At 37.4% G+C, this 72089-nt stretch overlaps 2 protein-coding genes across 4 annotated transcripts in view; one reads left to right on the plus strand and one right to left on the minus strand.

Annotated features, from left to right (window-relative positions):
• Window positions 1-6059: 6059 nt before the first annotated feature.
• SLC5A12 (solute carrier family 5 member 12) lies at window positions 6060-51194 on the plus strand (the record flags this gene model as incomplete). Its single annotated transcript, XM_079929833.1, has 15 exons — window positions 6060-6398; window positions 13172-13237; window positions 14438-14489; window positions 16905-16972; window positions 21166-21320; window positions 21441-21581; window positions 26268-26397; window positions 27796-27884; window positions 32531-32643; window positions 37243-37310; window positions 42061-42147; window positions 44841-45007; window positions 45853-45956; window positions 48933-49060; window positions 51042-51194. The coding sequence occupies 15 exons, from the start codon at window positions 6060-6062 to the stop codon at window positions 51192-51194; spliced, it is 1860 nt and encodes a 619-aa protein (XP_079785959.1).
• A 10224-nt stretch (window positions 51195-61418) lies between these two features.
• Window positions 61419-72089, minus strand: part of ANO3 (anoctamin 3) — a 426259-nt gene continuing 415588 nt past the window's right edge. For all 3 annotated transcript variants that reach the window (XM_079928244.1, XM_079928243.1, XM_079928245.1), the window contains 4 exons: window positions 71874-72021; window positions 67947-68027; window positions 67670-67775; window positions 61419-62671 (listed from right to left, as the gene is read on the minus strand). In XM_079928244.1, coding sequence (XP_079784370.1) covers window positions 62489-62671; window positions 67670-67775; window positions 67947-68027; window positions 71874-72021 — 518 coding nt within the window. In that variant the 3' untranslated portion in view covers window positions 61419-62488. The remainder of the gene's footprint in view (window positions 62672-67669; window positions 67776-67946; window positions 68028-71873; window positions 72022-72089) is intronic.

Genomic DNA, 72089 nt, shown 5'->3' on the forward strand with positions numbered 1-72089 from the left:
AGAGATTTAGAATGTGGTTGTTTGCAATTTAAATAGGTTGTTTGGTCAAGGAAGGTGACATTTGAGCAGTCTTGAAAAGGTAATTTAGGTACTTAAATTTATCTAATTATCTAATTATTAACATGATATACCATTTTCAAATGTGGTAGCTCAGAACCAGTAATGTGTCCAAAAATCACGATTGTTTAGTGAGAGGGTGGAGAAAGAAATTTGGTCCTTGTTGCAGATAAAGGATGTTTTCCACTATATCTCACCAGGGCTTGGGAAACAAACATTTTTCTAGTGAGAATATGTGAATGAAATTCAAATGTCAACACTTGGGTGCCCTAAATGTTCCAGCCTTTTCAGATCACTCCTCTCTTTAATATTTGGAGGAAAAAAAGAAAGAAGGAAAGGAAGGAAGGAAGGAGGGAAGGAAGGAAGGAAGGAAGGAAGGAAGGAAAGAAGGAAGAGGTAGGGAGGGAGGAAGGGAGGGAGGAAGGGAGGGAGGGGAAGGGAGAAGGGTGGGAGGAAAAGAAAGACAAGAAAGAAATCTCCATATCCTGACTCTGATAGAATACCAAGTGGTCTTCCCTACTTAACCTCAAAGATCATAAAGCTCTCAGGACCTCTTTCTCCAATTTTTGTTTCTTCCGGGTTCTCAATGCCCTTCGTGTCTCTCTTCCTTCAGTAATATTCTGTCATCCTGCCCCATTTTGAGATCAAAGATGAACACAGATTTTTTTTCCCTTTAATTAAATGATAAAACATCAATACAATACCAGTGATATAGGAGGTTTTCCCTAAAGGTTAGGAGAAAAGACAGGAACTACACTCCAGCACAACATGGCTAAAACTTAACATTTATTTGGGGGTCTAATGGACAGTATGGTGACTATAGTTAATAATATTGTATTATATATTGGGCAGTTGTTACGAGAGTAGATCTTAAATGTTCTTACCCTTCCCTGCACCAAAAAGGGGTAATTATGTGGAGTGATGGAGATGTTATGGAATCCTACTGTTGTAACAATTTTGCAGTATATAAGTGCATCAAATCATCATGTTGTACACCTTAAACTTACACATGTTATATGTTATTATATCTCAACAAAGCTAGAATAAATTTAACGTTTAATATTAATTATTTCCATTGTTAAAATCCCTTTGGCTCTCCCTTATACTGAGACAGTCTCACTAGTTTTGAGAAATGTCCCTGCCTCCATTCACATTTGTGTACCATTTCCTTGTCTTTATTCCTATGCCATGTCTCTAACATCATTCCCAAGGATAAAAGAAGAAAAAAAATTAATTAATTTGTAGGCAGAGTTTTTGCTTCTTCACTTTCTCCTCAAACCTAACCTTTCTATATTCATAAAAATACCAGCTAATCAAGAGACTTCTACAACAGAGCTCCAGGCCATGTCTTCTGCTCAAAGGAGGAATAGAAACTCTGGATTCGTAGTTTTTCTTTTTCATGATAAAATTCTTGGATGTGGTCCGTTCTTCATCAGTCTCTGTAAGAATTATATAGAATTATCTTCCTCAGGATAGGAATTATTCAATTTCCCTTGGAAGAGAAAAATGGGTGCAGTCACTTTGCGTTTGAAAAAAAAGCGCAATAATTTCTGTTCAACTGTAGCTTGGCACACTAGTTTGTCTCCTAGGGGTTGGTTTGATAGGCATGATCATTGAGAGAAGAACTTTATGGGGAGGACTGCTTTCATAACCTGATTTAAGCAGCTTACTTACCATGTGGGAAGTTCTTTGAGTCACCCTTAATAATGTCCACTGGATTAAAAAATTCATTCATCATGTAAAATTATTAGAATGAGTTAATCTATCTGAGGCACAGTTCTGATCATGCCACTTCCCTGTCCAAATTCAAAACAAAACAAAATAACAGCCATGAAAAGGTAATATAGTGATAATGCAATCTCAAAATGGACAAGTCCTATCCATTTTCCTCCTTTCTGTCCTAGGCCAATGTAAACATGGTGTACATAGCCTGCTATTAGGAATATTGCAACTGTGGTTCTTTTCCCTGGTTGCCCTATCCTTCCAATTCTTTACCCTTCCCCCCACCCTTACCTTGGTAGCATTCAATGTCCAACTGTTTTCCTCTTTTCCATTATAAATACTCTATGCCAGGTGCAGAACAATTTTATACTACAGAGCCTACTAATGATCACAACTACAAACCTAACCTATTAGGCAAGAGGGTAATTGAGTAGCTGGGCCTTGTTAAGGTAGTGTGTGTGTGTGTGTGTGTGTGTGTGTGTGTGTGTGTGTGTGTGAGTGTGTGTGTGGCAGGTGATGGTGTCTACATTCTAACAAGGGTCCCAGCTTTACACTAAAGGAATAAAGTAGAAGTGGTTGCCTTGGAGGCCCCTGCAGGAGGGTGCAGGAGATACTGAGATTTCTCCAAAGAAGCACATTTTCCTTTGTTCTCCTATGTAAGTATTTCTGACATAGGGATGTACTTTCTAACTTACGTAGCCATTGAATGTGTTGGCTTTTTGTTTTCCCTGAAAAGTTATGAATAAATGGGTGTTATGCTTTGTAATCAGCATGAACCTTGTATAGAGTGAGTTTCAATGGGATAGACAGAGAGTATGAAGACACTGGATACTACCAAAGGGAGAAAGTGTAAAGAAATAGAAAATAACTGAGAATTAAATTAATATAGTAATGCTGTGCCTTATAATCAGCAAAATGTTGGAAGCAAGGAATACTTTACTGTGAGAGGCGTGAGGTTCACATCCCGAACCATTAGCCACTCTGCTTCCCCACTGTTTTGAAGTCCAAGGCCAGTGGAAGCCATGTAGATAATACTGTTTCTTGATGAAGGTTAATTGAATCAGCAGTACTCATCAACACTTCACCTACAAGCTTCCAGTATTTAACCTCTGGACTTCATTGATGTAATAATAGTGTTTTGAATTAATATTCACCAGACTTGTACAAGTTGTCCACATACCTCGTGGATTGAACATTAACACTTAATTGATGTTAATATTAAAGCATAAAATAGTTAAGCTTCTGAAAGCTGGAGCTCTGATTTTCTGCTGAGACTGTTAACGAATAAAAATCTGTTATATAATTAGAATACCCCACGGTACAAATTAGTAAAAGCCAAGGTTAAGACAAAATATTAAAGACTATTTTTCCCATTAACCCTGATTATATCAACTGTGTAAACTTAGAGGAGGAATTTAAACAACAGGACAGAGACAACTCCTGGCAGAGTTTTTGCACATTTCTTTGCAACTAAAAGCATATTTCAGCCATCAAAGCTTTGTGTGGTCAAATTCAAATCCATGGATCAAAGTAGGGAGTGCAGACAGTACCCAGACTAAACAAATAATCAAAGATTCATTCAGTTACTCAGATGTCAAAAACAAGATTAAAGTTTCCTCTGTTTGATAGGAAATATTTCTGGCCTTGGACATTATGGATAATTTTTGTCTTTTGTTTTTTGGATGAGTTCCTTACTTTCTACAATAGCTAACTATGTATAGGTACATAATAACTATGTACTGGGCACTCTGGACCAGGCCTTGTGCCTCTGCCTTCAATGAGTTGGTCATCTACAACTGCTGACTTGCTCATACAGACATACACATAGAGATTCTTTAAAATAGGTGAGGATATTCTCAGAGTAAAAAGTGAGTACCAAGGGAGCCTGTTTCCTACAGGAGTTGGGGGAGAGAGCAGCAGGAGATGTGAGTCAGGGAAGGCTCCACAGAGCAAGGTATACATGAACTAGATCTTGTGGAACATACTGGTTTTGTAGGGATGGTGTTGGGGAAGACCTTTGAGAAGGCAGGAGAAGCATGAATGATGTAGAGAAATTGTCCTCCAGAGGTTTGCTGGGGGTACTTTAGAACAATAAACAGAGTCTAATAGGAGCAGAATCAAGAATCCATTACTGTTTTGTAAATAAGTTCATTTGTATCATTTTTTTAAATTCCACATGTAAGTGATATCACATATATTTGTCTTTCTCTGTCTGACTTACTTCACTTAGTATGATAATCTCCAGGTCCATCCATATAGCTGCAAATGGCATGATTTCATTCTTTTTAATGGCTAAGTAATATTCCATCGCATATATGTACTACATCTTCTTTATCCATTCACCTGTCAATGGACATTTATGTTGCCTCCATGTCTTGGCTATTGTAAACAGCGCTGCAATGAACATTGGGGTGTGTGTATCCTTTCAAACCATGTTTTTCTGCAGATATATGCCCAGGAGTGGGATTGCTAGATCATATGGTAGTTCTATTTTTAGTTTCTTAAGGAACTTCCATACTGCTCTCCATAGTGGCTGTACCAACTTACATTCCCACAAACAGTGTCAGAGGGTTCCCTTGTCTCCACACCCTCTCTAGCATTTATCGTTTGTAGATTTTTTTGATGATGGCCATTCTGACCAGTGTGAGGTGATAACTCATTGTAGTTTTGATTTGCATTTCTATAATAATTAGTGATGTTGAGCATCTATGTGCCTCTGGGCCATTTGTATGTCTTCTTTGGAGAAATGTCTATTTAGGTCTTCTGTCCATTTTTTTGATTGGGTTGTTTGTTTTTTTGATATTGAGCTCATGAGCTGTTTGTAAATTTTGGAGACTAATCCCTTGTCAGTTGCATCATTTGCAAATATTTTCTCCCATTCTGAGGGTTGTCTTTTGGTCTTGTTTATGGTTTCCTTTGCTGTACAAAACAGAAACAGACTCATAGACTTAGAGAATGAACTTATGGTTACCAGTGTGGAAGGCTGGGGGGAGGGATAGATAGGGAGTGTGGGATTGACATGTATACACTGCTATATTTTACATAGATAACCAACAAGGACCTACTGTATAGCACAGGGAATTCTGCTCAGTATTCTGTAATAACCTTAATGGGAAAGGAATTGAAAAAGAATATCTACATGTATATGTATATGTATAACTGAATCACTTTGCTGTACACCTGAAACTAACACAACAACATTGTTAATCGACTATACTCCAATGTAACATTAAAACAATAAAAAAGAGGAAAAATAAAAATAATTTTAAGGCACATAAGAAAAAGAATCTATAACTGGATTCTTACCTTCTTTCTCTCATTTGTCCTGGTCTTAACTAAAACTTAACCTCTTTGTACAAGAGTTGTGAATGGGTCTAAATGAAGGAGAGACAGAAAAGATAAAACTGAGGACTACAAAAGATTTATTAATTATTGGTAAATTTATTTTCTGAAGCCTAGAGTCAAAAGAGAGTCAACTCTATTATGTTCCAGGGTGCTTCACTATAAGCACACATAATAGCTAATTATTGATCAGAAAAAAAGAGGGTCAGAAAGTCAGAGACACTTAAAGACTCATCATAACCCTCTGAGGTGTTATTATTCCATGTTCCAGATGAAGCTCCGAGGGGTTAAATATTTCATCAGCAATATCACAGCTCACTTAGGTTTGCACCAACTTGAGCAAAGGTCTCCTGATCCCTCGTTCTTTACTCCTTTTCCCCCACACCCACTGTCTCATGGAGTTGCAGGGACACACCTTCACCCTCCCTTACTCGGATGGAAGATACAGGTGATAGTTGTGTTGGCATTTAACAGATTCTGTTTCACTCATTAAAAATGCTGAGGTGGTGAACTTGTATCACTTCTATGGTTCCCAGTAATGTTTAACCTTAAGTTTAAAAAAATCTAGGAGATTAAAGAGCATGTTATCTGGCAAGTTCATTCCACCCCCAGTGGTTATTAATTTTGGAACACATCTGAATTCCTTCTCTGTGGCATATGCTTTAGCAGAGGAAAAGACAGCTCCAGGCCAGGGTCAGATTTCAAGTTCTCATCTGTTGGTACCACTACCAGATCCCTCTTTGTCGTCAACTTTTGAGATCTTCCCTGAGTACAACTTGGTTTCCGAAGTGCTACACAGTGCCCCTGGTCATCATTCTCTTCACACAACCACAATCTCCTCTCCTGGAAAAGCGTCTACTCTACTGAGCTTTGCTTTTGGAAAGAACTTCTCCCTGAGACCAAGTTGAGAGCGACTCTCTGGTGCCATACTTCCCAGCATGGAGGTGAAGAACTTTGAAGTTTGGGATTATGTCGTCTTTGCAGCCCTCTTTGTCATTTCCTCTGGAATTGGGGTGTTCTTTGCCATTAGGGAGAGAAAAAAGGCAACTTCAAGGGAGTTTCTGGTTGGGGGACGGCAAATGACCTTTGGCCCCGTGGCACTGTCTCTGACAGCCAGCTTCATGTCCGCTGTCACTGTCCTGGGGACCCCGGCTGAGGTCTACCGCTTTGGGGCATCCTTCATCATCTTCTTCATTGCGTACGCATTTGTGATCCTCTTCACATCAGAGCTCTTTCTCCCTGTGTTCTACAGATCTGGCATCACCAGCACATATGAGGTAAGACAACTACTTCCTTCATCTTCACTTTGGGAGGTAGTTGCTGTTTCCTCTCCACTTGAACATGTTTTGTTATTCTTGCTTTTTTCTCTAGTGATACACATTGTCTTGATGATAACACATGATAGTTGAAAAACACTCACTTATTTTCAGGGCAATTATACATCATGGGAAAAAATATTGCAGTGTTATTGGGGAAAGCTTAAGCTTTGGATACAGATACACTTGTATCCAAAGACATCTACAGACACCTACACTTTCCATCTGTAGAACAGAAATAACAAAGTCAAGCATGCCAGGCTACTTCAATGATTAAATGAGAACATGTAGGTAAACATCTAATATACTGTCTAACTTGTAGGAGATTCTCAATGAAGGAAAGCTGATGTTATTACTTGTATTATTATTAACATCAGTATTCTGCAAAGCACAAAGAACATTGTGTAGTGTCACTTTTCAGCTAAGAAAACGGAGATACAGATAAATGACTTAGTCAAGGTTGTACAGTGGATTGTACAGTTTTAGTAAAACAGTTCAGTTACTACATTAAACCAATTGCAAATATATAACTGAGGAGATTTGAGACAGTACAGATAGAGGACATATAAGCATTTCATTGAATTTAATTTACCATTTACCTTTGCCCTTTACATATTTTTTAAATTGTAGTACCCTAATAAGAAGAAATTCAGATTGTGTAAAGTACATATTTTGGGACTGCCTCTTTCTTTATAAGAATAAGCAGTGTGGCATTAAAAGGGGTTTAAAGTATGAACTTTAAACTCAGGCTACTTGGCTTTGAATACTAGCTCTGCTCTTAACTAGCTGTATGACTTTGGGAAAATGACTTACCCTCTCTGTACCTGATTTTCACATATGTAAAATAAGAATAATAAAACTACCTATCTTAAAGAATGTCTGTGAGGAGTAAATGAGTCATTATATGCAAATACTTTTAACAGAGCCTGGCAAGTTGTAAATGCCATGGAAGAGTTTTATATTATTTATCATTATTGTTCTTGTTGTTGTTACAGTCCCCAAATTTCTACCAATCTCTGTATAGAAACTTGAATTTATGTTTATTTGTTCATCATCCATCTTCTGCTACTTAGCCATAGATATTCTTACCAGGATCTTTTGAAGTAGTTAAAACTGAAAGGGTAGAGTCTATTTCCCGACCTCTTGAATCTGGGATGGTGACTTGCTTGTGACTTGCTTTGACCAATATCATGTGGCAGAAGTGATGTGTGAATTGGGAGCTTAAGTCTCATGAGGCTTATAGCTTCTGCCTTTGCCTTCTTGGAATGTTGTCCTGATATAGCTATGTCAGGAAGTGGGTCTAGTTGTTCTAGCTTCTGGAGGATGAGTGAACAAGTAGAGAAGAACAGAAGCACACTGGCCGGCAGCCAACACCAATCACCAGACATGTGAGTGATGCCATCTTGGATTTTCTCCCCCAGCTGAATTTCCCATTGATTGCAGCCCCATGGCAGCCCTTGATTCAGGAGAATCAAGTAGAGGAATCACCCAGCCAATCCTAATAATTGTGAGAAATATTAAGTCCTTGGTTTTTAAGCCATTGAGTTTTGGGATTGGCAATAGCCAACTTATTTAAATGCTTTGATATGCAGGGGGATTTCAAGACTAATCTATGTCATCTGTGCTACTTTGTCACTATCCTCTCCCGTGTCAAAGCATAAGGAACTGTTCTCACCCTCAAGTTATAAATTAGACTCAACTCATTTGCAATATCATACATTTTCATTATCTCCACTTGGACAGTTTATAATTGGTCTCATCATGTTGTCTCCACTTCACTTAGAGTTATTTTCTTCTTTGTCTTATCAAACACTAATAGATCTAGCATGCTATTATTTACCCTTAACACTACCTGTGAGCTGATGTCTACCTGCTTTCTCATTTTTCTTGGACTTCTTAAGCTAAATAGTTTCTGAACTACTTACTTCTCTCTAATCCAGACTTTTTCATTATAATGCCCAGGCTACTACTTCTTCCATAGTGTTTTCTAAGCATAGATTATACACTTTTTTTTTCTGTAAATTGCTTTCCTTTTAGTTCTCCTTTAAATTACATTTGTGGCATTTTAGTAATTATATTTAAAATTTGAGAAATTAGGTGTGTAGGTATAAGATATCATTATTGAGTATTATTTCAGTACAGTAAATAAAGTGACAAAATATTTGTTGTAAATGGATATTTAGGGTGTGATATGGTCTAAACCAATGTTGTGAGGCCTTTTCAAGTCATTATAAGGATTGATGTTTACTCTCCGTGGGATGGGTCATTGCACTGTTTGGGCAGGAGAGTGCTGTAATGTGATTTGTATTTTAAGAATATTACTCTAGCTGTATGTTGAGGCTAATTATAAGGTTTTTACTGCTGAAGCAGGGGGTCTAGTTAGGAAGCTATTGCTGTAATCTAGGCAAGAATGATGGTATTAGCGTGGAGACAGAGGGGATAATGCAAGTGAAATTTTGAAAGGGTGGGGAGGAGGTGCCAGGATTCTTTTATGAATTGCATGTGGGGAATGAGACAGAAAGAGGAGTCAAGGATGGCTCCATGATACTTGAACCAACATGAAAAGTGGACTTATTTCCTGAGATGGAAAATAGTGTGGCTATATCAGGTTTGGGGTTTTGAAAATAGTCAAACATGATGGTAAATGTTACCTGTGCTATTTTTAAAAGCAAGCACAAAGCATGCAACTTTTCTGCTGAACTTCCATTTTTACTTTTGACTGTAGTTAAAACTATACACCGATCCAGGATGACCATTGGATACGTGAGTGAGTGAATACAATCTTTCAGATGGAGAATTATGCAGTTTGAATAGTCTCTTATTTCATGGATGAGAAACCAGAGGCTTAGATAACAGAGTGAGATAGTGGCAAAGCTCAAACTAGAATTCAAGGTGTCTTACTTCTGATCTAGTTCTTTTTTTTTCATATATATTTTTCTTAATACTGTCTCTCTAGTTTGACTGAATTGACTGAATTTAGAGGAACTAAACTGAAATGTTAAAACCATTGACTTTTGCTGATTCCTATAGCAGTTTTCTCACTACCTTTCCATTTTTCAGGAACAATTTCCCCTTTGCTTTCCTAGACTTCATATGCCAAACAGTCCCAAAGCCAATATCACATAGTTTGGGTTTTGTTACATTTCTCCACTTCTGATACCACATTTTATATCAGTTATCTATTGCTGTGTAACATACCATACCAAAACAAATTTCTTAAACCAACAATTTTACCTGCTCACAATTTTGTGGATCAGTAATCTGACCTGAGCTCAAGAGAGTCTAGTAAGACAGTAAGGTTCTTCTGGTCTTACTTGGGGCCATCTCTGTAACTGCCATCAGCTAGTGGGTTGGTTAGTGGCTCGTTGGTCTAGGGGAACTCAGATGGGACAGCTTGTAGCATACTACACTTGGTTTCATCCTCTAGTAGGCTATCTGGGTTCTTCATGTGATGGGAAAAGAATCCCTGTCAACCAGAAGACACAGCTCATTACAAGCAATTTTGCAGTCTCCACTTGAATCATATTTGGTAGAAATATCACCGTCTTAAGTTGTGTTCCCCCAGAAGCAAATTCTGAGACAAGGAGTTTAATGCAAGTCATTTTGGGGGGAAATGATTTTATTAAGCATTGGTAGGCAAGTGGCAAGTAAGACATGAAAAAAAAGGAAGCCAATAAAGTTATGCTTTTGAACAGGTTGTTATTGTGAGCAACTGAGGTTCTAGCTCACTGGGGATTTCTGGGGGACAATACAGATCACATATCAGGGTTGGTCTCCTTGAAATAAAAATAACTGGGATTTTTTGGTCCAACTTCCTTTTGTCATTGGCTGAAAGACAATGATAACACCCCCAAGCACTTCTAGTCTGCCCTGTGCAAGGGGTGAGATAAAGCCCTCAAGCAGAAAATCACGGTGCAGTTAGATGCTATCAACATGTACTGGGACAGAGAGTGCCAATAAGCTCCAGGGTCACACCCACAATGACTACTACACTCACTAAGATCCCACTATGTTCCTGTCCCTGCACTTGATGTTATCGTACACTATACCATTAGATCCTACAAATGCCAATTTTAGAAACAGGTGGCCATCATTTAGTGCAATAAACTAATCCTTCCAAGGACATGTGATTTGAACCCATGTTGTCTTCAGCTTAAAAGTTTTGCACTGTTTTTTATCCTATGATACCTGAGACTTTCAGTTTCTCTCTCAGTGACTTCCTTACTTCTTTAAAAATATTTTCCTCATAGCTGGTGCCCTCAGTCACACATCCACTTGATTATTACCTGACTCACAGTGTACTGAATGTGTTGTCTGAATAAAGATGGTCTGAAAATAAGGTGGTTCTTCCCTTGGGGGAAGGGTTGAGCAGTAAATTGGGAGATGTGGATTAGTGTGAAACTGAGTCACAATTCTGTCAAGAGGAGTTTTTTCTAGGGTTTCAAAGAAGGTTCCACCTTAAGCCATCAATCAACACTTACTTATGTATTATTTCTAGGAAAAGGACACATCAGTAAACTTCTGGGTTAATCAAAATGATTTTTCTTAAATTAGATAAGAAAGAACTGCTACCAATTAGAAATTACTACCAAGAACTACCACCAGGATATTAAGTCCTCAAGTCATTTACTACTTTTAACATTCATTTTGTTCATTCAGTACATGTTTATCATACACTGGAAGACAAATACTAGTGCCTTCTAGAATATTTGTTCAGGAATACCTTTCTTGACCTCCAACAGTAAATCAGATCCATCTGTTTAGTGTGTTCACACCTCCCTGTAGCTTTTTAGTACATACCATCACTGTAACTTTACTTTAGTATAAATTTGTTAATGGTCTCCTCTAATCTGTAAAATCCTTTGTGACATGAACTATATAATATTTGCTATCATTGTATAGCAGAATGCCATATAGAGGGAAAGTAATAAATATTTGTTAAATGAATGAATACGTGAAAGACGAAGATAAAATGAATAAAATAAGACCCTGTTTACATGTACCAGGGAAAGTAAGTGTGGTAGGCTGAAAAATGCATCCCCCTCCCTCTAAAAATCATAATAAATGTTCTAATCCCAGGAACCTGTGACTGTTACCTTATATGGTTTAGAAAAAGAGATCTCTGTAAAGTTGAATAAATTAAGGATCTTGAGATGGAGAGATTATCCTGGTTAAACCAGGTAGGCCTTAAGTACAAGCACATTTATATGAGGGAGGCAGAAGGAGATTTGACAGACAGAAGAAAAGGCAGTGTGACCAAAGAGGCAGAGATTAGAGTGATAAAGCTAAAAGCTAAAGGACTGCCTGCAGCCACCCAAAACCCCAAAGAAACAAATTCTTCCCTAAGACCTCCAGAGGGAGCAGAGCCCTGCCAACACTTTGATTTTGGCCCAGTGAAATTGATTTTGAACTCCTGGCTTCCAGCAGAACTGTAAGAGAACACAGTTCTGTTGCGTTAAGCCACCCAATTTGTGATATTTTGTTACAGTAGCCATACGAAACAAATACAGTAAGCTACGCGAATCCAACACTAAAATACAAGGCAGCAGGTGATCAAGTGTTATTACATATGAAAGAAGTTTAATATTAGTTGCCCTAAATGCTCAGAGGAGAAAGTATGAGTAGGAACAGGAATGACAATTGGGCTATCCTTTTTTTATGTTTGTTTTTTTACATCTTTATTGGAGTATAATTGCTTTACAATGATGTGTTAGTTTCTGCTTTATAACAAAGTGAATCAGTTATACATATACATATGTTCCCATATCTCTTCCCTCTTGCATCTGCCTCCCTCCCACCCTCCCTATCCCACCCCTCTAGGTGGTCACAAAGCACCGAGCTGATCTCCCTGTGCTATGTGGCTGCTTCCCACTAGCTATCTATTTTACGTTTGGTAGTGTATAAATGTCCATGCCACTCTCTCACTTTGTCACAGCTTATCCTTCCCTCCCCATATCCTCAAGTCCATTCTCTAAGAATTGGTGAATTTGGAGAGAGGGAGGCTCTCTCACACTGAAAATCTGCCTACACAAAGGACAAATCTGCAGAGTACAAAGCATGCTGGTTGAATTATACATAATGATTTTACGTGGAGAATAAATCATGTGAGGGTTAGTGATGTGAGCTAACAAGAAGGGTGTGGACCAGACAGTAGAGAGTTTAGAATGTCAAGCCTGGGATGTGCATTTTGTTTTGTCAATGATAGAGAGTCACTGGAAAGTTTGAGGAAAAGCATGACATGACCAGAGCTCTGCTTTAGGAGAATCAGTGCAGCAGGTGTGTGGTTGGTGGAATGAGTGGGCAAGGCTTGGAATTAGAGAGGTCAGTTAGGGGGCTACTGCATTGATCTGGGAAAGAGGAAAGGAAGGCCTGAGCTGAATCTGGGGACTGTGGGGATATAAAAGGAAATAATGGCTTTGGCATATCTACTAGGAAGAGCCCTGGATAATGAGCCAGAAAATCTGGTTTTTATTGAAGCAATAACAATTTAAAAATAAAAAACATTTATCTTCTCTGACCATCAAGGGAAGCTTGAGCAAAAATTGAGTTTTACTATATCTTTGACTTTAAATAATCCAAATTTGTTTCCTTTTCTCCCAAGTACAGATAGCGTAAAATCATGTTATAAACTAAGCACTAAACTCAGAGAAATACCAAGAAAACAGAAAACCTCTTAGCAGCGCTTACATAAAAGTTGCTGATTCTTTGCACGTCCTTCTCTCTGTTCTTTCCAGTACTTACAGCTACGATTCAACAAGCCAGTTCGCTATGCAGCCACAGCTATCTACATTTTGCAGACGGTAAGGGGTAAGAGTTGCTGCAGAGGTGGATTGGGGAGTGACAAGTATGGGTTTGTTTATTTCAGGGGGCAATTAACACAATTAAAAGAAAGATTCAACACTAAGAAGAAACTACTTTCTTCTAGATAGCACTTTCAAGACAAATGATTATACCAAGGTATTTCCACATTTCATAGACCCCATATATCTGTACAAATAATGACAAACAAATATATATATGATAAACCACCAAGGGAAAAAAAGCTTTTTCTTAAATTTATTTTGAACTCTTATTTAACCTGTTCAAGTTGCTTTTGATATGAAATGATCTGGTAACTAATTCTGTTTTGTTTTGTTTTTTTACTAGTAAACTGTGTTGAACCAGAAATACCCGTTTTGCTGAAAATCTGTTTAAGACTATACTCTCAAACCAATATTCCCACATTCCCCTTTTGGACTCCTCTCCTGGGTTCTAGGGTGCCCTTTTTCTGCCCCACACTTGCCTGTGGGACACCCTCAATGCATTTCCCGTGACTCACCAAGAACTTTCTGCTAGAAGCTAACTCCCTTCTCTTTTCTTAATCAAAACTCCCACTCACTGACTGAAGGATTTAAGAACAAGAAACTGCTCCTTGACCTGTCCATAGATATTTGTCTTTTAAAACCCCACATGGATCTCTAAATGGTGAAATTTCATTTAAAATTAAATGGGACTCCGTCCACTTCCATCAGTGTAGTGGCTGCAGGTCTGGGAGCTTGAAGATATACCCACTATGAAGATCACCCATGTTGGTAGTTTTCCCTGCATGGTGCTCTAATCACGGATTATTTCCATCTCCACTCTAAAATTTATGTTTCAAATTGCTAAAATGTGTTTGTGTCATGGTGATATGTGTATAATGGGGTAGTGGAAGGGTGAATCAAAAACTTAACTTGAACCCTATTTTCATATCCTTCAGAAATATACCAGATCTAGCCATAAAGTCTCAAAATATGCAGCCATCTTAAAAGTCCAACACTCTTCCTCCATCACATGCTTATTATCCCTTCTGCAAATTAGTTACAGTAGCCAAGGATTTCAAAACAAGAGTGCCTGGGATTGAAGTGTTTGACGAAGAAGTTTAAGGAAATGTAGCTCTAAGGTCAGAAGGAATTTTTTAGGCAGACTTACTTTCAGTGTCACTTTTCTCACTGTTCACCTGCTTCTTGTCTCTCCACCAGATTCTCTACACAGGAGTGGTGGTGTATGCTCCTGCTCTGGCCCTCAATCAAGGTGAGCTAGCGACACTCTCTTGCACTGTCCACCATTTTTATACATGCCTTGTCACCTTGAGAAATGTACACACAACATCTTGTTGAGGAGACATTCCTGTGGTTAGGGTGCTTGAATTACTGTAGTTGTCACAACATAAAGCTCTATAAACTGAACGCTGAAAACAATGCAAATAACTAGTTACCTGATTGTATCCACATGGTTCCAAACACCCAATGTGATTATTGCTTGTTTTCTAATCACTGAAGTTATGGCAATTTTTTTTGAAGTATGGTTGATTTACAGTATGTTTTGTTAGATTGTACATCAAAGTTATTCAGTTGTATATACTTTTTGTGCAAAGTATTTTCCATTATAAGTTATTACAAGATATTGAATATAGTTCCTCGTGCTATACAGTAAATCTTTGTTGTTTAGCTTTTTTTTTCTATTGGAGTATAGCTGCTTTACAATAGTGTGTTAGTTTCTGCTGTACACTGAAGTGAATCAGCTATAAGTATACATATATCCCCTCCCTGTTGGACCTCCCTCCCACCCTCCCCCCCAATCCCACCCATCTAGGTCATCACAGAGCACTGAGCTGATCTCCCTGTGCTACACAGCAGGTTCCCACCAGCTGCCTATTCTACACGTGGTAGTGTACATATGTCAATCCTAATCTCCCAATTCATTCCACCCTCCCCTTCCCCACCCCCCATGTTCACATGTCTGTTCTCTACATCTGCGTCTCTATTCCTGCCTTGCAAATAGGTTCATCTGTACCATTTTTCTAGATTCCACATATATGTGTTAATATACAATATTTGTTTTTCTCTTTCTGACTTACTTCACTCTGTATGACAGTCTCTAGGTCCATCCACATCTCTACAAATGACCCAATTTCATTCTTTTTTATGGCTGAGTAGTACTCCAGTGTGTATATGTACCACATCTTCTTTATCCATTTGTCTATCGTTGGATATTCAGGTTGTTTTCATGTCCTGATTATTGTAAATAGTGCAATGAACACTGGGATACTTGTGTCTTTTTTTTTTAATTTTATTTATTTATTTTTTATACAGCAGGTTCTTATTAGTAATCTATTTTATACATATTAGTATATACATGTCAATCCCAATCTCCCAATTCATCCCACCACTGCCACCCCCACCCCCATTGGTATCCATATGTTTGTTCTCTACATCTGTGTCTCTATTTCTGCCTTGCAAACCGTTCATCTGTACTTTTCTTCTAGATTCCAAATATATGCGTTAACCGACAATATTTGTTTTTCTCTTTCTGACTTACTTCACTCTGTATGACAGTCTCTAGGTCCATCCACGTCTCTAAAATGACCCAATTTCATTCCTTTTTATGGCTGAGTAATATTCCATTGTGTATGTGTACCACATCTTCTTTAACCATTCATCTGTCTATAGGCATTTAGGTTGCTTCCATGACCTGGCTATTGTAAATAGTGCTGCAATGAACATTGGGGTGCATGTGTCTGTTTGAATTATGGTTTTCTCAGGATATATGCCCAGTAGTGGGATTGCTGGGTCATATGGTAATTCTATTTTTAGTTTTTTAAGGAACCTCCATACTGTTCTCCATAGTGGTTGTATTAATTTACATTCCCACCAACAGTGCAAGAGGGTTCCCCTTTCTCCACACCCTCTCCAGCATTTATTTTTGTAGATTTTTTCATGATGGCCATTCTGACCGGTGTGAGGTATGTATAGTAGTGTGTTTCAGTAATCTCATACTACTAACTTATCCCTACTCCTTCCCTTTCTCCTTTGGTAACAGTAAGTTTGACAATTTTGTATGGTACATACACAACCACTAAATAAGGTCATCTATAATATATGTCCTTTCTCAGCAATCTCATGAAGTTGATACTCTGAATACATGAGTAAAATGTGCTTGTAGTAATTATTTTAAGATTTATACCTGAGCCCTTTGAAAGAATAGAATCCCAGGGAAAAAAAGGAAAGAAGAAACAAAAGTGAAAGAAATTTCATAATAATACCTGTAATATTAGAAGTCCTCAGTATTCAATTTAATTGTGCTGTGTGATTATAATGAGAAATATTTATTCATGGTCAACGTTTAGGTGGTTTCAAAGTACTCAGACTAACTTTGTTAAGAAAAACAAACAAACAAACAATTGGTGCAGAGATTGGAAGCTCTAGAATATTAAGAGGAATAATTTGGCTTTTAGCATTACATGAAAATTATGGGCTGGGTTGAGGTATAATAATGTAATAAAATAATCTTTATCAGAGGTGAGAAAATTTAATGAGACAACTCTAATTTGATTTCCATTTGCGCACAAAGAACACAGACAAAAATATTGTGACTTTTTCCTCATAAAGTTTGTTCTTTTACTTTCCTTAGAGAAACTTCTTTCAATATTTTTTTCTCCTTTCATAGTGACTGGGTTTGATCTCTGGGGCTCTGTGTTTGCAACAGGAATTGTTTGCACATTCTACTGTACCCTGGTATGTATCTGGCTGTGAAAAAGTATTTAGCACTATCTCCTAATATGGGATAAGGGCTAATTTCCAACAACGGGACATCTAAGTATAGCAGAAATTGCTATTCCACAATTAAATAGAAATATGCTGGCTTATCTATCACAGTTTCCAGAGGAAGGTGTCATTGTTTTGTTTAAAATTCTTGTCAGTACCAGCCATTAATAGAATTTGGGCTCTGGGCTCATTTGAGAAAGCCATGGCTAAGAGAAGATTTAATGACAGAAATATCTCCGTGTTCGGAGGGTAGGTGACCATATACAACTACTGAGAAAAAAAAATGTGCTCATTAACAGTGATTATAAAACATAGGTAGCATTTATATTTCACTGTCTATTGGTTGAGGAATACAAAATGCATGAATGAACGATCAAGGATGGCTGGTGTTTTGTAAAATTGAGATTCCACAACTTGTTTTTTTCTCTTATAGATGGATAAGTTTGGATTACATTTAACATTTGGTCTTACACATGGTCAGTTTTAACCAAGGAACCTGGGTGGTATTGGCAATTATATTTATATAATTGTTACAATCGGTTTAGTTCAACAAACGTTCATTGAGCACCTATTATTTGCCATGCCCTGCAATAGAAATCTTTATTCTTCTGAGTCATTGGTACCATATATGGAGGCTTTAAGTAACCAGTTAAGAATATGGCAATGGTCCCCAGATAGCTGGATTCTCCTTCCTCCTTTACAGAGAAAAATAAAGTAATTGATATATTATCATATAGCACCATCCATGTATTTTGGCCTTGTGTGCATATCACTTACTCTTTTAACATATATCATGATAACATACAATTTAAAAATGCTCTTATCTCTATTTTCATACTTGCAAATCCCACCATTTCTTTGCACTACAGTTTTATCTTATTTTTTTTCCATTCCATTCTCACTACCATAATTCTATTCCAGACATACTCCTCCTACCTAAATTTAAAATAGTCTCCTATTCCTTACATGTCTGGCCATATGTGAAAGATTAGTGACTCTGAAGCAACTTCCCATAGGAGGATAAATAGATGCATTGCTTAGCAACAGTAATGGAAGCCAGAAACAATGGAATAATGTCTTCAAAGCACTGAAGGAAAACAATTGTCAGTTATAATTGTGTATTTAGCAAAACTATCTTTCAGAAACTGACTGTCAAGAACTGAGAGAAATTACCTCTAACATATCTTCCCCTGAGAAAAACCTAGAGGAAATACTGTGGGAAGAAGGAAAATTATCCAGTTTTTGATGGAAGAAGTAATGATAAGAAAATAAAATAGTAAACCTTTAGTAAGTCTAGTCAAACAATTTCCGTTGCTTAATGAAAACAACAATAATTTTATAGTATGGTATAATTTATATAGTATCTAATAATATAGTTTATAATATTATAAATATAATAATAATGATTACTATTATATGTAATTTTGAGATTAAGAAAAAGAATAACTTTCATTTGGACATCAATAGCATGTAAATCAGGAAGAGAGTAATTAGACTTAAAGATTTTTGTGGGGTTTTTTTTTGCGGTATGCGGGCCTCTCACTTTTGTGGCCTCTCCCGTTGCGGAGCACAGGCTCCAGACGCGCAGGCTCAGCGGCCATGGCTCACGGGCCCAGCCGCTCCGTGGCATGTGGGATCTTCCCCGACCGGGGCTCGAACCCGTGTCCCTGCATCGGCAGGCGGACTCTCAACCACTGCGCCACCAGGGAAGCCCCTTAAAGATTTTTTTAATCCTTGAATTGCTGGGATTAAGACATTTTAAAAATTTAGACTCTAAATGAAAAATTCATGGCAAAATTTCAAGCAGACTCATTTAAATAAAACAATCAGAGTAGAAAAAGGGAATTAAAACAAAGCAAAAATAAAACTGCAATTGATTTAAGAAAGAGAAGAAAAAAATACAGAAAAAGTAGAACAAATAGAAACCAAAAAGATGTCAGAAACAAGTCTGGATACTTTAATAATCACAATATACAAAAATAAACTAAATGTACTACCTCTTAATTGATTTCAGTGTTTCCCTCCACCCTGCATGCCTCTGTTAACTTAATCTTCTTAAAACATCCATCTCTTCACGCCACTTGACTGACCTAATTCTCTCCTTGCTTCCCATTGTTCACAGGATAAAGTGTAAACTTCTTAACCTAGTGTTGGAAATCTTTCAGTCTGTGAGTCAATCCACCCATCTAACCTCTTCTCACCACACCTTTGTTCCACCTCCTACCTCTTGCCGGAACACAAGCTTCAATGTCTCACCAAACTGGTGGCTCATTTATCTAACACTTTTGCTCATAGAGCAGTTTCTTTACTCTGTTAATCCTGTGGATGTGTAGCCTAGCTAAGATAACCAGTGGAAGAGATTTAAAAAAAAAGAAAGAAGTGATTCCTGCCATCCAAGAGTTTGCAATCTAGGGAGGTAAACAGTAGAACCAAAACAACAGACTGATTAAAATACCTAAGTGACACTCAAGGCACAGTCAGGATTGTAGATGAGTGGTGTGTGGGCGTGTGTGTCTCTTGCTGTATGAAGGAGTCATAGAATCAGAGAAGTTTTCATGGTAGCTTATAGCTACCTTAATCTGCCTTTTGAAGCACATTTGTTAAAGTGGTGATGAAGTGGTTTGTTCTCTTGCCCCAGGTCTAGCTCAAGTTCAGGTTTATGCATATAAACCATGCCAAGTAGCCTCTGAAAACTGAGGTCTTTGATATTTGGTCTTCATATCACTAAAATATGATATTGTGATTTGGGTTTAGAAGTCTTACTGTCTTTAAAGAAAATCAAAATACCACTCTTAGAAGGTGGAAGTAAGAGATTGCATATTTCTCAAATTGGAAATAGAACAGAATATAGAAACACAATGCATGTGGAAGGGACTTTTATGTCTATTTTTAAATTGCATTTTAACTTTAACTACACGAGAAATGAAGAGACAAATCCAGTGTCTTCTTTCTTCTCAAGATAAAGATGAAGCCTGTCATCTTTTCACAGAAGTTCTTGACACTCTGGGGGAGTAACTGGGGGTAATTCTATTTTTCAACGTTAAAAATACCACATCCTTTCATTCACATAGTGCTTATTCATTTTCAAAGTACTTTTAAAATATATCACTTCATTTAATCTTTCCTAATTGCTCATGGCACCTTTGCCATGTTCCTAAGGGATTCTCCAGCAGCCTCTTTCTTTCCTCCTTTCTTCTTGCCCACATAGTCCCAACTAGAATTGTACATTGGAATCACCTGGGGAGCTGTAAAAACACTTAGAACTGGGTCCCAGCCCAGACCTCAATTTATTCAGAATTCCTGGGGATGGGGCTCAGTCATTGGGTTTTTTTGTTTGTTTCCAAATTCCCCAAGTGACTCTAAAAAGCATCCAGGTTTGATAACCACTGCTCTAACCTATTGCTGAATCACCGTCTCCTGAGGTCTACTGTTAGATTCACCCTCCTGACACTCTGGTTTGCTCACCTCATTATTTGACCATCCTCTAGCTCTTAAAACAACTTTCTCCATGAGTGTCTGGAATCTATCATTCCTTCCTAGTTCTTTTCTTTTTTTTCAGTAGCCTACCATCTCAGTTTCCCCAAATTTATTCACTGCACTAAATTTACAAAAAATAAAATCTCAAATTGTACAAGCAAGACCCAGATGATCATCCTCAATAAACCTGGCACATAAAATGTGCTCAGTGATGAAAGAAAGAAAGAAAGAAAGAAAGGGAGGAAGGAAGGAAGGAAGGAAGGAAGGAAGGAAGAAAGAAAGAAAGAAAGAAAGAAAGAAAGGAAGGAAGAAAGAAAGAAAGAAAGAAAGAAAGAAAGAAAGAAAGAAAGAAAGAAAGAAAGAAAGAAAGAAAGAAAGAAAGAAGGAAAGAAAGAAAGAAAAGAAAGAAAAGAAAGAAAGAAAGAAAGAAAGAAGAAGGAAATAGAGAAAGAAAGAGGGAGAGAGAGAGAAAGAGAGAGGGATGGAGGAAGGGAGGGAGGAAATAAGGAAGGGAGGGAAGGAGAGAGAAAGAGAGAGAGATTGAGAAAGAGGGAGGGAGGGAGGGAGAGAAGGGGGAAGAAAGGGAGAAAAGGAAGAAAGAAAGATGCATTAGCAGAGAGGCTGTGCAGAAATGGAAGAGTTGAGGCTTCATTTTTAAGAACTCACATCCATTCTCTTCATTTCAGGGAGGACTAAAAGCAGTGGTGTGGACCGACGCATTTCAGATGGTTGTCATGACTGTGGGCTTCTTAACAGTTCTCATTCAAGGATCAGCCGATGCTGGTGGATTACACAATGTATTAGAGCAATCAGCCAATGGATCTCGACTAAATATATTTGAGTATGTCCAATGCTACTTTTTCTTGTTTTATAAAGATTTAGCCATATGACCTCATCACCTAAAATAATATTTGGGCATCAAAGGAATGTATTTGTTCACTCACTTCTCTCTGCCTCATAGCTTTGATGTAGATCCTCTCAGGAGGCACACTTTTTGGACAATCTCAGTGGGAGGAACTTTTACATGGCTTGGAATCTATGGAGTTAATCAGTCGACCATCCAGCGATGCATCTCTTGCAAAACAGAAAAACATGCCAAGCTGTGAGTTATTAATGAACATTTCAATGTTTCTTCTCTGCGCTTTATATGCTTCAAATGTGTTTGTGTGTGTGCGTAAAAGAGAGAAAGAAACAAAGATTCATTTAACCCTTTCAACAATTTTTTGAGGCAGGCATTACTATTCCCTTCTCCACAAGGAAGTGGCAGTGCTGGGATTTGAACTTAGATCTTTCTGTCTGCCTTTGTTCACCGTCATTTGCTGCTTTCATTTACTGAGAAATTACTGGGTTAAATTAGGTGCTGTGGGAAGAAATGCAGAAAGAAGGAGCACATATTTCTTACTTACAGTTTCTGTGATGAGATGGCCCTCATCACTATTTCCATCCAGCATGTGGTCTCTTCAATTACGATTTTTATTTTGATGGATGTACTGTAAAAGTTTCCAAGGGGACGTTAAAAGAAGAAAACCCAAGGTAATGAAACAAGTCGTAACAGGGCTTCAGCTGCTCCAACTCCTGCCCGGATAACCAGTCACCAGTTTTACCAGGTCTGCTTACTCTGAAGGACTCCACAGAGTTGCAACTTAAGGCTTTTTAAAACCATGCAATTCATCCCACCTTCTAGAATGGAGACCAAAGGAAGTTATGCACTTTTATTTTTTATTTTTTGTAAAACTGGCAGAAATAAGCTAGAATTTCATTGAAAATGGGCATTTCATCCTCATTGCTGCTACCCAAGGTTCCAGCCTCTGCAGACTTGTCAGAATGCCGTTAACTTTTCTTGGAGTGAGAAACAGCCACTATGAATATTTCCACAACTGATCATAAAATACTTTCAATGCATAGTTTCTTATTTAGACAGAATAATGGCTATGGATATGGTCCAACATTTTGTAACTTGAATTTCAAAAGGGAATATGTTACTTACATAGTTAACATACCCTCAGAAGGAAGAAGTGAAAACATTATCTACTGTTCTATCAATTCACTGGTAACATATTCATATCCTATTACAATAAATAATATTAAACTCTCTACACATGTGATCATCACTTTCTCAAATAGTTGAATTACTAAAAATGTATTTAGGATCAAATATAATTTTATCTTAAAATTCACTTAAAATTAGAATTCATTTAAAATTCTGCATTAAAATAAATTAGAGTTTACGATATCTGATAAGGGAAGAATATTAAGTGAAATAAATAATAATTCTCTGTTACATCAAGGGATTTTTTAAATCTTATGTGCTTGTATTATACTGTTTATTCTTGTGAACATACCTAATTTCTCCCTATTATTATAATAGTACCTAAAAGTTAGGAAATGTATTTTTTTCATCATTTTTTCAAGAGGCCAAGAATAGTACTTTGTGCTTATTAAATATTGATTACTTATTGAACAAAGTAATGCTTCAAGAAGGTCATGCTTGAATGTGTAAGCACATAAATGGACACATATATACATAAGAATTTATGTGTGTGTGTGCATGTGTAGGAGTGTATATATGTATATTCCAGCATGTGTACTTGTGCTTGTGTATCTTTAGATCTTGTTTAGTGGATTGGTTTAAACTAAGCCACCCATTCATAATAGTTTCTTGGAATTTGTTACATTAGTATTTGATGGGTATGAAAACTGTCAGAAAAGGAGAGATACTCACGAAAGAAAATATATATATAATTTCCTAAGCATTTAGGACTGCCATTCCTGGTTCCACCCATCCCCACTCCCATGGAAGGACCAGAGCTATGATGGGAATTTTGTTAGAATAAGGAAAGATGAAAAAATAAAAACTGTCTTTAGAAAAGACTTCCCTGTAAGAATCTTAGTTGATTTAGTTGATACAATTCAGGAGCGAGAAATCAGTCCAAATGGTCAGTATGGTTGAAGTGCACACAGCTGGAGGGGAGATTGCTATAGTGGGGATCTAGTGGGACCTCTCATTTGTCACGCAACTGGAGCCTCAAGGACACTTCCAGGGCAACTGGGGTCCACTCAGAGCCAGCTGCCAACAGACTCTTATCTAGGAGACTCTACAGAAGGTTGATTACGTGCATCACTTCTGCTCAATTATCTGAGAGCCTGATGTAATTAGGACATTCCATCAGGGTTTAGAAAAATCTCTGCATCATAGGTAGGTGAAAATACATCCATAAAGTTCATACTGAATGTGGCCATAGGTTAAAACCAGAAGTGACCCATTATAGATGCATTTAATTGCATGGCCAGAATGGTGATTACTCACTAAAGACAGCTTCATCTTAAGCCAGATCTTCTTCAAACTTAGGAATAGCATCACTTACCAAATCATTTTAGACCTGCTCCCTGGAAGCTGCTTTGGACGCTTTTGTTTCTAGACTTCAGTTGACATTTCAGGACTGCAGGTAGAAGATGATGCTGTGACGGCAGGAGAAGCTGGTGCAGGTTACCACGTCCCTTCCCATCACCGTCTCATGTCCCAGCTAAGATGAGCACATCCACACCCAATCACTTATGTTCCATTCTCTTTGCCTTTGTTTATTTTCTTTATATCTTTTATTGCATCTAAAATCACCTCATTTATTTATTTCATTTTGGTGATTATTGCCTGCCTCTAATCCCAGAATATCATCTTCATGAGGGTGGACTCTGGGTTGCTCACTGCTATGTCCTCAGTACCTGGAAGAACCTGGTACATAGTGATGCTTCATAAATATTTTCTGAATGAATCGATGAAGTGGCTTAAGTTGCAAACAGGAGAATTAGCCATGTAGAGAATTAAAGTCTATCTCTAAAGAAAAAAATAAGTTCAAATACAAGGGCTTTAACATTCTATTATACATTTTTGCCACTGATTTCTCATTTACCATAGTTGACTGGTGAGTTTTTAAAATTGTTTTGGATAATGGCTATACAACCTACATATGGCTGTATAACCTCTATCTATTTTTATGGAGTATAACTCATTCAATCTTCATATTAGTCCTATAATAAGAAGTAAGGCAGGTATGTTAACACTCTTTTTACGAAGGATTTAACTGGCTCAGAGTCTTAGTGACTTGTCTGAAGTCACACAGTTGTTAAGGATAAAGTCTTCTGACTCCAGGTCCGATGCTTTTTCAAAAAAGAAATGATGTAAAGAGTATAACCATATTGTAAAGAATTTCTATCTTTCATTTATTCATTTAATCATTTTTAACAAAAATAAAATAATTTATGTCTGCTATGTGCAAGCACCATTGTGTGCTCTGGGGACGTAGCCCTGTGTGTGTTCAAGTGGGGGAAACAGATAATAAACAAATAAATGTATTATACAATTTCAGATAAGGATAAATGCTATAAAGATGTAAAGCCGTATAAGGAGTAGAATCTGATGAGAGAGTAGGGAGTGACCTTTCAGGTAAAGAGGACTATCCAGGATATGGCCTGAGATAAGTTTGAATAGAATTTGTCTAAATGGCAGAAGTAAGAGTACAGCAAATTCAGTTTGTAGATATTGACCATTTCATGTAGCAAATGTATTCCCCAAAGGCTATGTCTAAATCAACCTTTTTCAAACAAAAGCAAACAAACAGCTAAAACTCAAAGATAAATATGGTTGGAATAATCCCAAGGAAGGAATTTCAGAGATAATACCCTTTCCTAATGTAAATAATGTAAAATAAAAATTTCCAGATGGGTTGATTATTTAATATATTTGCTTCATAAAAGAATACTTTGATTTAAGGGTTTTCTGAAAGTCAGGTACACCTGTACAGCAGGGCTTTTCGGGGGCTTTGAAATGAATATGTGTCCTTACATTTGAATGTGAGTGCATCTGAATCCCTTCAAACAATGGCTGGACATTGCTTGAATGAAATGAAACATTCCCAGGAAATGCCTCCTGTTGCTCTTTGGGCCCCCTGCCCCTTGAAACTCTCTCCAGAGCAAGATTGTTTGTTCTCTCACTGATCCAGTGTGAGGTCAGCCGACTTTCAAGTCTTCCCTGAGATTTAGAAGATGTGTAATATTTTGACTTTCAAAGAACAGTATGAATACAAAATAACCATAGGATACTACAAATGCACTCAAACTGAAGTTAAACAGAATGTTATAGAATAAAAAGAATTGTTGTAGAATAAAAAGAATTGCTCCAAAGAATGTGAGGAAAATGACTTTAGGTTTTTCATACCTTCTATTGCCTTTTAAAAAACTGAACTTTAAACTTCATCTGATTTAACCTCCAAAGCGAATATTTCCAAAACGTGTCTACTTCTACATTTATCTCATCATTCCTCTGGAATAAAAGATGTTAAAATGAAAGTTGGCTTTTTGACAGTTTCATGAATTGAGTGGGGGGAAATTACTTGAAGTTATATAATATGAGTGATTGATACGTGAAATTTCATCCAAGGAAATAGACCTCACACTACACATTGCAACTTTGCAGAAAAGCTATTTCAAAAGCAAACCCATCAAAAATCCACCTTGTTCAAATTTCATAATCAGTCTAAAATTGTAACATGCCCAAACAAAAAAAATGCAAAAGTATAAAAAGTAATGATTTTTAAAAATTGAAATATAATCGACTTGTATTAGTTTCAGGTGTATAACATAGTGACTTGATATCAAAATATTCTTGAAGGCTATAGAATTTTATTTTATAGCAAAAAGGCCCCCCAGATTTTACCTTGAGTCTTTGGTAATGCCCTGACCACACTGTAATATGACATAGAGTCTACCAGTAGATCCATGTGTTATTTTCTAGAGCCTTGTATTTCAACTTGTTGGGCCTCTGGGTCATTCTGGCATGTGCTGTCTTCTCTGGCTTAATCATGTACTCCCACTTCAAAGACTGTGATCCCTGGACTTCTGGTATCATCTCAGCACCAGACCAGGTATGTGCTCCCTTGGGACCAGTGGGGAACAGCTGAAATGAGTGTGTTTCTGGCCAGCAATGCTGAGCCTTTCTCTTTTTCGACCTGGACCTCTAGGTATTTCCCAAACCCCAAAGACTTGATTTCTTTCCTCTCCTCTTGGATGATATTATCACAGATCAGGTTCTAATACTGGGGAGTGAACATGTAAAAAGAAGGTATCTTACCTTGTCCTTGAAGGCAAGGACTGGGGCCAGGGCAGGGCTGGGGAGAGTGGAAGAGGACTTGAACCCATAGCTTTGGTTTTCAATGCCACCATCAAATCTTTTTTTCTATCCATCACAAGGTTGATTAATGCTGCTTTAATCTCAGATTGAACAAAATGACCCTTATTTCTATAATGCTTCTGCTCATGTCTTCTCATTATGGCTTAAACAATATCACCCCAATATATTACATTAAGCATGCTTTTTAAAATTAATTTTTATTGGAGTACAGTTGATTTACAATGTTGTGTTAGTTTCAGCTGTACAGCAAAGTGAATCAGTTATACATATACATATATCCACTCTTTTTTAGATTCTATTCCGATATAGGTCATTACAGAGTATTGAGCTCCCTGTGCTATACAGTAGGTTCCTATTAGTTATCTATTTTATACATAGTAGTGTGTATATGTCAGTCCAAATCTCCCAATTTATCCCTCCTCCTCCTTTCCCCCCGGTGATCATAAGTTTGTTTTCTACATCTGTGACTCTACTTCTGTTTTGTAAATAGGTTCATTTGTACCATTATTTTAAGATTCCACATATAAGTGGCATCATATGATATTTGTCTTTCTCTGTCTGACTTATTGTACTCAGTATGACAATCTCTTTGTCCATCCTTAAAAACTCCATTCACGGAGAATATTCTCAGGAGGAGCTATCGTCTCTATCCTCTCCCCCTACATATACAACTGTCCCAATGTGTCCTGTGGCTGTTCCTCTCCCACAAATCTGGCTCCAGAGTAGAACCATAATACCTAGACTCCCTGAAGACCTGTTTTAAGTGTTTGTTTTTAGGATTTAGTTTCTAACATTAAGGGTAAACAGGCAAGAAAATAGCACACATTGCAAACGTAAAAAAAGTTAAAAGTTCCTGAATATTCTAAAGTTCATCCAACATTTTCCTTATATGACTGTCCCCTTCCTATCCCTTCCCCTCCCTTACAGCTGCACCTCAGGTCCATGGAATTGGATTGATCATAACCTCATTTGTTAGCATTTAACAACAATAGTCCAGGCAAATTCCTTTACTGTTACTTTATTTTTTTCTTTTTTTTCCCACCTCCTTTTGCTAAAAAGCTACAATACAGTCCCACATTTCAGACACTGCTGATGAGACCATTAATCCCATCTTGTTTTGCCTCCTCTTCAGCTGATGCCATACTTCGTCATGGAGTTATTTGCCACAATGCCAGGACTCCCAGGACTTTTTGTGGCTTGTGCCTTCAGTGGAACTCTGAGGTTAGTGTATTGACTACACTTGGCAATAATGTTCTGATAATGATGATGGTGAGGATGGTGATAGCAAGGAAACCAGGATGACAAAGGTAATGGTGGTAGTCATTATCAGTATTACTGAGTATTCACTGTGTGTCAGCTGCCCTGCTGAATGCCTTATATGCATTTGCTCATTAGTTGTCACACATTATATGAGGCCGAAACTACTCGTTATCATCAGCTTACAAATAAGGAAACTAAGATTTAGCAAGGTAGATAACTTACCCATGGTGAGACAGTAAACTACAGAGGTGATATGTAAACCTAGGTCTGCCTTTGCACTAGATCTCTCTGTTTATTTTCTCAACCTTGTCTGATGCCTACTGCCCCCATGGTTTCGCATCACCAGCACACAAGGCAGCTCTCTCTGCTGGCATTTCTCATTCAGCTGCAATACATTCTTACAGATCTATGCTTCGCAATCCATTCTCTCCAACTTCAATAACACACTCAGGCACATCCATATCCAAAATGTAAGAACATCCATATCCAAAATGTAGACATTATTCTAAGTACAAAATTTTTCACACATTTATTCTAACAAATATTTTAGAAGGTTTATATTATGCCAGGCACAGCTGGTGACAGTGGGGATACTTCAGGGAACAAGACTAGCATCAGTATTGCCCTGATATAGAGTTTTCATTCTAGCAGACATGGAAGACGGACAATATATAACTAAACAACAACAAAAAAGACAAGGCATTGTTTGATAATGACAAATAGTATAAAGGAAATGACAGAGTGATAGCCTAGAGAGAGGTTAGGTTTTGGGACTTTGTTTTTGATAGGGTCTTTAGTGAACTCCTGTTTAAGTATATGACATTTGTGCTGAGATCTAAAGTGTGTGGAGAAGCCAGCTCTGTGAAGATCACAGGCAGAAACTTTTACAGGCAGGGGGGAGGGCAAATACCAAAGCCCCAAGGAGATAATCTGTATGGAATAGTTCAGGATCTGAGAGAAGAGTTGAAGCATAAGGAATGGGGAGGACAGCAGATGGGGAGGAGCCTAAAGAGGCAAGCAGACATCAGATCAGGAAGAACCTTTATGAAAGAATAAAGAGCTGGCATTTCATATTAAATAGGAAGCTTTGAAGCAAGGAGGTTTGATGATGTCATACAACTGAAGACTCAGTCTTTGTGGAGGGAAGTGGCTATCACTAAAGCAAGAGTGGTGAAAGTGGGTGACTATACAGGAGGCTTTTGCCTTAATCCAGGGTAGACATGATAGTGACTTGGAGAATGGGGGCAAGAGTGTTGAGAGCAATGGACTAAAACATTAAGACAGTATCACGTTTTTAAATTCCACATGGCAATGATATCATATGGTATTTGTCTTTCTCTGTCTCACTTACTTCACTTAGTATGATACATATTCCCTTGATCAGAAGTGGGGTTGGCTACCTTTCCATACTTTCACTGGCCATTTGTAGTTCTTTTTCTGTAAACTGCCAATTCATATTCCCTGCTATTTTTTTCTTTTGAGTTTTCTTCCTTATGTATATAAGAAAATAGCTTATTGACATATGTCTCATTTTTCTCATCTGTCCTATGTATATTTGCTTTATTAATAGTATTTTTGAGTATGTTGAGCTTCTATTTCATATTAATCAATCCTTTTACATTATGGTTTCTGGGTTTATATCATTCTTATGAAGGCTTCTCCATTCCATGTTTATAAATAATCATCCAGGTATCAGCTGTCCCATTATTTTTTAGTAAAAAGCCACATTTTCACCACTGACTTGAAATGCTACCTTTATCACATCCTACTTTCTTTTATATATTTGGAACTTTTCCTGGATTTTCTTTTATATTCCTTTGATCTATTTGTGTACAGTTATGACAATACTAATAATTTTAGTGATTAAGCTTTAAAGTTTGATTTAAAATATGTTAGGTTAGTATTTATTCATTATATTTCTTTTACAGAATTTCCCTTGATATCAGATTTTTCCTAATTATTTTCAGTTAATTCTATAGAACTTGGGTGTACTCAAATCATAATACCTGCCAATACTTTTGAGTTTTCTTCTTTTCTAATAGTTACACTTCTATGTTCACTCTTATGTAATTATGCTTTGAGAACAATGATAAAAAATTGAGGGATTACAGAAATCCTTGTTTTGTTATGCACTTTATCTTTTTATTTTATTTTTTAATAAATTTATTTATTTATTTATTTTTGGCTGTGTTGGGTCTTCGTTGCTGCGTGCAGGCTTTCTCTAGTTGCGGCGAGCAGGGCCTACTCTTCCTTGCGGTGCATGGCCTTCTCACTGCAGTGGCTTCTCTTGTTGGGGGACATGGGCTCTAGGCTCACGGGCTTCAGTAATTGTGGCAGGTGGGCTCAGTAGTTGTGGCTCGCAGGCTCTAGAGCACAGGCTAAGTAGTTGTGGCGCACAGGCTTCGTTGCTCCACGGCATGTGGGATCTTCACAGACCAGGGCTCGAACCCATGTCCCCTGCATTAGCAGGCAGGATCCTTAACCACTGCACCACCAGGGAAGTGCCTGTTATGCACTTTAAAGGGAATTGTTCTTGGATTTTACCATTAAATATGATTTCAGGTTTTGGTTTAAACTATATTATTTATTTACATTTTAAAATATTTATATAAAACTAATAAAATCATAAAAAAGAACAAAAATGCATATATTTATTCTAATTTAAGAAATATTTTTATCAGGGAGAAATATTGAATTTTGGTAAACTATTGGCATTTTTGAAATGAGTATTTTTTGCTTTTTTAGCTTTTGGCATATTAATATTAACATGTTGACATTTCAAAAATAGTGACATCTCTTAATTCATATAATGACTTTAAATTGCTTATGGTATAATTTTAATTTAGTGTTCTGTTGAATTATTTTTACTAATACTCTTTGTAGGATTTTGCATCAGTAATATAAAATCATATTGTCCTGTGGTGTTGGTATTAGTATCTCAAGGAAACTAGGGACAGAAACGATGAACACCAGAGGATCAAACACAAGTAGGGTGACACGCTAGCTTTCATTTTGTCCCTCCCTACAGAGCTTTATTTATTTTTCTTAAAGCTGACTCCAGAATGGAGAAATATAGCTGTCAACAGATTAATTCCCCCAGAAGAGAATGGTTGATTCTTTTGATCTCAAGTTCTAAACTTCCAAGAAAGAGACACTGGACAGTACATATTATAGAGAGATTACTATTACTATAACATTAAGGAGGATGTTGGGTTAAGGAAAGGGAAAGACAAGAGTGGGGGGTGGAGTAAAGAGATGGTGGTTGAGAGATAGGAAAAAAAAAAAAAAGATTTTCACCATCTTGTAACAGTTTTAGAATCTGATAAATTGACATATAGATAATACATCTGACCTCAAAAGCAACCCAGTAAAGGTTCTACAAATCTGCTCCCTCTGGGCCAAAATCAGCTTTTTGTTCCCTCCCTCCCAATGGATTCAAGGGTTAACCCTAATGTTCGAAACTTTCAAATGATGGATTTTGAGCCATATATGTTGGGAGCGTGGAAGTTTATTTTATTTGATCATCTCCTTTCCTTATTTGACTTGCATGGATCTACAGATAGAAGAGGAGTCTTATAGGGAACATCTATTCTACTAGCTAAAATATTCCTGGTCTAGATGAGGAATTTAATAAGCTTTCATGCTATTCTGCAAAGAAAACTCGAACTTCTTGGGTTTTCTGTCCACTGAGCGAGTTTTAGGGCTATAAGACTGAACTCTGGAAAGTCAGAGAGAGAATATCAGAGCTTTTATGTGCTTTTGGTCTTTGCCTGCTTCCTAGTCTTATCTTTGCCCCTTTCTCCCTTATTAATTGCATGCTAATCACACTGGGGCTTCCTGTTGTTGAATGAAACAAATTTTCCACCTGTAGGCATTTACTTGTAATTTTCCCTTTGTTCTAAAACATCTTTTTCTGAATTTGCATGGGTCCTTTCAGTGCCTATCTTAACCATCACTTCCTTTGGGAAGAATATCCTAACTTCATATCGATTTAGGCCTCTGAAAAACATGATTTCATAGCTCTGTTATTTTTCTTCATAACAATTGTAGTCAATTGTATAATTGGTTGTTAAATGTCTATGTCGCCAAGTAGAGTGTAAGCTCTATGTCTTTCTGGTTCACCATTGTATGCCTAGTACTCAGAATGAACAGATGCATAAATGGTATGAATGAATGAGTGAATGAATGAATGAATGAATGGCATATTGTACTGATTCCTGGATTAGGATAGTCAGTACTTTCTGCCTCAAGTTTAACTTTCACACACACACACACACACACACACACACACACACACACACAAAATCTCTCTGCTACTGCATGCTAACTCATTTAATGTCTTGTTAGGGGAATCAGTGAGAGTTCCAGCATGGAAGCCTAGCTTCTTCACTGGACTTAGAGGAAGACATCAAAGAGCATTAAGCACAGAAGCAGCTTTGAAGAGTGAGTAGACAGGTCATGTAGTTCCCCTGAAGTTCCAGAATAAGGACATATGTCTGTCTCTGTTTTTTTCTAGAGCCCTGCCTTATCTATTCGCCCTGGACACCAGGGCAGGCCGGTCAGCTTTATTTACCTTGGACTATGTTCTCATTTTTCTCTCCCTGTAGCACCGTGGCTGCCAGCATCAATGCCTTAGCAACAGTGACGTTTGAGGATTTTGTCAAGAGCTGTTTTCCCCATCTGTCCGACAAGCTGAGCACCTGGATCAGTAAAGGCTTATGTAGGTACAGCCGGTGGATCTTCTATTCCATATCATGAAATGAACGTGTGGTACGTGTCAAATCCTGCACACACTATTCAGGGCACTCTGACAGGCACAAGTGCATGTGAAGATACATGAGGAATCTCACACGTCAATTCTTACACTTCTGGAGATACCAGGAGGGTACTAGGAAAGAATGACCAGTTAGCTTAGCTTTTACCAACCTACATTCGACATTCTTCTGCGTTCATCCTATGCCCTAGATTCATCACATCAACACCTCTTGATTATGCCATGTATTGATCCTGTTTAGTCTCTCCACAGAGGAAGATGCTCTGCTCACTATCGCCAGTCAGCTTGTCTAATAAAGCCAAATTCTTTTCTAAAGAGTCCTTTATTACCAAATATTCTTCATTGGTTTTTAATAGTTTTAGTAGTAATAATATGCAATATAAAATTATTTTATCTATAAGGATATGTTTAATATTATATACTTATTTTCATTAAATTAAATTATTTATCAATTGCAGAACTAATACCATCTTGTTTTATACTATAGATTTGCAGTGTTTTATTTAAAATATCTGGTAGAGCAGCTCTTGTCAATTTTTGGGAAGAAATTTAAATGTTGTGACTGTTTTTTTTCTTTTTTTGCAAAAACAAATTTTGGGCTGTTCATGTTTATTTATTCTTTCAGATTAAGTTTAAAATAATTCACTGCATGTTATCTAGTTGCACACACACACCCCCATCTCAACAGAACTGCACTAAACTGAAAAACATATTTGGAAATAATTAACATCTTTATAAGCTTTCCATCTAGCAATAGCATTTTGCATTTAACACCATATTTTCTCTCTTAGATATTAATTATCCTCATGTCTTCATCCTTCTGCTTCTCCCCCTCCTCCCTTTTCTTCTCCTCCTCCTTCTACTTCTTTCATCGATATTATGAATGGAATGTTTTCCCCATAATATCTTCTAAACTGTTTACTATCAACGTGGAAATGCTATAGCTTTTTGTTTTTGTTTGTTTGTTTTGTAAAGCACATATTTGGCCATTGGCACAACTCTTGTTGATTCTTAAAATTTTAATTGATTTTCTAATAAGTGTGGTTATTGCCTACAAATATTGATAGTTTTATCGTACCCTTATTCTTAAATACTCCCCTAATTTGGGGTTTGTGTTCTCCATATTCTTCATTATTTCTCTTATTTTCATAGCTTTGTCCTTTTCCTCTGCATGCTTGAAGGGCTCAGGTTTTTTTCTCAATGTTACTTTAAGTTCTCCACAAAGTAATTTTCTTAATAATAATGATTTGAATTCTGCTGTTGTGTTTTGTTCCTCACATTTTACTATAAAAATTCAATCATACAGGAAAGTTTAAAGACATTTACCATGATCTCCTGTATATATGCCACCAAGATTCTCCATTAATGTTTTATTAAACTTGCTTTTTCACATATCTATCTAGCTTTCTATCCATCCATTAATGCATCATATATTTGATACACTTAAAAATAAATTGTAGACATCAGTACACTTTCCCCTAATTATTTTAGCATATTATTAACTAGAATTCAATAATTGGTTAAAGTTTTTTAAATGTAAAATCTACCCACAATGAATTGGACAAATGTTAAGTATACATTTGCTGAGTTTTGGAAAATGTGTACACCTGTGTAACTCAATCACTAAAGATATAAATCATTACTATGACCCTGGAAAGTCCTCTTGGTTATTCTGGTAATTCCTACTCCCAATTCCCTCTAGGGGCAGCTACTATTCTGGTGTTTTTCATCATAGATCAGTTTTCCCTCTTCTAGAATTTCATATAAATTGAATCACACAGTACCACTCTTTTTTGTAAGGACTCCTTTCACTCAGCATAATATTGTTGAGATACACCCATGTTTTTTTTTGTATCAGTAGTTTATCCCTTTTTATGGCTGAGTAGTATGGCATTGTATGGATTTACCTTTTTTTTTTAACTTCTATTTCTATTGAAGGTTGTTTCAGTTTGAGTTTTTTATGAATAAAGCTGCTATGAATATTCTTGCACAGGTCTTTTTTGTGAACATGTTTTCATTTCTCTTTGGTAAATACCTAGGTGAGGAAGTGCTTGGTCAACTATTATAATTTTTAATTTCCTTATAGTTCTTCCTTACCACACCTGGATTCATCTTCATCTAAACTTATGGGTGTTGCACTCTACTTTGTTGTGTTTTCATATCATTTGCTTTCTCTTGAACTGCACTTGTTGCGTCATTGAATCTATGTGTTTTGCATCATATTGAAATTGCCAGTTTCTAAATACTTTTTTTCTGGCTCTTAAGTATTTCCAGAAAACATATTCTGTATTTGAGTTTTCAGGTTAATTATTCATTTCCTTGTTTAGTAATATTTTGGCATGGATCCCATATTTCTTTTTTTCTTTTTCCTTATGCTTGAACAAGGAGAGATTGGTGCTGACCGAATGTTTGTAAACTGGGTAGTTGAATTGCCTTAATTTTTTCACTATCTTGCATAATGAGTTACAGCTAATAGCAGGTGGATTGGCATCACTCCTGGTGCAATTCCCAATTTCTAGCAGACATTCATGAATATGCTGGGTAGAAATTCCTCTTCTGCCCATGGTTTATTGTCTGATCCTCCGAGCTGATGTAGCACTTGGAAAATCCATAGTATTTGCTGCAACGGTGGTGCTTTCTCTACCCCCCCCCCCAACACATTTACTGCTTTGTCTGTGGATCCGTGCACTCCAGGTATCCATGGAACCCCACCAATTTCCCCTAAACTCGCTGCCTTGCAGGTTGCTATTGATTGCAATCTGGCGGAAGTGTAAAGATATGGGGGAGAGGGGGACTGAATCAATTCTCTAGTCAGCACAAAAATGTAGAACCTTGGATTGAGGGGTGGTTGCCTAGAATCCCATTTGAGACAGATAACCGTTGGCCCAGCAAGAGGGTAATCGGTAGCAGAGAAAAGACGCTTTTGTTATTTTCTTCAGGCAGGTGGAGTTCTGCTTATTCATGAAGTGAAACAGAACGAGGGCAAACATTGTTTCTAATCTATCATCTTTAAATATAATGAGAACAATTTTAGAATTCTGAAAGGTGTTTATTGATCAAACTTGGATTTCAGTGTTGTGTGAGTTTCCTTATTTTTCTGTGTTTTATTGAGAAGTTGGAAAATATAGCATTAAAATTCGCTATCCTGATTTCATCTTAAAAGTGAATTCCTGATAATAAATTTTAGAGATATCATGTACTAAGTCTGAAATGATGATGATGATGATAATAATAATGATGATAATAATAATGGCAAGCACATAGTACTTGCTATGCAACAGGCACTGTTGGATAAATTAATTTATTTATGTGTAGTCCCTTCCTAAAATGTGAGATCTCTGGGGCAGTGACATTTATAGCACTGGCATTTAGTAAAGTGCTTGACATATGGTCAGTACTCAATAAAATTGCATTAATGGTGACATTGGGAACTCAGCCAAATATTTAGCTGAGAGAGAATTTCAAACAGAATGAGAAAAATCATTTTCTCTATTTCTGTCACTGTGTGTCTGTCTAAATCCATCTCCAGCACCTTGTCTCTCTCATTTAGTCTATGGATTGTAATGGGAATTGAATGACTTTTAAGATAGTTTTTAAACAAAGATGTAGAAAAACAATTATTTTTAAAAAGATCGTTTGAAACAAGACATCACCTTTAAAAGATTACTAAGATGGATATGTTGATTCATCCAACGAGATCCTATGATGCTGGAGGCTCCCTGTGCAAGATGCTGCAGAGCGCGGTACCCTGATGGCCCTTATGGTGCTCCAACATGGCCATGTAAACAAAGAAATCGTTACACAGTATACTGAGGGCCATAATGAAGGTATGAATAAAGCATGAAAAGACCAGAAAAATTTTCCAGATTTGCAAAATCTGTGAGGTAAACTGTATAACTATTTAGCCATTTTAACGATGAAAAACTATCCATATCCCAGAGAGGTTAGTAACGTCTTCAGCTGATTATTGGTGAGTGGTCGAAATGGATTTAATTCTCACGAATTTAATCTGGATTAGCCTAGTAGACCAGTGACCTTTCTGCATTTTCATGTTGCTTCCACAGGACAGTTTTCTTCTTCTTCTTTTTTTTTTTTTAAAGATTTTTTGGATGTGGACCATTTTTAAAGTCTTTCTTGAATTTGTTACAACATTGCTTCTGTTTTATATTTTGGTTTTTTGGCCGCGAGACATGTGGGATCTTACCTCCCTGACCAGGGATCAAACCTGCACACCCCTTGCATTGGAAGGTGAAGTCTCAACCACTGGACCACCAGAGAAGTCACCAGGACAGCATTTTTCTTAAATCTTGTAGAGAAGACTCCTCAAGGCTGGATTCCAGCTCATTCTGCCTGACCTAGGAAAGCATGTCTTTGGGAGAAGGTCTCTTAAATGGCCCTCTTGGGGCTTGTGATGGCTAAGTGGGGTGGACAGTCCTTCCTGACACCCCTTCTGATAGGGCTTACATGAGAGACGGCCCTGGGCAGGAGTTCAGTGGATCCCTCAAAGCCAGCTTGGATGATAGTCATGAAGTTTCTTTCCTCCAGGTCTCTTGTTTGGCATAATATGTACCTCCATGGCTGTGGCTGCATCCCTCCTGGGGAGCGTTGTACAGGTAATGAAAGAGGAAAAAGACACATTTGATTTTGTAGCAACTTTTTACCCACCTTCTTTTCTAATACTTTTCCTATTCCTCCAAATCCCAAATGCTCATACTCTCCGATACCAGGTCCAAGTTACACATGCATGTAAAATTTCAACCAAAATTTCTTTCAAGAGGGGAAACTTTTAAAAACTAGTAATGAGACTCAGTGACAAGGTACACTGTAATAAAATTAGAAAACCTTTTGAAATCCAGATCTGAGAATGTATGATCCTGAGATAAAAGTAGGAATGATAATCTTAGCAGGAAAAACAATAATTACAATTGACATTTATAGAATGCTTATGTTCAAGCTACCATCCCAAATGTATTATCTCATCTAATCCTCGTCACTTCTCTATGAGGTAGTATGATTAATGTACTAATTTTATAGATGAAGGAAACTAAGAAATAGAGAGGTGAAGAATTGCCCCAAATTCACATAATGAAAGAGTGGTGGAGCTGGGAAATGGGCCCGCCCCTACCTGTTATCCAGGCTGACCTGTCTCCCATACGTCCAACTCCCAGTTCCATAAAATACCAGCACTAGAAAGAGCCTCAAGGATAATCTGTTTCAACATTCATTTTGTAGATGGTTACAGAAAAGAGTGAAAGTATCCTGCTCAACTTCTCACGTCTGGTTAGTGGCTAAACCAGGTTTACCAGCAAAGTGTCTGGAGCCACCCCTCTTCCCTTCCCAAATTGCCCAACTCACAAAGGACCATTAGATAAACCAATCTTCAGATTCTATTTCAACCCCCTCAGTCCCATTGGGTCATTGTATAATCTGAACATCTTGTATACTTTCTTGGCATGGATTAGGTTTTCAATAAATGCTGCTTAAATGAAGACATGAACAAGAGTGAGTGAATAGTCATCACTGACTTTTATAGAATGTGTTTTAGTTCCCAGAGCAGTGTATCTTGCTTGATCCTTCCAATGACTACTTACATAGGTTCCATTATTTCCTTTTTCAAGTTCAAGGAACTAAGTCTAAGGGAGTTGAGTGACATGATAATTCACTTTCTATATAAGAGAAGTTGTGGGGCTGGAAACTTGATGTCCTCCCTGCTAAGTATGAACTTTTTAAAATGACAGATATTTGGTGATTTCTTTACAATTTTTGAAGCACTCTGATATCTACCCATCCACACAGCAGAACTGGTGGATTGATGAGGTTTGTCTTTAGTGACCTCTGCAGCATTTTTTTAGGTTTATTTTATCCCATTTCCAAGTTGCCTCTAATGCTTTGTACCCCTTTCTTTTCTCCCCTTTATCTAATTATTATTTACTCTTAAGAAAGTATCACCATGTTCAATTTAGTGAGGATTTGAATCACTAAATTGTTTCCTTCAGAATTATTTGCATATTAAGCTTGTTTGCCATTGAGGTTTGAAGGTTCTGGAATAGATAAAGACTCCTGCAAGGCTGGTGTAACACATAAAACTTATAATGAAGAGGAAGTTGTGAGTGATGCTCTCGTTGACTTGTCCTTATTCAGATAAGTATGCTAGCCTCACTTTCTTCGTTGGTTAAAATGTGTTCACACAGTTTAGGGGACAATGAAAACACTGATGTGTTGTTTCCTAGGAGAGATATTTGGGTCTAAAATGGCCCCCTCATTTCTCCGAACACATCTGACTTGACAGGTGCAGAAAGACTATAATCCCCTTATTTAATTTTCCAAACAGCTTTGCTAGATCTAATGTAATAGAATAATGTATTCAGGGAATATGGAAGACTGAAACCAAACATCCCATAAGTATACAGCATAGAACCAGATTTCATTTCATGTTCACAAAACCGACACACACTCATGGCGTGTGTTCGTTGGTGGTGCTGGGGGTGGGCAGATGTCAGCTCCTTAAACAAAGGCCTTTTCAGTGCTTTAGTTTAGGATTTTCAAAGTGTTTTCCAGAGACCCTCACCCTGGGAAATGCCCCAAGAGTGAAAATTTCCAAAGTCAAAGACTTTTGGGAAATGCTGCACAATGTGTTCCCCTTTCAGAAATCCACAGCACACAGTAGCATATCGAAGGCTCTGGGAAGACCTAGCAAGAAAGCTGTTTCCCTTTAAATATGTGACCACAGAACCAAATGCGGGGAGAAGAGATAGGAGGAGGGGCAGGTAACAGCAGCAAAGATCTGTTAACTAGTGATTTGCGGAGCTCCCTCCGAGAAAGGCCATTCTGTCCATTATGCTGCTATCCTACTGACCCTCAGCTAGTTCTACCAAGGCTTGTCATGACCTCCAGGAGTCTTCTTTTCTCAATTTAAGAAAGTGCTTTCTTTTTTTTTTTTCTTTTATTTGGGGGGAGTGGTCTTCCTTCCTTCCCTCCCTCTCTGCTTCCTTTTTTTTCTTTCCTTCCTTCCTTCCTTCTTCCCTCCTTCTTTTTAAGTATAAAAAAAGTACTTTCTAGCTCTCAAAACAGTCCAACCATCAAATGGCCCACTTCAGGAATCAGAGAGCTCACTAACAGGGTAGGTAAGAGGATAATAGTAAGATTATAATAGTAGATAATATTTGGGGGGCAATTATCGTGTGCTCCAGAGTGCCCAGGCACTATTCAGAGACTTCTTTTGGATTCCACTTTGAATAGTCTCATACACGCACACAAAAACAACCCAGGAAGCAGGTACTTTGATCCCCACTTGACATCTGAGAAAGCTAAGACACAGCAAGGCAACCTCAGTCCTAGAACACACTTTCTGAGCCATTGTCCTTTCCTTGCAGGAGGGGCTTAGGTGAGATTTGGCCACTGAGGTGGAGGTTGTCAGATGAGCTCTGTCTTCCTCCAATTAAACACACTTAATGACAACAAAAAAAGAAAGATAAGAAATTGAGGTTAGTTTTGTACATTAAAGAAATACATATTTTTCAAATCCAGAAAGTCTTTGATTTATTTCTCTTTCTAGCATGTGAAGACTTTTTCCCCCCTGGGGCATATTGGCTAAGGACTTTGTAAGAGATTGTTCATTTTCTCTCCCACAGGAGGAAATAAACATTTTTCCTAACTTATTGATTCTCCCATATAATAGCTAGTAAATTAACTTCCAAATTCAGCAACCACAGCAACTATGAATTAATACTATCAATCAGCAGAGAATATGTCAAGAATATTAAGTATTGACGTTAGCGAAAAGTATCTACTTTAATCTTATTTGCCTCCATCTTGTCAAAGATCAATCTGTATCATTGACTTCTCTAAAAATTATCCTGGAAAAACAATCATAACAGTACATTGTAGCTCATTTTTCTGGATAAATGAATTTATATTGCAGCTGGAGTGGACTTGAAGGCCCCTTGGTCCTATTTCTATTTTTTATAGAGAAAGAAGACTCTCTGAAGTAAAATGAATCTGAGTTAATAACTGAAGGTTCACCAAATTATGTGTTATGTGTGGCAGGGCCAAAATTTGAATCTCAATATTCTCTTAGTGCTGGACTCTTTCAAGAACTTTTTCCCCTTAAACAGAAAAAGGAGACTATGATGGTGGTCTGTGCTCTTGACTTTATTTATTTTTTATTTTTTAGGTGGGACTGCTCTTAGGAGAGAAAATGTGGGTTTCAGAGCCAGACAACCCTGGCTTAAAACTCTTAAATCTCATCTCTGCCACTTTCTAACTGAAAGTATACTTTTAATATGTTTTCTCTCAGTCCAAATTTCTCATCTATAAAATCCAGTTAGTGCTACCAACTAAGCAGGGTAATTGTGGGGATGAAATGAGGTCATTTATTTAGAGTGCCAGGGTATTTCATCTTTATTATCTGACACATAAGACACATAGGGGTGCCTGACAAATAGGAAATATGTATAAAGTCTTTACAGCATCCTTATCACAGCCACTTTATCTAAGAGCCCTGCAGTTGTATTGATAGAACTAGACAGGGCTGCATTGCAGAGTAGCTTTGTGTGTGTGTGTGTGTGTGTGTGTGTGTGTGTGTGCACGCGCGCACGCACATATGTGTGTACATGCTCCCTTGCAGGCATGTCAGTGCCTGTGTACGTTCAAGACTTCTGCAAGGCCATGGCCCAAGGCTATAGGTTGATAGAAAACTAGCTTAACTAAAGCCCCTAACCAGTTCACCAGCTTCAATAACTTAGAGATTAAGAGATATGGAAATGCATTTGCCAAATTCTCTCTATATCCAAAGGAGACAGAGCCATAAAAATGGGTTATAGGATATGGAATGTCCAATGTCCTCCCCATCATGTCCCAACTTAATGCTTCAACATCCTTGAGGTATTCTGCTGGGATAGCAGGAGTGGGGTAACAGACAATTATTATTATTAAAATTATAAAATTATTCAAACTAAATTAGAACAGCTGGATCAACTACCTGAGATAGTCAACATAAGTTATAGATGTATTTATTAGGTACATTATTTAAAAAGCTTTTGATAAGATAGAAAATATAAACAAATCAATAAGTTCCAGCTTGAGGGAAAACTTATTCTACCAAATCCAAATTGCCTGTGTGTGTTTACACACACGTGCACACCCTCACACACGTATGTTCGTAGGCATTTTTGGTGTTTTACATACACAGTGCTTATTAATGAGCCCAGAATGGAGAAATGATTTCCAGGAAGCACATGATTCATGAGTGGCACAGTCAGGACTAAGACTGTATTCCATCTCCGGTCCAAGAAAGGGGGTGGTCCTAGGTGGGCCACAGATTCAGGGGAGTGTGGTGTTGATCTGATCTGCTTTGATCCACAGGCTGCCCTCAGCATCCACGGTATGTGTGGGGGACCGATGCTGGGCTTGTTCTCTCTGGGAATCCTGTTCCCTTTTGTGAACTGGAAGGTAAGTCTCCCACACCCCTCTTCACACTTCCCAGCTGAGACTGGGCCCCAGACATTTTCTCCCTCCTCTCAGTCCTCCTTGGAAACGCTATTTGTCTTTGCCAGAAAAAAATGGGGGCTTCTTTCTACAGCAGAACTAAATAGAACCTCAGCCTTCCAATCTCTGACTTCAGTGAAGCTGTATTAGGAGCAGAAAGTCGAGAAAGTAGTGGTCATGAAATACCATATGTCATGGCATCAAACCTGATTCCGTAGGGTTTAAATTGTCTTCTCTAAATTAAGAGCCCACAAAATGAAATTTAAAATAGATATTGAGGTCAGACATAGTTTAGTTAAAACATGATTTTGAAAACTTTAAAAATGTAAAATTTTTTTCTATATTTAGTTACCCAAAATTATAAGTAATTTAATTAATTAACTAATTTAAGAAAGGGAGGGGAGACCAGCCTGGTATATTCTGACAGCTGAATCTTCTTGGTGTTCTTGGCTGACGAGCTAGTGGTTTGCCTTTAAGTAAACATTGGTTGGATGACTGTGTAGTAAACATAAATCAAAAGGAACACTTATTTGGAAAAATAGTACTATAGTAATATTTTTAAATATTTAAAATATAATTTTTTCAATCTAGAAAAGTTGCCATTTATTGCCATTCATCCACTTACATGCAAATCTTTTTAGAAAGTTTTTAGACTCTAGGAAACCTGACTGTATGCATATTTTTATTTATTTACTTAGTTCTTTTTTTTTTTTTTTTTTGCGTACGCGGGCCTCTCACTGCTGTGGCCTCTCCCGTTGCGGAGCACAGGCTCCGGAAGCGCAGGCTCAGCGGCCATGGCTCACGGGCCCAGCTGCTCCGCGGCATGTGGGATCTTCCCGGACCGGGGCACGAACCCGTGTCCCCTGCATCGGCAGGTGGACTCTCAACCACTGCGCCACCAGGGAACCCCAGTTTTTCATATTTTTAAATATACTATAGAAGTCTTGATAAAGCCTGAGCTACATGGTATACCTAATTAGGTCTCTGTGGCTACCTGACCCTTATTGACCTCTATTCTAGATAAATTTTGTGTAGATAGGTAAAGAGAGTGGATAGATGTGAAACATTTGGGAATTTGTGGTGCTTCCTTGCAGTCTTATTAGGAGACACTTTGTTTTAATCAACTTTTCTGAGATTGAGGTTGACAGGGATAGTTTAATTCTTGCGGAGATAATATGAGGAAAGGTAATTTCCTAGCTACAAAAAAACCCTAATAACTAGCAACATAACAACTTAGTTCATTCTAAACATTAATTTATCTATGTTAGCGAGTTACGGTCCTGCTATTTAATCCAGGAAACCACCTTGTTCTAGATAGAGGAAAGTAAATAATACCAATTGGGGTCACCTCTCCCCTTGTCGTTAGCCATGGTTGATCGTACTAATCGATCATGGCTCTCTTTCCACAGAATGTGGATGCAACCTCAGAATCCTTCTCAGCACGGCTCTCCAGGCAGCTACTATAAATCAGTGAGGGCTGACTCTCCTACTGAAGTCCATTTACCCTTTACTGGTAGGCCAGGGGCCAGCATACTATATCCCTCAAGCTAAATCTAGCTGATCTCCAGTTTTTGGGTGACCTGCAAACTAAAAATGGTTTAGATATTTTTAAATAGTTGTCAAAAATCAAAAGAAAAATAATACCTCATGACACATATATATTTTGTGAAATTCACCTTTCAGTGACCACACGTAGTGTTACTGGAACACAGCCACTCTCCTATGTATATATACTGTCTATGGCTGTTTCTGTGCTGTGATGGCAGAATTGGGTAGTTGTGACGGACACTGAATGGCCCACAAAACCTAAAATACTCCTTAGTTGGCTGTTAAGAAGTTTGCAGACCACTGGTCTAGACCAAGGGCCCAGGTATTCGAATCATACACATTGCTTTAGTTTCCCCCAAACTAAAATGAGCAGAACATTCTGGTGCTGTAATTGAGGAGTCTTTTTTTCTGAATAAATAGAGAAACCAACAAGTTGTCTTCTGTCACAGAGAAGGCTCGGCTATCTGGCAGAGACCAGCAACATCCAGTGGTCGTGATCCCTGCTCGATCGTTCTGCTTCCTTTACAGGAGAAATGACTCATTGACTTTTAACTTTTTATCAAGAAGTATGACCCTTAAATGACAGGACTAGTAAATATACTTGCCAGTAGTTAGACTCAAACTAAAAACTCAAAACTTGGGAGTCAGAGGACTTGAGCAGAATTACTTGGGAAGAGCTATGAGGGTAAAAGTTTCTATATAGTAGTAGCTTATAATGGCTGTCAGTGAAAAATGACCCCAGCAACTCTATTATCTGAGGTTTTCCTGCATTTCTGAAACTCTTCTACTGGAAACTGAGGTTCAGCAGATGTTGAAGTGATGAGGAAGAAGCCAAAAAGGAGAAAAAAAATTCCTGCTAGAAATTTTACATGTAATGCCCACAGTAAAACCCTCCAATGTCTTCATTTAAGGAACCATGTATTCCTATGTGAAGCTACATTGTGGGGGGTTGAAGGCAGGCAGTGTAAGTGGGCTGTTTCTAGTACATGTGGCCAAGATCTGGGGTAGAAAACCAGAATCCCTGAGATACAAGACTCATCATCTCATTATTCTTTCAATGGCTTTGTCAAATCTCTCATTACTTTTTTTTTTTTTTCTTCTTCATCAAGGGTGCCCTAGGAGGCCTTCTGACTGGGATCATCTTGTCATTTTGGGTGGCCATTGGGGCCTTAATTTACCCTGCACCAACCTCCAAGACATGGCCTTTGCCTTTATCAACTGACCAGTGTGTCCCATCAAATGTGACAGAATCAGTGCCTCCACTGCTGTCCAGCAGGTATGCTGACCTTCAGGATAGCATCAGGTCCCAGAGAGAGGGTCACCAGGTTAGAGAAAAGTGCATTCTTCTGTGCTAAGTCTGAGGAGACCATCTTGCTCCCCTATGAGGATCGCTCTGGGTGGTACCCATCACTGAAGAGTGTCTGGGGGCTCCAGCTTTCTGTAAATAACCATCCCTCTGCATCCTGATGCCCAAGAGTGAACTTGGCAAGAGGGCTAATTGGAGGTCTGAGTTCTCAGGTCCACTATGTTGTTTCTTCCTTACTGCCTGTGCATATTCTATCCTCTTTTCTTGGAATGCTAAATCCTAGCCCTAACTGCCTTCTTTGATTGATTAAAACTAACCATTTTAAAAAAATGAGTTGAGGCATCATCTCACATATCAGCCTGGGTTTGACACTCTTTCTGAATATTCTCCAAATCCTTTGTTTCTCTTCCACCACGGCGTTTTAGCCTATTTTATGATTGTCAGCTCCTACATGTAGACTTTGTGGCTTACTCATCTTTAATCTCCAGTGTCTGTCACAATTTCTGGCACTAAATCTGGGCCTTGTAAATGTCTGAAGAATAAATAATGCAAAAGAAATGGAAGGCACGGTCCTCATTGCAATTGTGGTTCAGTAGCAAGACTTGTAATTTACAGATGGATTGGGTTGAGTGGAATATAAAGTACAACTAGTCTACAGTCGGTTTTTTTAAAAAAATAATCAAGTGACAAAAAGTTAAGCTTTGGGGGTTTTGAGAGATGCCAGTCCCTAAAATGAACCCTCGGCTGTCCTGTAAGTCACTGTGAATCCTGACTTCACACACACGGAACTGATGATGTGCCATTGTTCTCTGCAGACCTGCCATTGCTGAGACCTGGTATGCGCTCTCCTACCTATACTACAGTGCAGTAGGCTGCCTGGGATGCATGGCTGCTGGAGTAATCATCAGCTTTGCGACAGGTCGGTTACATGCCTTCCTCTTCTGGGGACCAAGAAAGACGTGGGCTGGTCTCACCCACTTCTGGACTAGGCAGCTGTCTTATGGGTCTGAATTTGGGTCCACCACAAAAAGTCCGTTTTCCCAAAGAGATATTATCTACTTTCTCCAAACTGACATGTAAAAGCATCCCCCTGATTATTGTACACATGATTACTAATACGTATAGTGTATTCTTAACTATTCCCCATATAGTATTAAAAAAAGATCTTTAGACACATGGCCCTCAGGGGCCTGAGTAGGAAGAATCCTTTGCAATATATCAGTAAGAAGATTAAATATTAAGAGTGGTTCTTTTCCCCTTCATCTCAGTTTTTTCCTTATAAATGCCTTACTAGCTCATGGGTTCACCTTTACTAACCTACTAGATAAGCAGAGGAGAGTCTTACTGTTGCTTTTGCATATGGTGTCCTTCGGAGACCAGTCCTCTAGGCCCAGGAGTTCTGCAGTGAGCAGCTTCACTCTACGCCATTTCTGGTACCAGTGTTGACTTCCCCCCTGTACCTTGAGCCATAGTCCCTCTGATGGTTCAGTGTCCTTTTTATGCCAAAGCTCATGAAGGATTGGTGGGGGAGGATGGCATGGAATAGGCCCACTGTAATCTACTCTGCCTCTTTGGAGTATGCAGTTTAGCTGAATCAAATATTAAGATATTCTAGTTTTCCACTACCATTATATAGTCACAGGCTATACGGGAAGTCAAGATTCCTACTTAACACAAAATCTGAATGGCAATATTCCTGGTGACTTAGAAACACTGTGTGCAAGCTCCAATGCCTTATTGCTCTGGGCAAGAGATCACCAGCTCTTCATTTAAATTTAAGCCAATCTTGGCTATGATAAGGAATAGAACATAAATTTTGTAACCCCAGCCATTCATGAACTCCCCAAATATTTTTCTTTATGGAAAATGGGCTCAAATGAAAGCTGGTCTATTTATGGTGCTTAGATTTTTTCCTCAGTGCCCTAACAACCATGGAGGCTTCCTTCATCCTAGTAGGATACACCTAGACTTATCAGTTGAGTGGTCAGTCACCTTTAGAAGACAGCTAGAGTTTTAGCTGCCTGGTTCCAAAGCAGGTATTGTGGGCATCATAAATTCTAGGTATTTTCCAGATGCTTGTTGGAATTGACATGTTCTTGTGTTGATGCAGCAGCCATTATGTTGTATTTAGATGGAAACTTCTTTGCCATCTTGAGCACAAACAACTGTCCTTGTATCAACCCTTGTGTTTTATTTTTCTACAAATATCCAAAATCTTAGGGAAATGTCCTTAACACCAAAAGGAAGCACTTTATCAGAGGGTAGTTATGGCACTCGACCAAATCTTTGAAAATAGTTTTGATCCTTGCCTCCTGGTACCTATCTTCCAAATGAGGCCCTAGTGCTATCTGAACACCTTCAGGTCTGGTCACAAAGGGGCTTTCATAAACCTTCTATAACACCCAGTGAATCTTTAAAAACGTCTTAAAATGTTAACTGTTTGCAGGACAGGGTCAGTGGGGAAGCCAGAGGCCTTTTGTGGGCCTGCTCATCGTTTGTCGTATATTGTCTTGTTCTTGCTATTTGTCTTGCTTGGTCTTAATAGGTGATCATTTCAATTCTGCTTCTTCTAGATGATCTAGCACTTCGAATATATGCTATTTATGTTACTCATAAAATAGAATTATGTCTATTTTGATTAGTACCTCCAGATGGTTTATATCATTAATGATTCTCTGCATCAGCTATTAAAAGGTGATCTTGGCCCAAGATATACCTTAAAGTTTTTGTTATTACTGGTAAAATTCTACTGGGCAGTTAAGAGTTGTTTTCCTTTATCTCGTTAACCTCGTGAAATGAAAATACCATTTCCTAAGTCAAGAACAAATATCTTCATCAGTTTATTAGGTGGCCAGAACCTCCCACTCTTGAGGGCACTGTGTGGGTTTATTCTAGTCTGGTTTCCACTGCAAAGCAGTTTGTACTCGTGTGAATCTTCCCAATTTGTTTCTTCATGTATCATGTAGCTACAGGTCTCAGATATAAAACCTTTAATTATCAATTCATTAAGTTTATCTCTTAGGTCGGGGGTCAGTAAACTAAGAACACATTTGGTCCATTACTTCTTTTTATAAATAAAGTTTTATAGAAACACAGTCATGCCCATTCATATACCATTGTCTCTGGCTGATTTCACTCTACAAAGGTAGAGTTGAGTAATTGCAACAAAGACCCTCTGGCCATATGTTTACCGTACACATATATATGATTCCTGACAATTTAGAATGTAATCTATAACATTTCTGTGACAAGATCAAAGATCCAACACAGAGGTTAGTAAACTTTTTACGTTAAAGGCTAGACAGTAAATATTTTAGGCTCTGCTGGCCGGAGACTCTGGTTCCACAACAGGGTTGAAGGAATAGGACATTGAACAGGTATGTTTTAATGATAAGGAAGGAGATGTCAGGGAAGTCCAGAGTAGCTGGAGGAAACATGAAGGTATTCCTTGTTCAGGATGCTGGCATGAAAGGAAGAAAAAACAGTAAAAATAATCTTCCTAATTTCACTAATACTGATTCTGATGACCTCTAATAGATCTGATTTGGTGGAAAACTGAGAGCTTTCCTAAAGGAAGAAATTATATAATTCCTGTAATCTCCTCTGCTGGCCTACAAAGGGTACTAGGAGGGTTTTCCACAATAAATATTTAAAAATAAATATGTTGTTTCTATTTGTTTAAGGCCATGAGTTTGCCTGACCTGACAGTTTGTGGATGTTTAAAAGCAAACTCTCACTTTTTTGAGCAGTTACCAATTTCTGTATTTTAACCAATCAGGCCTCTTTTCACCCTTCTCCTAAGAAGTGACCTGCTTCTCAAGTGGACAATGCTTAAATCATCAAAGAAACTCCTGGAAGCGTGCAACAACTTACCCATTTTTCCTTTTGTTAATAGGTCACCAAAAGGGCAAGGATATTCAACCGCTGCTAATTAGACCGGTTTGCAATTTATTTTGCTTTTGGTCCAAGAAATACAAAACACTGTGCTGGTGTGGTGTTCAGCATGACAGTGGAACAGAGCAGGTGAGCTGATGTTTGAGCTTCTGAATAATGTGAATTGGCTCAGAAGGATTCCCTTTCTGCCCATTTAAACCATCTACAAGGCTGGGTGCAAGGAGGGAAGGCAGTGGATATGAGAACCTGAAAGAATCTGGGTTTCCACTTCAGTTACCTCAGCTAACTAGTTTTTAAGCACGTAAATTATGTTGATAGGTAAATGTGCCTTTGGGCTGAATTGTCGTTGCAACTGATCAAGTTCCAAAATTCCCTTTAATCCCTGTGAGGGTAAATTCTAGGAAAATTTTTAAAAATTAATAATAGAAAAGGAAGAAAAGAGGGGGCACATCTAGTATAATGGTGAAAAGCATGGGCTTTAGAGTCAGCCCTGGGTTTAATCCTGGTTCCATGTCTAACTTTCCTTGGGTGAGTTATTTAACCTCTTGGAACTTCAGCTTGTATCTGTGAACTGGGGGGAAACCATGCACCGTGATCTACACATGAACATCTCCAGTGTGCCATGAGGTGTAAATACAAAGTAAGATTTATTGGTGGAACTTCTTAGGTAGAGAAGTGACAGGATCTACATAACCTCCCAGCTCTCCCCTTGTCCCGCTGAGAATTGTGTTCAGGCCACACAGGGCTAGGGACATTGTTCCAGTGCTATTAAGGTCTAGAGACACTGTCTGAGTACGATTAAGGTCATATGAGCCCAAGACCACCAGGAACAGCCTGTGGTCAGACCAAATTGGACTTATTGACTTGATACATACAGCAAGGGGACAGGGCTACCCCAGGGGAACCAGGGAGTGCCACTCTCAACAACAGGGTAAAGGTTCGGGCTCCCACTGAAAGATTCTGAGAAGGGTCTAAGTAAGAGAAGTGGGAATGAAGATAAAGCCACCTGGGGCAGCACTGCTCAAAGAGCAGCAATCACTCAATGAGTTACTATGGCAACCGGTAATTCCAAGACCTTGGAAGAAGCACTGTTTCCTGTTGGGGTTGCAACGGGTCTTATCTGTGTCTGTCCTCTCAGCCTGATTACAGGCAGGCATTTTTTTTTTCTTTTTTAGTGAGGGCTTATTATTGTTCTTTCAGACCCAGATATTTCACTCTTTCAGTACTTTAGGAGAGAGGCTCTTCGCCCTTATCACAACTCCTAAGATGTCATTTGTTTTCCTTCCTCAAAACACCATAATAACATGTATGTGAAGTAAAGCTGAGTTTCATAGTTTTGCCACGAGGAGAGCATCACCTTGACAAGGGCTCAGAATGGGAAAGCAATCTATTTGCTGAGATGACAGCCAGCAAAGCAGTGTATTGTTTGGATAAATGGATTTTGAGGAAGTTCGAGAAGGAAAGAATCATGTTATTTACTGCTTTATAGACTTTTCTTCCCAGGCCTGAGTTTCCTGGAATAAATGAGAAATCCTGTTGATGCCGGTGGCTTCTGTTCTCAAGGCTGAGTCGAGAGCGGGAGGGGGCACTTAGTATGTCACTACCGGGCTCCTTTGCCAAAGGCTAACACTGAGCAGCCTCCTGGGAAGTTTGCATACAGGGACCCCTGTTGTAACCAGAGGCCTTGCTGTTCACAGGAGGGGGGGGGCCCTTCTGAGACACAGGTTTGTCTCTCCTCAGGAGGTAATACTACTACCTCACGGGACTGTTGCACTAGATATATAAACTTCTTCACACCACACACTGATGTATTGTGAACGCTCACTAAATTGTTCTTTCTGTTTTTATGATCATTAGAAGTAGTACCTACATGGATTGAGGCATCAAAATGATCAGTTAGGAAGTGCCTTGGGTCAGTTATTTGTACTTATTTTCATATCTATCATTTCATATTTATCTATCATTTATTTATTTCATGTTTATCATTTAGTTATTTTCATATTTATCTTTCATTTTTTTCCAAAGGGAGAGGCCTAAGCAAGATTCCCTCAGTTTGATTTGGAATACATTAAGACGATCCCACTGATATGTGTCTTTCCATTTTCCTCAGGAAAACCTTGAGAATGGCAGTACCTGGAAACAAGGGGCTGACTCTGTCTTACGAAACGGCCTCGGGCGAGGAAGCGTGGTCCATGTTCCAGGCTATGATCCCAAGGACAAAAACTATGACAACATGGCTTTTGAGAAGATTACCCATTTCTAAGGCAACACACACACGCACACACACACACACACACACACACACGACACACACACAGCCCACATACTTCTTGCCCATTGGTCAGTAGACTTTTGTACTTGCTCCTGCTAGAAGACAGGGATGTCTAATATGTATTTACACTTCAAGACCACAAATAACATGACTGTTCCCAAGAATATTCTGCAGGTTATTCTTTGGAAGACCCCACTTTCAGGTGAGAAAAAACAGCCAAGCGTTAAGTGCCCGGCAACTTCCTTTTTGAATAAACTAGGGCTTGATTTCATCGTAGTGCAAGAATCAGTCTCCTTGCTTTGTGTTATAATAAACTTCAGGGATTTTGTTTGTTGGGTTTTTCTGTAGTTTTTTTAAACCATCAAATATGTTGGAGTTTGCAGGAGGGGAGATGCATATTAAATGCTTCTCTGCCACTGCTGATAAGACAAGGGAATGGCATCCACCCCAGCACCCCCCTTCACATATATGTGAACTCATGTCACATCCCTGCATCCTGCAGGTGCAGTTAGAACACTTAACTGCTTTTTTTGTTTTGTTTTGTTTTGTTTGCGGTACGCGGGCCTCTCACTGTTGTGGCCTCTCCCGTTGCGAGCACAGGCTCCGGATGCGCAGGCTCAGCGGCCATGGCTCACGGGCCCAACCGCTCCGCGGCATGTGGGATCTTCCCAGACCGGGGTATGAACCCGTGTCTCCTGCATCGGCAGGCGGACTCTCAACCACTGCGCCACCAGGGAATCCCGGAGCACTTAACTGCTTTTGATCCCTCCCCGCAACCCACCCACACACCTTTAAGTCCTCTTCCAGTCATTCTTGCGATTACAGCTGTCCTGACAAAGCCTTGAAATTAATTTTGCTCAGCAAAGGAGAGGCTGGTATATTTGGTAAGTAGGAGTAATTATAACTAAATACTCTGCTCCCTTTGTGTTTTCAGCGTAGTATTTCTTCTTCCCTTCTATCACCTTACAATGAAAAATTCAGTCTGTGCTCAGTAAGAAGTCTGGAGTCTTTCTCCAGGGCTGGGTAAAGGGGAAAGGCACATCCTATAGGAAGCTGTTAGGACAATACTGTGTAAAAGAACCTTGCAGATAGCTTACCAGCCCACAGGGGATTTCAGTAGCCCTAGGGTCTTCTTTGGTGCCAAAGGCTTTGTCCACAGGATTTCTACTCTTTTTGTTCAGCTCACACCTGAAAGCTCAATGCATTCCATCAGGCTAAGGTGACAGAAGTAAAGATCTTAGTAGTTGAACTCTAGAAAATAATTGCTAAAGTTCTGGAGTAAGAGGGGACCACAGATCAAGGACTGAATTAATAAATGGAGAGGCAGTGAAAGCTTTTTGAAAGAAGCAAAGAAATAAAATCCTTAAAGGGTAAAAAAGAACCAGTGCCATATGGGCTAGATCAGAGGAAAGATAGTAGGAAACAAACCAATGTCTCAGTGTCAGGTATATTGTGGCAGGTGACAGATATTTATTTTGGTGGCCAGGTAAGATCAAGAGGCCTAGAAAGAATATGTGTCAGCAAAGTAAGAAGAAATGGTCCAAATAGGCAGGGATAAGGAGTCCCAAAGGCTGGGTGGGTTAAATGTTACCCAGAAGGAGAAAACTTTAAAAGAAGCACGAGATAGGGGAAAAATTTTTATGAAACTGGTGTTTATTAATAGGGAGAGAAGGTAGAAAGAGGGGAAAAACAATCAATAGAGGAATTTAAAAAATAGCTGGAGTTTATAAGCCACAGTCCATTGCTTGCCTTCTCTTCTCCAGTCTCAAAGAGGAGAGGAAATAATAGGAGAGGAAGAGAAAATTGGGCTGTGGTTTACAAGAGAAACAAGAAAAATACATTCTGAAAAAGGAGGAAAGAAGTGAAAAGGGAGCACACTGGGGAAAATACCTGAAAATGAGAAGGAAAAGAATTTCTAAAAACGTTTTTGAGGTCCAGCAAGTTAATGAAGATATTGATCTAAGTATTTGCAAATTGAGAAGTGTAATTACTTTCCAAATTATTTAGGAGTTAGGACATTTTTATCAATTAGAACTTCAGAAATACATTAGATGAGTGTTGAAATCTGGGCCAAACCTCACTGTCTTGGTCAATATGATAGAGAAGGAAAAAAAAAAACAAAACCCTGAGGATAAGAATTAGATTTACAGTAGCTATATATATATATATATATATATATATATATACCATATATATGTATATATAGTAGCAATATATATGAAATTTATATATATATATATATATATATATAGTAGCCATATATATATGAAATTTGGAATACAACTTTCACTTGGAATTCCACAAAACCAAAACGTACCATATAGTTTTTGATTTTACTCACAAATTCTCGCACAAATTTTACTCACAAATTATCCTACAGATATTTCACTAGCTCAGTACTTTCCCAGAAAGTTTTTTGGATACTTTTTCTTTTTCAGTCACTAATTTTTTCACCCGGAGTGTTATCAAAGCATAAAATGACTTGCACATGGAAAAGAGTATTATATTATTATAAAAATATCATGTGATGGAACCTATGGCATTCTGAGGTCACATTTCAGAGCTTTTAGAGGTCAGTATAGGTATCCTGCTTGATTCTTCCTGATTGAACAGATGCAAAATCTAACATTTTAGCTAGAGAGCAGATGGGGATCCACAGGGGAACCATCTTCCAGAGTACGTAGAAAGTACATTTGCTGTGTAGTGAAGCAGACGGGAACTACAAGGGCAGAGTCAACAGATTTGCCCAGTCAGTCATAGCACACCTCTCCTCCCTCGCTCCTCCCTAGGGATGTCAGCTCAGAGTTGTGTCAAGGCCGCAGGTGCAGTACAAAGTCTGTCCAGGGCTAAGTTCAAAGCCATAAAAATGGGTTAAATTTGTGGTTGGTTTTGTCACAGAGTGAAGAGGGATATTTTCAATAAGAGGGGCAATGAATGATGAGCTCCTAGGGTGGCCTAAAATGTGCCAAACTTGATGCCAGTCTCTATCTTTTAAACATACTCACAGATATGGGTAAAAATGGAACAGAATGACCTCAATGCCTCTTTCACTCATTCGGAATGAATTGGTTTTGATGACTGACATTCTCTTTGTCACCATTTGGAGCAAGGAGTACAGCTTATTGACTGAGGTGAGGGATTGGAGTCAAACGGCTTCAGGTTCAAATGTAAGCTCTAACAAAAATTATCTTGGTAATCTTGGGCAAGGCTTTTTGAACTTTAGTTTATTCACAAATTAAAAGGAGCAAAAATTGTCCCTACTTAATAGGATTGTTGTGAGGATTTACAGAGGTAATCGTCTAAAGTAGTTAGCACAGTGACTGACCCGCATGGAACACTCAACTCTTGTTAGTCTGCAGTATATGAAGAAAATGGTATCCATTCCAGTATTCATTTTAAGTTAAATTGGTTCGCTGTTTCCCTTTAAGATTTTCAAGATACTGGTTTAGTATATGCATTACTGAATTAGTTTGAAATTAGAAATAACAAGATAAACATAATGCATTATATAAATTAAAAATCGTGTCACATATTTTCAAACAGTAGCTCTTTTAATGCTGAGTTTAAATAAAATATGATTTTCCAGAGAGTAACTTTTCTAAAGATCTTAAATTCTCGAAAAAGAAAAAAAAAACTACTGTTAATAAAGATAGACAAGTTTTATTACTGAAAAGTGCAATATTCATATCTATGATTTAAGTACTACATTTATAAATGTAAACCTTGATAAGTAAACAGCATCTCAACCCAAGTTTACCACTCAATGCACAGGTAATGGCAACTGTGATTCTCTAAACAACAACGGAAGGGGGAGGACTTTTCCCTTTGTTTAATTCAAATAAATTTTCTTTAATATAAATTTCATTGTTTTGTGATTTTATATGGTTATACCATTTCTTTCTAAAGATAAAAACAAATAAACCACAGACCAGGGGGCTTTGTGAACAGTATTTCAAAGAGAGTATTATTGAAATATTTTTATGGTATTACAATCTTAATTAAACATTATTGCAAAGATCAGATCAGAAAATAGAAAACACAGAGGAGTCTCCCTTTAATTGTTCTTTTAGAAATAAATTCTTTAAAAATACTAGACAGTTTAGCTCTCCTTCTGTACAATTGTCTATTTAGAAATCTCATGGCTCAATCTCAATATTGTAAGGTAAATAAGTTTTCTGTAGAGTTAACCTCTTTTATTCAGCATTAATAACCTTGAAGTATTGATATAATCTATTTTCAAACAAATAAAATTTAACTGATATTACCAATGATGTATATTAAAATGATACAAAAAATTAAATTAAGCAAGCGTAACTAGTAATTGATTGTAAATCACCTAATGGGTTATTTTTATTGTAATTCTTGGAAAGAGTTAATGCCATTATTTCCTCCTCCATTCCATTCTCCTGACCAAACCAATCTAGATTTGTAAACACCTACGTGAATAACAAACACTCATAAGCCCAACTTTCTTTTACTGCACTTTTGGTATTTGAAATATCAAGCTATCTTCACAAGACAGATGTAAGGTTGTAAATGTTTGGCTACTTAATCACAAAATGGCCCTTACTTGGGATGTCAGTATATCAGTGGCTCTCTCACTATACTCTCATGACAAATTAGAAAAATAATCCTACTCTATAATGGAAAATATTAGTTGATAATGATATTTCTGAACATCAACAGGAAATTTAAGATGATATTTTTGTATTTCCAAAATTGTATGCAGCTTTCTCATAGAGCCCTGGAATACCACTAAATTTAATACTATATTTATATAACTAGTTAATTTTAGAAAAATGCCTATAGAGTAAGTATAGATATATAATTATTTTAATTATTTCTTTTAAAAATAAGTGCAGATTGAAGTGCATTCAAGTGATGAATGTGAATATTCTCTACAGGGTTAGGAGTGGGGTGCAAAATAGTTATTTTCCCTAAAGTCAGGCAGGTCCACCAAGTGACCAAGTCAGGCAGGTAGACCTAAAGGCAGGTCTACCAAGTGACCAAGTAAACATATATCAAAATAAGGTTGACATATTGTTATATAACATGACATCTTGTTATATAACATGACATCTTTTTCAGTGTTTTCGATAATAACATTTGGGCTACCCAGGGCTTCACACACTCACACACACACACACACACACACACACACACACACACAAGTAAACATTAAGAAGATTTTATGACAATACAATAGGTTACTATATATCAAGAAAAGCAATATACAATGGTGATATCATTTATGGACTTGACCTATTTGTCCTCAGGAATTTCCAGAAACAACAATTCATCCGGTTTTTAAAAATGTTATAGCAAGTGTGTACACAGGTATTCATAACACACAGTTCCTAATTATAGAGTCTGCTTTGACACATTTGAAAAGCTAAGAATAATTTCATGTAGTGTATTGATTTCATGCCCCCTAATGTAACTGCCATGTAAGAAAATTAATGATCAATCCCGAAATTGCTTATTTGTAACAGTGTAATACAGTCAGGCAGAATTTGTAGAGAACTGAGCAATCAGACCATGTTATTGACTGATTCAGAATCTACATTATAAAGGTTTATGAATCTTTATTGTTCAGTTCTTTCAATAATGTTGACGAAGACACCATCTAAAAAATTGATTCAGTTGATTTCAACAAAGCAAAGAGCTTCCTTAAATTGGCTTTAAAATTTCTTACGAGAGTTTGGAAAGACTGTTTTTAATGATTAACAATCGGCATTGTTAAGATTCATATTTTTAAGATTTTCAGAGGAAATATTGAGAGTAAAAGGAAAAAACTCAATATTTATATAATCGTCTGGCTAAATATATGGTTGCAACATAATTTCTCATATTGAGAATGAAAACACTTGGAGAAATCCAGTCTGTCTCTTCTGGCCTTCCCCAAATTCCCTCTTCAATTACTCTAGTCTTCAAGGACTCTAATAGTTCTTTCCTACTTGAAAATTACAATATAGAGGCCAATAACCACCCATCCTAGGAAGATAAAATTTTGCACTTATTTTAAGTGCATTTTCATATTCAACACTGAAAACTGAGACGTTTATTCTTTGGCTAGAGTTGTCACTGAAATCTAAGCTTACTAGATTTAGCTTCTAAAATAGACAAGAAAAAGAAAAACAAGACAAAAACCTTTCATTTCTTCTTCACGTTAAAAGATTAACTAAATTGCAATTGTTTCTCAGTCAGAAAGAAGGCAGGGTGTGCTGACTGCAGATACCGAATAAGAATCCGCAAAATAGACATTTTTACTTTGGTAGGAAAGTCTCTGTGTGCCCCAACATACCAACCCCAAAACATTGCTTCCACAATTACCTTTGCCATCAGAATTTTCTGGCCACTCAATCCCCCTCTTCTCACTTAGAGAACAGCATCAAAAATTTACAATGGGGGGCTTCCCTGGTGGCGCAGTGGTTGAGAGTCCGCCTGCTGATGCAGGGGACGTGGGTTTGTGCCCCGGTCCGGGAAGATCCCACATGCCGCGGAGCGGCTAGGCCCGTGAGCCATGGCCACTGAGCCTGTGCGTCCGGAGCCTGTGCTCTGCAACGGGAGAGGCCACAACAGTGAGAGGCCCGCGTACCGCAAAAAAAAAAAAAATTTACAATGGGTCAAAATCAGTGGGAAAATCTGCTCACACTGCTTGTTAGAAAAGATACTAAATGTGGTCTAAAGTGTTCACCTGGTAGCATTGAGTGGCACTGACAAAATAATTATAAAGGTTTTGAGGCAGCTTAAATACCACAGGGGGGCTAGCCATCCACATGACAATTATTCTTGTGGGGAATATCTAAATGGATCTCATTCCGTTTTATTTTTCAACTAATAAATATAGGAAATGTTTGCTTTCTGAAAAACAGAGCAAAGATACTGCTTTTCCCACAGAAAGAGTAAGAACTGAGATAGAAATAAATATTCTGAAGAAGTCAATGCCAGCATATGCCTGAAAATCTCATCCCCTTCCTTCTTAGGGAAAGAGGGAAAGCAGAATCGACCTAGCTGACTGTCTAGTGTACAAGGCTCCCACTTTGGGATAGTTGTACATGGAACAGTAGTTTTTTTCTAGGGAAAATGTGTTGGAGCACACATTGGTAGTCATAAAGTTGTAAGGTAGGATGTATAGGCTTCTTCTCCCTGATGGTAGATTTTGATGGTCCAAGAAATTGGATCTGGTCTCAAACAATGAGTCTCCTCTCCCAATCTGTCTGCTTTATTTTACTTTCTTGAAAAAGATGCCTTAATGTGAATGTGGCTAGGATGCAGTGGCTCTAATATTTGCGTTCTCCAGAAAGAAAACCATCAAATGTGGTCGTGGGTGTGGTTTCTGACATGAACCCAGATAGCAAGTACTGTTGAAGGTAACTTAACACCACTACAAGTATGTAAATCCTAGCTAGCAAGAACCTAAGCTGATCAATGATTCAAGCTAAAGCCCAATCAATTTTCCCTTTGGACTATGTTTTGTTGGCACATTTCATTTTGAACAGGAATGTCTGTAGGGAAATGCTCACCTTTCCATCAGAAGTTGAGTTTTCTAGGCCATTCCTAAAATGTTTTCTTTTCACCTACTGAGGATAACAGGAAGGACATAAGATGTTAACTGATTCCCTGGACAAAATGTACAACTATTCCCAGAGTTTGGTATAATACTGTGATTTGGGGGAAAATGGAGTGAAAATATCTGATGACTCTAACAGGACTGAGTTGGGCATATCTCACAGAGAATAAGTGTTCACCGGTTCTTACATAATAAAAAGAATTCCTAGTCATGTGTATGGATGCATACACACACACACACACACACACACACACACACACATACACACAAACACACCCTGGGTCTACGTCTCCCTGTCCCCAGTTGACAGACTAATCAATTCAGCCTTATCAGTTAAGCAACTCTACACAACCTGGATTTTCAATTTTGACCATCAAGTTGAGAAAAAAATGGGCAATTTGGTAGCCTCATATTGATAGTTGGCCCAATAGGTCCTCCTTCCTTGGCATGAATTATATCTGCTAAAATTCCTGTTCCAGGGAGATTTTGATGGTGATTGATAGAGCCAGCAAAAGTGTGAAAAAAGAAAATGCTGTGTGACAGAAGAACTGATCAAGCTTCCTCCCCCAACTTTGCTAACACAAAGCATTATTAGGATCAATGTGATACTCCACCTGCACTTTCGTGTGCAAATGCCTTGATGATGACAATGAGCTTATCGGAAGACACAGAGTCAAAACTTTTCAAGAGTGGGGAAGGGCCCACAAGAATAGGAAACTATTGCCTTGGAGAGCTAAAGAGTGAACAATCCCCTCTCCCCATACACGCTCAACAAATCCCAACTTAATATTTAAAAAACAAGCAGGATTAAATTTAACATGCAGATTACAGGAAAAAATACCATATCACATGAAAATTTATTGAGTGAAAAAGATTCCTTTTCATTGCATTATACAACAGATAAGAGTCATTCTGGAAGAATGTGCAGCATTCAGAAGTTGTATCTCATCATGCAGTCACTCAGGAGCGTTTTATCTCAAAGTGCGTGCACAGACTCAGACAACTGCAAACTATTTCAGCTATGACCTAGAGCGATTTCCCACATACTGTACTATGAAAATGCTTCAGCTTTGTGCAACTTGTCAAGGCTGACTGCATGCACATATATATATTATTTATTTGTTTGAAAAGACAACAATTTAGAATAAGAAAATATATAAGCAGCATTCATGTAATACAGATTTCCTGAGAATAGTGTCGTATAAATCTTTGAGAAATAATTTGTATTCATTTGAAAACCATGATATAAAACATTTCTCTCAATTAAAGCAGAGTCTTCTAAAACTGATATACCCATGAGGGGCTGTCAATATTTTGATGTCAACAATGAGGAAGGCATAGCTAGATTCTACTGCATTGTTTCACAAAAGGAAAATTTCAGATAATTTTTTCATTGTTTCTCTATTTTTCCATTGGTTTCAAAAAATATCAGAGAAAGCATTTTCTAAATCAATGTATTGTAATTTTTTATTAAAAACACCTTTCTCTTTTCATGTTTTTCTCTTTAGTAATCAATATGGTTATATAAAAATAACTCAGAAAGAGAATTCTCAAGGACAGAGCTATCATTATTCTTTGCTATAAGACAAATGTCTTTGTGTCCCTAATTTAGAAAGGGACATAAATGTCAGGTTCATTCATGTCTTCAACAGGCATAGAGAGTATTTATCCTCAGGCATGTGTATACATTTAACTAACAACAACAAAAAAGGAAAGGCAGATGCTACAAAAATGGAGGCGTTCAAAGCTCCTTCGCGGAGTTAGTAGAATTAGTTGCTATGAATAAGCAGATGGCAGAAACAAAACCTCTCTGGAATCTGAATGGAAGAATCCCTTGTGGCAAGGGAGTGGGAGGGAAATTTAGAGTCTGAGGTTCTTCCCCTTGTTCAGTCAGAGGGCAAGCAGGGAAGCGAATAGTTTTGACAAAAACCAATCAACCAACCAACAACTATAATCTATCAGCTTTTCCCTGGAGTGAAAGAAGGAAAGGTCAAAAAAAATTTCAGTGTTAAAATTATAAAAATAGTTTTCTAGTTAAGAGAAACTTTATACTTTTCTTGCTAGAGAAACCCTTGCATATATATTACAAAGTAGCTTTATTCCCATTGGGTTTAATCTGATCTTTATAAAATTTGGAAATAACTGTACTTTGTTAAATTGCACAAAAAATAATCACATATTTGTATGATTATGTATTCCTCATCCCATTCCCAGGGGAAGAAAACTGAGATTAGCTTTGTTTTGCAAGAAAAAGTGTCTTGATTTCTACCATATATTTTCTTAATTCAACTCTTCTCTTCTTTCCCATCCTGCTCCCATAGTTTATGCCTCCACCAGACTTTCTTTAGTTGAATGCGTCATCATTCCTACAACATCAGCCTGTGAACATTCACACTCACAGATACAGAGTTCAGAGAAACAGCAACTCCACAACAAAGCAAAATGATGTCTTGCGCAATTAATTTTTGTTTCTAGTGAGTTTTCAAAAATAAACCAAACCAATCTACCAAAGAAATAATAACAGAAAACTCCCTTCAGTGATGAAAAGAAAGTAAAACTCAAAAAAATGTATGTTTTTTACAAATAATATAAATTTATATTCATGCATTGTTTTTCATCAGCTCAGGAGCAAGAGTGCACATTGTTGGAAAAGCTTAAGTGTTGCAAAGCATCTGGCTTCTGTTTTCCTGAATAAATAAGCCACAATGGCGTACTGTGTAACTGGTCTCAGAGCTGCATGAATTGTAACTTGCATTCCATATTGTTCAGGTGCAAAGGTACAAGGAAAACCAACATATTTACAGCATTTCAAGTTATTCTGTGAGAGTGTTGTAATAAATCAGGGAGGTGGAAATTAAATATACTATAAAACAGCTTTCCACAGTAAAATATGGATTCATCATGTTCTAAATGATATGAGAACATGCTTCCATATTGTATAACTCTGTGGCTCTATTGGCGTTTAGCAAAAAAAAAAAAGAAATGCAGTAAAACTGAATCTGCCAGTGATAAAACAGATTAGAATGTAGCCAATGCAATAGAATATTATTTCAATGAATGGTATTCTTTTTGGAGTCTTAGATTTTTGGTTTGACTACTAAAGATGTGCAACTCTTCAACTGCATAGTCAGTGTAAAGCAGCATAAATTCCCTGTGGCACAGATCCAAAATCTCACCAAGAAATAAGGGAAATTTCTATGAAACAGTAAGCTGGAGGGACATGGAGTTCAGGCAGCAAAGGTAATAATTGATTTGCCATTTCTTGTAAGTATCTCAACTCAGCCTAAGGTTCCAAAGACATCCAAAGATTAGTATGTGGGTGAGGACCACATGATACTTTAAGTCATGCCTGGCTTGTGTACATTTACATGGAAATCTGTCTCTAGAAACCTCATCATCACCCTTCCTATTACACTGCAGCTGATGGAAGGTGGAGGTTTCCAAACACACAACTCCCTGAGGCTGGTTCTGAGAATTAGATCCTGGCTTCCTGCAATGTCAATTTAACCATTTTTTTTAAGGTCATGGGTCATTTGTTTTCTTCCCTAGAAGCTTGGATATTTCAAATCCCAGAGATGGCTGTGATGCATTTCCAAGTAACATATTACACATATGTTTTGCCAGGTATGCCTTCCCCCTAGATCCCACCTAGAATTTGAAGTTGCCATCATGCCCACTAATGGTATTGCCCCTGCTGGACAACAGGTATCAACTAAGGCCATTCATGGTGAACAGGGTGACCACTTTTTCTCCGTTGTTGTTGCAAATGTTCTAGTTCAGCCTCATACATCATTTCTTGGACTAAGTACTTCTCCCGTCGTATTCGGTCATATAGATTCTTTGGTACATCTGGAATCAGGTAGGCAATGAATGACTTGATTCCAAAAACAAGGTGCTGAAAATTTAAGAGAAGAAAGTACATTTTCAATGATTCTGAAATGCTAATTATAAAACAGAAGTCATGAACAATGTTGCATTTGCCTTACAATCAAGCATCGGAACTCAGTATGTTCCATCTAGAATATTAATATTTTCAAAATTATATTGGGAATACAATTATTGCCTTCCATCACATAAGTATTCCAACAAAGACATGTTGATGTCACCTTATAAACATTGAATGAATCTGAAATTCACACCTATAAAAACCTTATATATTATGCAATACTGTTATGATATGCTTTGTTATACACAGAGAGATCACGTACAGGGACAATCCTTGTTCGACAGATTATAATACACAGTGTACAAAACACACAGAATACAGTCCTGCCTGTGATGCTGGATTTGGACTCAACCCCCAGCACATACATGTTTCAGAATCTCTACTCTATTGAAAGCATATGTTGTTATAACTGCTCTAAAATATCTTCTCTATTAATTATTTATTCTATGATAAAAATAGATTTAAAAAATAAACTGATAAAAGTATTGTATTTAAAAAAAGCAGGGACAAAAATCAGAAGGTAATACACCAGTGGTTAAAAGTACAGATGCTGACTGAGACTGCCTATGTTTGAACCCTACTCTGACACTCATTAGTTGTGTAACCTTATGCAAATCACCTATGTTCTCTATATCTCAGCTCTAAAGTGATTCTAATAATAGTGTCTCTTAAAGGTTGGTATAAAAATTAAACGAGTAAATATATTTGAAAGGAGTGCTTCGCACAGTATAAGCACTACTTAAATATTATCTCCGACTATTATAAATGCATCCTATTTCTTTTCGCATGAACAATAAGTCTTTTAATTTCTCATGAAAGAAGAAAAATCTGATTGACAGACTTAGGATGATCTGTAGAAAAGAACCCATTCACCTAAAGGACTTTGCGACAGTAGTCTCTACGTGGAAAGGAAGAAGGCACTTTTAACTGGGCTTGCTCTATGTGTCCCAGGACTGCATAGTACTGATAGATCATAGAAAAGCAGGTCATATTTTCCCATAGAGAAGCAGATCAAGAGCTTCTTTCCTGACCAAATATTTGATATTCACAGAAATAGCCAGCAATGTGACTCAAGAGTATAGATATAAAAATTAAAAACATTTGTTACAAATTAAATTAGTAAGAAAGAATATGCTCCAAGTCCTATACGATAGTAATAGAGAAACCTATAAACTGATTCACAGAGAGAGTTTGATATGCAAGGATGGCTTAATATTAAAAAGTAGATCTATCTTTTTTAAAGCTAGAGTTTGATACCCATTTATCAAGACACTATCATAACCGATCATCTGAAACAAAAAACCTACAGCAGATATCATACTTAAAGAAAAAAATCAGAAGTATTTCCACTGAAGTTGGAAAAAAGACATGTTTGTTCACACTGCTGCTATTCAACACCATATTGAAGTTTCCAGCAACACAGTAAGGCAAACAAAAGCAATGAAACATAAACCTTGGAAGTAAACATACAAAACTTTTGTTATTTGCAGGTGGTATTATCATTTGAAAAGACAATCCCAACCAATTTAATAGACAGAATACTAGAACCAGTAAGGTACTTAAACAAGGAGGTATGCTCATCTTAGAAAGACTATTTGTATTCCGGCAAAAATCAAGCGAATCATATAATGAAGTTTAAGACAGTACTCATAGCAGCAATAAAAATATCTATAAAGTTTCTAGAAATAAAAAGGTACAAATAAGTAAGAGAATATTTAAAATTCTATTAAAGGAGATAAGAATGATTTGAATAAATTCTACATTCATTAATGAAACAGCACAGATTTTGTAAATAAGTCAAAATTTGATTTCTACAAATGTAATTCTAACCAAAGTCCTTGCTCAATATTCAGGGGAACCTGAAAAATGGCTTCTAAAATTTATGTGAATGGTTAATAACTCCAAATAGCTAAGATAATTTTTTTAAATAAGAGCAAGTGTGGCAGGATGGGTGGTCACTTGCTTTATCAGATATGACATATTTAAATATTGCATTTAAATAGTGCAATAGTGATCCAGGAACAGACAAATGGAGTGATAAGTCAGAATACTGAGGCCAGAGATACACACATGACTACGTAGGAACTTGGAATATTACAGAAATGGATTTACAAATCAGTGGATAGATAAGAGATGATTTAGTAAATAGCAGTACAAAAATTATTTCATTATATGGAGAATAACCTTTTCCCTCAGACTCTATAAAAACTCCTGGTATTAAAGACATGTGATAGGTAAGACTGTAAAGTTAATAGTAAAAAATGTAGTAGAATATCTTTTTGAATAGGAGATAAGGAAAATGTCCTAAATAAGCTATACAAAATAAGCACAAACCGTAAAAGGAAAACAATGATGCGCTTGACTACATCAAAATTGAACATTATCTGTTTACACATAAAGTTAATAGGTTATGGACAATGAAAAGATATCTGCTGTGTATATAACTGGTGAAGATTAATATGTAGAATATATAAGGAAATCATAAAATTTGGTAACTCAACCAAAAATGGATCAAGGTTATAAATTTACAAAAAAATGAAGCCCAAATGGCTTTCTAGTACTAAAAATGATGGTCAGTGTCATTAGTAAACAGACTAAAACAAAAAAAATTAAAGCAAAATATTACCTTACTCTTATACAACTGCAAAATGTTAGAAATTCAGATACTATGAAAAGCTGGTGAAAATCCAAGAGAATTTTGAAGAGCAATCTGTTGGTATTACATGAAACCGAGTACATGTATAAGCTAACAATTCCACACCTGAGTAAGATACTCCTTAAAAACCCTTAAATATGTTTACAAGGTAACATGCCCAAGATTCTTAATTAAAGATTTATTGAGGTAGAGAGCATTATTGTAGGTCTAAGCACCTATCCTTAGGGGAATATGGTATTTAATTTTGATGAAATATCATAAATAGACAAAAGAAATTATAAATCTCATGGATAGATGTCTCTCTAGATCTGAAAAAGTATAATGGGTAAGAGATAAAAATTAATTATTATATAATACTATTGAGGTAATTTTGGAAAAGAATACTTAAAATAATACTATATATATATATATATATATATATATATATATATATACACACACACACACATATATATTCAATATACTTATAAACAAACATATATTCAAATAAAGATGTGGTAAATCTTCCACAGAAGAAAAGACAGTGAGTGCTTTTGGAGTGGGTGGGTAATGGGGAATGAAGAGGAAAAAAAAAAAGAAGGAATCATTGGGCTTATGCATCCATGATGGTAGGTTGCTGTTAATTGAGGCATTTGATTAAGACTTTCTACCTGAGCTCCAAAAGAAGATGAAGAAGAAAAAAGTGTACATTTTAACACACACAATAAAAAAGACTTTTTGGAATCATTGGATTGGAAATATGCTTTAAACTCTTTTGCTACCTATAATAAAATAGAAAGTCAAACTTCATCAGGAGACATTTTTATAGGCCCATAGAGTCACTAAATAATAGAATTTAGTCCTGGATTAAACCTTATTTCATATGCAAAAAGTCTTATGTATGGCTATCTTTTTCTCTCCATAATTTTGGCCATAGGAAACAGATGCATTTAAAGTTTTTCCATAGACCTTAGTGAGTAGATACTCAATATATTCCAGTGCTAAGTTCTTCACTGTATCAAGCTGGTTATTTTTTAAGCAAGGCAATAATATTGTAGCTTCTCCAAAATTTCTTCACAGACTACAACCTAAAATTATTGCATGACTCTGATCATCAAAATCTGTGCACGTTTTATAAAAGTGTTCTCAGGCATAATTTATTGAATTATGCACTGTTGCTGTACAAATACACATGATCAACTATAATTAGAGTTGATTGTTCAGAAAATAAGTCTCTCCACCCCGATGAATAAATATGGGTTCTTTTGTTAGATGATGAAAACAAACCTTACTTTTTAAATTTGGTTATTAGGAGGCTCAAAACTAAGGTGAAGTAGAGTTGATCTACAATGTTGTATTAGTTTCAGGTGTAAAGCAAAGTGATTCAGTTATACATACAAATATATCTATTTTTTTTCAGATTCTTTTCCCTTATAAGTTATTACAAAATATAGTTCCCTGTGCTATACACTAGGTCTTTTTGGTTATCTATTTTGTATATAGTAGTGTGAATATGTTAATCCTGAACTCCTAATTTATCCCTCCCCTTTCCCCTTTGGTAACCATAAGTTTGTCTTCTATGTTAGTGAGTCTGTTTCTGTTTTGTAAATGTTTATTTGTAGCATTTTTTTAGATTCCACAAGTAAGTGACATCATATGATATTTGTCTTTCTCTGTCTGGCTTACTTCACTTAGTATGATAATCTCTAGATCCACCCGTGGACCTAGAGATTATCCTAGATTTCTGATATAAATACTCTTTAACTTACATTATTCAGTTCTTGCTTTTTTGCATGTCATAGTGGTTTCCTTGTATCTGAACCTTTTACAGGGACATACTCAAGTCCTGTTTTGGAAGTCAGTGAGAAACTGACTTCGAAAACGCAACTAGGGACTTCCCTGGTGGTCCAGTGGTAAAGAATCCACCTTGCAGTGCAGGTGACACTGGTTCGATCCCTGGTCAGGGAACGAAGATCCCACATACCGCGGGGCAAATAAGGCCGCACGCCGCAAATGCTGAGCTCACGCGCCTCAACTAGAGAGCCTGCGTGCCACAAATTACAGAGCCCACGTGCCCTGGAACCTGCGAGTCACAACTAGAGAGAGAAAACCTGCACACTACAACTAGAGAGAAGCCCGTGCACTGCAACGAAGAGCCCACATGCCTCAACGAAGATCCCTCATGCCGCAGCTAAGACCTGACACAGTCAAAAATAAATAAATAAATAATAAATCTTAAAAAAAAAAAAGGCAACTAATATATCAGTCAGAAAAGCGTTTACCTAGAGTAATTTTATCAGCCTGTGACTAACCTCAAACACAATAATGAAGGCCAATCTAGCAGCGAGGATATGCCAGTATTGTAGGGTAAATTCATAGGGTTTGGAACTCCAAGGAGGACCTCTGTAGTCTCGGTACCTAAAATCCACAAAAACAAAGAATTTGAAGAACAAAGACCAAAATGTGGCGGCCCCAAATGTTCTTAATTTGCCAAAACTCCAAAATGACAGTTTAAATGGACCCATTAGCATGAGGAGATGGAATGGTGAAAGCAAAAAGAAAAGATAACTATAATTTATAAGTAAATACCTGCAATAACCAGATTTTCCCATGCCAAGCTCACTCAGGTCAAAGAAGGATAGGCTATTGTTGACATAACCTGTTAAACAACTGGGAGAAAAGAAAAGAAAGCATGTGTGATTCAGAGATTCATGAATTTCTAGTCCAATTCCTTCATTACCAATGACAAGATTTAATAAGTGCCATTATGCCTTTCATTATAATTATAAACTCGTAGCAACTCAGCTCTCTGATTCTATTCTCTGACTCCCATTACAACTGTGATTATGCCTTAATGAGACAGACTCTTGCCTGCCATTTCCCTCCGATAGTTTCTATTTTGCCTTATCACTTGGCTTATGTTTTATTAAGTGTTTACTATGCACTAGGCATTGTGGTAATTACTTCCTATGCATTGAAACTGAATAAATATATATAAACATGTAACACGATTTGGATAATTAACATCAAACAGCCAATTGATAAACATGTTTATTTGTAATTTATTAACTTATTCAATACATATTTATGGAGGACCGATGATTTGTTAGAACAATTCTGGATGCTTGGTATTCAACAGTAAACAAAAAAGGCAAAATTCCCTACTCTGGTGGTTAGGTATTAAACTGTGATCAGGGTTAAGTTTTACAATAGCCTTGGAACATGTATATTATTATTATCTTCACCACATAGATAGAAGAACTACGATTTACAGAGACTAAATGACTTTCTCTAGGCCTATAACTGTCAAAATTTCTGGTCTCAGATACCCTTTACATTTAAAAAAGTTGTTGAGGATCTCAAGGAGCTTTTTGCATAGGGGAATATCTATTGATATCTACCACATTAGCAACTGAAATAGAAATTTATGTTCATTCATTTAAAATAACTATCACATCCATTCAAATAATATGAATAACACATTTGAAAAATAGTTATATACTCCAAAAGAAAAAAACATAGCAAGAAGAATGACATTGATTTACATGTTTGCAAACACCTTAATGCCTGCCTTAATAGAAGACAGCTGGATACTCAAACCTGCATTAAATCTATTGCAATATGTTGTTTTGGTTGAAGGGTAAGTAGAAAATCTGGCCTCATGCAGACAAGTAGGTGGAAGAAGGAAGACTATTTTAATATCATTTCAGATAAATGTCAATATTTTTCTTTGATATTATACCAAAGCTCTATTTGTGGTCATTTCTTAAAGTTTAGTTGTAAGGTGGAATCTTCGTGTAACTGAACTTTCATATGCATCGTTCCATATGGATTTTGCGTTAAAATCCATAGGTCTATCTTGTACTTTGAATTTGTCATTTATCCATGCAAGATTTTGTAACATCAAATTGGGGCCATTTGGAGAACATGTGTTCCCTGAATTATGCAGATCTTCCAAATGTTGATGTATTTTTACTATAGACCATGAAAAAGCACAATTGTTAATATCGTCACTGACTTTTATCGGAAAAAAAAACCCTATAAGTATGGGGAAGCTTTAAAGCTCAACAAATATTGTCAATTATTTTCCTTAAAATGACAAGCTAGTTTTGTGCATTCTGTAAAAGAGTGTTTGCTAATACCCAAGTCTGAATACTCATAGCTTGTCTGACAATTTTATTTCATGTTAAAAAAAAAAGTTTCTTTAGTTTGCAACTCCAAAAGTTTGCACTTTTCTTTGACACGCTCATCACACTTTAGGATGTAGCAGAAGCCCTTTATGCGCACTCTGCATTTTGTCGAATAGAATATTGAGAAGACATTTATTCAAGGGTGGAGGTTTGGTTAAAATGAATAATTATTACTGCTTCATCAAAGACATTCTGAAATTTCTTACTGGCATTTTAAAAATGGTGAATGTAGAGTGGTGAGAAATAGAATCATTACTAGTATTTTTTGGTGCCACTGCCTTGAGTGATGCAAAGCCACCAGAAAATTTTAGCCCACTGCTTTTGTACCATCTGTGCATATGTCAATGTGGTGAAAAAAGCAAATAGTATCTTAGTATTATTATGAAAATAGTATTGACCTCATGGACCCTGAAGGAGATTTGCAGGCCATGGGTTGAGAACCACTGCCCAGAACATAGAGTTGTTAGAGACTGGATTCAAGTGCCCATTTATCTTATTCTAAACCCTAAATTTTAATTACAGGGCCACACTGACTTCAACTTCACTCCCCTCCCTGGCCATCCTAGACCTCATAACTTATCATTTCAGCTTGCCAGTATCATCCTCTCCATTGCCACCTTGTCTTTTTGCCCCCTTGCTCTGAAAATTTCCAATCTGAATGAATTTACTCCAGTTTAGCTGCTAAACGTACCTGGAGAAAATTAATACCAGGAAGCCCCTATGAATGTGTGGTTTCAAACTCACAAGTCCTCCACATCTCTTCTTGAAATGATTCTACATCCCTAGTCACTGCTAATGGAGAAGGAGTCAGGTGCCACCTACGTGAAAAGTCAGTACCCGGAATGTGAACAGAGCTTATACCTATCCAATCTCACTTTCACCTGCCACTAGGTGGCAGTAAAGACACTAACAAATAATGCCCGTAAGGAAGAGGGCTGCCAAGCGAGCCTACATATTTTAAACCATTAAAATCTGCTTCTAGGCCATTTTGAATAAAGAAAAAAGAGACTTTGGGGTTTTTCACTATGAATACTAAAAACCAATTTATATCTGTTTAGTGTTTTACAGTTCATAAAATGTTACCTCAGGCACCATTTCTTAAACATAGGTCCAGATTGATGATGTGCCTTTTAGTAGAAGGCAAAGTTAGCACTTAAATCTTGGGAGTTTGACTTCAAGTTAAAATCTCTTGACAAGACTCCAATATATAAAAGAAAATCTCCTGCCTTTATTACCTCTCTTTGAAAAATTGAGACGTACGTTTGTGTTCAGAAAGGCACTGCAGTGTTCTGAGACAAATGAGTTCATCTGCAGGAATAAGGGCTGAATTCATCCTAAACCGGGGCTCTGAGGGGCTCTGCTTGCTCGGGCACACGTCCCGCATCTAGATAAGATGCATGCCCAGGGCTGCTCCTGAAGGAAGGAGGAGACACAGCTTCTCCTATCACTACTTTATTTCCTATCACCACTTCCACACCTAAGGCTAACCTCCAGCTAAAAACTCCAGTTTCTCTCTGTCTCCAAGTCCAGGGCTCCCTTGCATTCTTCAAGTTTTCAAGAAGGAAAGATCTGAAAAACTCATATCCCCTAAGGCAGTGTTCTAAACTGGGTGATTTTGTCCCCCAGGGACCATTTGGCAATGTCTGGAGACAGTTCTGGTTGTCACAAGTTGGGGAGCAGGGAGGTTGCTCTTGGTATCCACTGGGTAGAGGCCAAGGTTGCTGCTAAACATCCTTTGGCACAGGACACCCCTCCTCCTCAAAAATAGAATTATCTGGTCTGTAACGTCAATAGTGCAGAGGTTGAGAAACCCTGTTCTCAAGTGTTGATTTAAATTTTAACAAAAAAGAAAAAGGAGACAGGTCTAGGGTATCATTTTCTGCATGCTTAAAATCTCTAGCAGTAAATCCCTTTAGAAAAATCTCTAGTCATATAGCTGAGAGTTTCTTCATATTCTGTATATCCCCACAAACTAGCTTAATTCCCTTCAGTAATTTAACTAGTATAGGCCTCAATTTCCCATCTATATAGACAAACTATTGCATTGGATTCTTTCAAAGGTCTCTTCTAGTCCTAAAGTTAACTTCTAAATACATTAAAATGTTTTTAACATTTTAACACTGGTGATGCATTTAAACAGAAAATCATAGACTCTAAAATTATTTGCTGTAAAAAACACTGCTGCCCTTTTTATCCCACTTGATTCCATCTAATAAACACATAAACACAATGATCAGAAACATTACCCTTAATGGTCACAGAACAAAGCTTGCCAATAAGTTCCCATTTTAATTACAAATAAAAAATGTGTACATTTCAACCTTACCTTTCACTATATTCAAACTGACTTGCACAGGGGCCATATTTGTATTCATAGACAAAACGTGGGATGTAATCAGATGTAATAGCAATTACAAACGCATTGGTAATCACAGCCAATATACCAATTCCTTCAAGAATTCCATACCAGATACCTAGCAGGAGAAAGATTAAAGATAGTGAGTAAAAAGAAAAAAAGTTAAAACCCTTTAATCAACCTTAA

The sequence above is a fragment of the Stenella coeruleoalba genome, assembly GCF_951394435.1.
Source record: "Stenella coeruleoalba genome assembly, chromosome: 8".
NCBI classification, from domain to species: domain Eukaryota; kingdom Metazoa; phylum Chordata; class Mammalia; order Artiodactyla; family Delphinidae; genus Stenella; species Stenella coeruleoalba.